This window comes from Cupressus sempervirens, chromosome 6, assembly GCF_028749045.1.
Source record: "Cupressus sempervirens isolate cs-2001-9-10 chromosome 6, ASM2874904v1, whole genome shotgun sequence".
Lineage (NCBI taxonomy): Eukaryota > Viridiplantae > Streptophyta > Pinopsida > Cupressales > Cupressaceae > Cupressus > Cupressus sempervirens.
This window is the reverse complement of record NC_143123.1, coordinates 617523009-617595097: the sequence shown is the minus strand read 5'-3', so window position 1 is coordinate 617595097 and position 72089 is coordinate 617523009. Positions and strand designations below refer to the sequence as shown.

General features: G+C 34.5%; 1 protein-coding gene and 2 pseudogenes across 1 annotated transcript; all 3 read left to right on the top strand.

Annotated features, from left to right (window-relative positions):
- The first annotated feature begins 44323 nt into the window (after positions 1-44323).
- Positions 44324-45155, top strand: LOC149553761 (putative fructokinase-5 pseudogene; annotated as a pseudogene).
- A 4096-nt stretch (positions 45156-49251) lies between these two features.
- LOC149553760 (uncharacterized) lies at positions 49252-50387 on the top strand (annotated as a pseudogene).
- Positions 50388-50485: 98 nt separating this feature from the next.
- On the top strand, positions 50486-51643 carry LOC149553759 (E3 ubiquitin-protein ligase RGLG1-like). Its single transcript, XM_089790374.1, has 5 exons — positions 50486-50513; positions 50658-50741; positions 50904-51043; positions 51166-51283; positions 51489-51643. Exons 1-5 carry the CDS (start codon positions 50486-50488, stop codon positions 51641-51643), a joined length of 525 nt encoding a protein of 174 aa, XP_089646500.1.
- The last annotated feature ends 20446 nt before the right edge of the window (positions 51644-72089 follow it).

The following is a 72089-nucleotide window of genomic DNA, read 5'->3' as shown; positions in this document are numbered from 1 at the left end:
ATGCTACATGATCAGTCTTCAAGTGAGAGATTGTTTTCTAGTCTGGAGCTTGATCAGTCCTCAAGTGGGAGATTGTTAGTTTATGGTGACTGGTCAAGGAAGTATCATACATACTTCATAATTCCTTGGAAGGGTTCAAGGCTATTTTATCGATATTTCTGGGCTAACATGTTGTAACTAATTTTAACCCTAAAGCGGTAAAAATACTTGTATAAAATGGCTTAGGGTTAGGGATTTCATAAGGTGTGATGTGATAATAGCTTCTCCCAATGGTATTGATCTATAAGGGATTATGGATTGTAATCAGGTTGTAATCACTAGATAAAAAAATATTAGACTCATTGTAGATGGATGCAGCCCAGGGATTGGGTAAACCACATTAAATTTGTATGTCTTGTGTTCTCTTGTGTGTGCATTATTATTTTTTGACATTGGTTATATTTTCATGTAATTTTTATTTTTGTCTCTTTAAATCCTAACACAAGTGCAAGCCAAAAGAAAGATGTAAGAGAACTTAGGAGCACTGTGCTAAAAAATCTTAGGTTTCATCAATGAATATCATGATATTTTTAATCTTGTTATCCACGGAGATATGGGAATAATGGGAATTAGACAATCATTGTTTAATAAGTGGAAAGTTCCACATAAGGGGAGCAAATATTTTAAATTTAATAAAAGTATTGGTACACATACAAATAAACTAACTATTTTGGTTAATGGATTAGCAAACCTAATGGAGGTGCAAGAGCATGTCTACACCATGAAGTCTAGTGGTGACAAGAAGATAACATGCAGTATTTTTAATGTGGAATTGTATTGTGATAGGAAGTCTAGTTGAAATAGGAAGAAAACATGTAATATGACTAAAATGTAAGGGCACAAGTGAATATCAGACTAATTTGAGTTTAAAATCTGAAATTTGAAATGTGTGTGTGTGTGTGTGTGTGTGTGTGTGTGTGTGTGTGTGTGTGTGTGTGTGTGTGTGTGTGTCTGTGTTTAGAGTTTTATATTTTAAAATAAAAGTCCTTTTTCATGTGGTGGAAATGTTTAGGTGGTATTCTTATATGCCTACCAACATTATCCACTTAGGACATTAGTTTAGTTTATTTAAATATCTTTTGGGTGTGTTAAAAGTCTTTAGTTTTGAAAGTGTTTTATGGGGAAAATTCAAGATGTAGAAAATGATGAATATTCTTAAAGAATCACGTGTTGGCATTCAAAATATAACTACCACAAGAAAGCTATGATAGTTTCTTGGGAGTTACATTAGAAGGCTTTTCAAAAAGAGAAAGGGTGCATATTGTAAGAGAGATTTTTAGAGAGAGATATTTGGAGAGAGGTTTTTCAGAGAGATTTTTGGGAAAAAGTGAATAGTATGAATTCCTTAAGTTTTCCTATAATTTTCTTGGGTTTCTAGTGTTGTATGGATGTGATTGTGTAGTATTTTACATATATTTTTTTGTTTGTTTTTAGATCTTCATTTTGTAAGAAATCTAAAAATCAGATCTTAATTGTTTAGTATTTTGTTACTTTTCATTTCCTATTAGCTGGATCTCTCTATTGTTTTGAGAGTGGCCTTTGCATGGAGTTTTTCTAAAGATCCTTCAATGGCCTTTGTCGGCCATTAAGGATCCTCTTTATTTTCATGAATTTATTTGTTGTTGTACTGTTATCTCATATCATGCTACAAGAAAACCTAGTTGTAATGCAGATTTGAATGAGCAACACCTTCATGTGTTGACCCTCATTTCATTAAATTTCTATGCATTTGTTGAAATCTACATTCATGCATGTGAAGCCTGAAGTTATGTATTTGATTTCTAAAATTTTTGAAATCCCTCTACATCAAATGGTACTTGAAGTATTCACTTACCCAAAAATTGTAATGCTATGCACTCAAAATTATGATGAAAATAGAAAGGCAGTTGTAAACCAAAACACTTAGGAGGAAAATTTATCTATAAATGAGAGTGAATTTGCACTTTTTTAGACCTAGGGCTAGGGTTTCAAAAATATAGCTTTAAAGAGCACATTGAGTTGGATAAACTAGCACATGCTTATGATAAAATGGAAAGAGTTTTTCAAGATTCCTATATTAAGGGTTTAATAAGATCAAATTCATCTATTGATAATATTAGTGTTACTATTAGACTAGAAAAAGATCATAAGCCCCCTTATAAATATGATATTTATGTGTCACTCGATCATAATACTATTTCATTTTTAACATTTTGTCTAAGATTGGATAGTAACAAGGAAATGGGGGACAATGTTCTTGAAATTATTTATAATATCCTTTGTCAAGGTGACTTAGTTGACAAGGTAGAAGTAAGATATACTTATGTTCAACACATTATTGAATCGATGTAAAGATAATTACTATTGATTAAATAAGGTACAAACAATTCATTTAGGTTCACAAGTTACTTGTGCTACCTTCTTTTAGAAAAGAGTCACCCAATATTTGAGACTGAGAATAACAAGCTTGATATTGAGGTCTATAAGTTTCATGAGAAAACCCAGAAGATATTAGATACTCTAAATCCAATACATGAGGGGAGACATGAGATTGGGATGAGTGGTAGCAATAATAACTACAACCATTTTGTAGACTTATTTTTGGAACCTATTTACCATTAAATTATGGGCACTTTGATGCCTATATTTCCTATGTATTGTAAAAATTACATTCAACCTGGAAGTCAAATTCAATTAGCTGACTAGTTCTTCATGGAAGACTATATTGTGTTAAGGTTTTAGGGTTGGGTGGTTGAGCCATGCAAACTTCCAATGAATGTGATAGAGAGGGTTTTTGCATTGGAACATGTACACCAGTTGGAGAGTGCAAATGAATTATTCAATGGATAGAAAAAGAAAATGACATTTCATTCCTTGCCTTTCATAATTGGAGGGCTCACATTTGAGAGAAAGACCTTCAATGTGGAAAATGAATTGGTGAATTTTTTAAGCTTTGATCTTGTCAGTCACTGGAATTATGATCCACTCAATAGAATAAAAGAAAGACTTATTGCCAATGGGAACTCTACAAGAAAATATCAGCATTAGGAGATGTCATTAGTAGAAAAGTTTAAAAACATGGATTCGTGGGATGAGGTTAAGAAAGAGATGGAAAAACATGAAATAAAGAATAAAATTTCAATACAAGAATTTTCATCCCAAATTACAACATTGCACATATAAGAGTCACACAAATCAAAGCTTGTGACATACTTCAGTTTCTACAAGAAAGTCATTGAACCTTCTATGAAATGTATGCCAAAAGCAATTAAAGAGGCATGCAAATCTGAATATTGGTGTCAAACCAAAATGATTTATTTTTGAGAAAGGAGGAAAAAATTGGACAAGCCAAAGATCAACACCTTTTGGGGAAATTGAGGAGGGTGAATGTTTTAGTGATTATTGGAATAAAAAGTATCCATCTGTAGTATATCAATTAGGCAGTGCCAGTGCCAGTGATAGTCAAAGACATAATGACTCTAACTCTAACGAAGACATTCAAGGTACTCAAGATCCTGGGTCAATCAAGAGTGGAAGAAATATTGTTAAACTTCAAGTGAGTGATCCTATTAAACAAACGTATACTAAAGGGGAAACTATGATGCAAAACATGGGTTATGCAAGTATAGGTCCCCTTGGTCCAAGTGGTGAAGGAATTTGGAATCCAATTGCAATACCAAATCCACCGCAAAGTGGAAGTAAACCAGTCATTGGGCTCTCTAATGAGATTGAAGATGATTCATCTATAAAGGGCAAAAAATGTTATAATATTGAAGGTCATCCCAATATAATATCTGTTAAATCTTTAAATCTAGTTGAATTTGATCCCATTAGCATTGGAACTAACACAAGTGAACCAAGTACAAAAAAATAAGAAGTTATGACAATTACAAGGACAATAATGTTTACAAAAATGCATGCACCAATAGCTTCTAGATACAACCCTAAAAATAGTCCTAAAACACTAGGATTTGGAATGGGTCATCTTCAGGTTGTTGACAATCCTCAAAATACAATTATAGGTGGAGTAATTGGAGTTGGATGATCATATACCAATACAAGTGATAATTCACCTTTAAAATACTCATTTGTGTCAACAAAACCATATTTTTGTTTAAATGACTTTGTAAGAAAAATTGATTAGACAAACAAAAGAAATAGACAAATTATGAAGACATTGAAAAGTGATGTAGTTTTTGAACATCAGGCATCTAATACTAACAATATATTTCCAACATATGACCCAAACATGGAAATGATGAACTTTATGGTTGTTACGCCCCTAGATAGAGATAATAATCCACCAAAAAGTTCAATAAATCCTAATGATGTACAAGTTAGCAGTCTCCAAATGGATTTCTCAAAAGTGAAAAATACTGGTAAAATCAATATATCAAAAGAGACCAACATAATTATCTACTCTACACTTCTAGAAGCGGATAGAGACAATAGAAGGCTTGTGAAGAAAATAGAAAGGTTATAGAAAGACCTAGAAAAGGTGAAGGCAAAGGATAAAGTAGCAGACAATAAGTTCAAAGAATTGAAAAATATGATAAATAATTCTTCTTCTACATAGGCAATTATGTAGGAAGAAAAGATGGATGAACAACTAAAAAATTGACTAAAGAATTGGATGATAGCAAAAAAAGATTTGAGGATGAAAAAGCCTCTACTGCACAGTTGTTCAAGTCTCTAGAGAACAATGTACAAGTAAACAATAAATTAAAAAATGACTTGGACTCTGCGATCAAGGAAAATAATAATTTGAGGATTGAATTAGAGAATAAAAGGAAAAAGTACTCCTCTACTGCAAATACAATCATTAATTTGAAGAAGTAATTGGAGATTGAAAAGAAAAAAGAGGAGTCTATAGCAAGGATAATCCATAATTTGAAGAAGGAATTGGAGAATGAGAAGAAAAAAGAGGAGTCTAATGCAAAGACAATCCATAATTTGAAGAAGGAATTGGAGAATAAGAAGAAAAAAGAGGTCACTACTTCAAAGAAAATCCTTGATTTGAAGAAGGAATTAGAGAATGCAAAGAAATAGGAGTCTAGTGCAAACACAATCCATGATTTGAAGAAGGAAATGGAGAATGTGAAGAGAAAAGAGGAGTCTACAACAAAAACAATCCTTAATTTGAAGAAGGAATTGGAGAATGCAAAAAAAGAGAACTCTACTACAAACACAATCCATGATTTGAAGAAGGAATTGGAGAATGAGAAGAAAAAAGAGGTGACTGCTACAAAGACAATCAAAGATTTGAAGAAGGAATTGGAGTATGATAGGAAAAGAACAACTAATTGGCAAGGGAAACAAAAGGAAATAAGAAAAAAGAGTGAAATAGAGTGTCTAAAATGAAACAAAAAAGGAGAATGCAATTCCACAAATTATAATTAATCTTCTGAAGACCATCATGTCAAGGATAGATTAAGAAACATGGTCAATCATATCAAACAAGAAAATTGAGAGCAATTAATGTAGAAGACTAATAGCTTGTTTGAATGGCTTGAATTAAATAACAATATGAAAGATGTCTTTGAATATGTAAAAAAAATTGTTGAGGATAAAGAAAGGATCTTCCCCAATTCTATAAAAAAATATTATGAAACAAATTTTGCATAAAGTGCAAAGATTCAATGTCAGGGAATTGGCAAGCCAGGGAATAAATAACCACTGTGATGCCTCTGTAATGGCCTTAGCTGTCATGCAAAATTATGAGAAATTAATGGAAGTAGATGAAGCCATGAAATTTTCTTCTAGAGACTTGATGAAGATGAATCATAATACTCCATGTGCTAAATGTTGGATTACCAAATCCAACTAACGCAAAAAAAAATTATGTGGAAGAGGAGATAACATGCAAGAGTTGTAGAACATCATGATCTCTGATTTAGGCAACTTTCCTGAGGAAACGACTCCAGAAAGAATCACAAGTTGCATCAAACCATTGTCACTATTGAACACAACATAGATAAATTGCTTGATTCATATAAATATATCTCTTCAAAGTATGAATTGTTGATGAGGTTATAGCTATTAGAGTAATAAAGTATTTAATATTAATTAAAGCATATTGATTTAATTTTTAAGTCACTTATTGTCTCTTGTTTACTTAAGTTAAACTTTGGGCATATAATAATTAACTCTTTTATTAATTATTACCATGCAACATAGGTTAGTTACCTGCTAGGGTTTTGATCTCCTTTTATAGGGATTCATCTCTTTGTAATTGGTTCACTTTTTGATAATAACAATCTCACATTTTTTTCATCAAGAATATTTAATCTATGGATATAGGAATTCCAGCCTCCATAAATTTTTCTTTTCCCTTTTTGTGACAGGTGTTTGCATGTACATGATTCTTGGGAGATGTGGGATTGACATTTCATCAACTTCAACATGGTATGAGAGCTCCAGATTTTCATGCCCCTTTCTATTTATGAGAAGTTTGGCTTGGCTTCCATATCTATGTTTTTTCCCAGGAGTTTTGGTTCTTTAGAACAATTTTTGGATATGAAGGGTCATTGATTTTTACATAACTTTGAGCCCAAATGGACATCATCAAGCTCAGAGCACCCAAAAACCCCTATTATCATATAAAATTTGTCTAGTTTAGACACAATTGGAATCTGAGGGGAAAAAATATTGCTCCCAGATTGGATGTGCTTCCCAAGGTGGCAATTTCGTGATTTTCCACATAGAAATCAAGATTTTTTCTCAAATATGAGATTTTGAGCATGAAATTTGAGAATTTTTGGCACAAAATTTGAGATTTTTTGCCATAAAAAAACAATAATTTTTACACAAAAATCAAGATTTTTTGGCACGTAAATTGAGATTTTTTGGCACACAAATCAAGATTTTTGGTATGTGAATCAAGCTTTTTGCATGCAAATCAAGACATGGGATGTGTCATAATCTAACATGGTATTTGATTATAGTAAATCAAGATTTTTTAGCATGCAATTTGAGATATGGGATGTACAAAACTAATACCAACTACAATATGTGTAGTAACACTCTGAGCAAGTGAGGTAACCAAATTAGGTGAGTGTGTCATATGGTGTGAAGCCCTTGAATCAAGAATCCAAGTAGCTATAGAAGATAATGCTCATGTAGAAAGAACATGTCCTCTCCCTAAAGGAGGAGGTGGTGGCTTTAGAGAAGCAATATTGTTTTATTGCATGGCCTCCTCTAAAGCCTCAAGACATTTCTAACACCTGGAAACTAGATGTCCTTCCTTGCCACAAAAACTACAGGGATCACTTGTGTACTTCTTAGTCTTGGAGGAAGACTCATCAAACTTAAAAGTTTTGTAATACTTTAGAATAACTAAGGGGGGTGAATCAGTTATAGAAGGTCCAAATGTATAAATAAAACTTTTCACAGCTTAATGAACCCATAAAACATTATTCATCATGCATGCATCCATAAGATTATGCAATCACTTAAGACTTGTAGGTTACTATCAAATAAACTTGCAAAAATGTAAACATGAAACATAACAGATTCATCAACACACTTGACACAATGATTTATGTGGAAACCCAATTTGGAAAAAATCACCAGTAACATGCTACTCTTTTCACTCTTCTGAAGTGATGCCCTATGAAAAGCCAACCCTGTTAAAGGTTACAATACACACTATTAAATGTGACCTTGTTAAAGGATTTCAATCACCCTATTAGGAGTGAGCCTTGTTAGAAGACTTTAGACCATTCACTTAGAATGTCACTAAGTTAAAGGATTTACAAATGATTGTTAGGTCAATCTTAATCCAAAGGATTTACCCTTAGACTAATACAATTGTTAGAGAGTAACAATAAGGCTTTGATCTGATAACAACTTATAACTTCACTTGCAGATTACAGATCACTATTCAGTCCTCAATTATGCTTGGCCTTCATACTTTATAGCTCTAATAGCTTGTTCACCCTTCAAGCATTCATAACCATAAGCCTTCTTGCTTAATATGTCATTGTAGACTCTTCTCTTAGTGTTGACATTATGATTATTTTGTCATTAGTGACAACACTTACTCAATTTTGTACACTTACTGAGCATCAAGTGGTTACCTTATAAACTTAGTAGTTCTATAGTTTACACCGAGCAGACAGTGACTACCCAGCAAATACAGATAATGTAAAGTCCAGCAATGTTTACTGAGCTTCTTAGTATCTATCGTGCTTCACAGTATCTACTGAGCAGATAGTTTGTGTCATAAAAGATTCAGTGTCTACCAAGCAATGAAAGATTCAGTATTTATCGAGTGAAGCAAGGTAAACTCAGTGAATAGTATCTACTGAGTGACACTTCATCTACCGAGTCACCAGTGGTTACCAAGTTCAGAACTACATCGAGTGATTAGTATGGACCAAGCCTTCACTTCTACCAAGTGCATGATGATGCCAACTAATGCAATGGATACCAAGTATGAAAAGGTCACCGAGTCAGTTCAGTGAACCCGAGTTATTTACTATTGGGCCGACTCTGTAATGTATGTGTTTACTTGTATTTTGGCTGACCTTGTAATTTTGTAAGTTTGAAAGGTATATATGTAAGATGTATTGTAAGACATCAGATATAATGAATGAGAATATGTATGATGCATGGAATGAAAAATAATTGCGAACTAATGTGAAGTATATTCAAAAGATCATCAGCAGTAGTTCAAGGTACACAGCAAGGTCAATATAGAGGCTAAAAAGTAATATCCATCACATGAGGTGATCAGTGCATAAGGGATCTTATCAGCAATCAGTTGCAAGAAAATCCACTGTTTCATCCTAACAGGTGAATCAAATTTTTAAATCCTCTAACAAGGTAGACTTAACAGTCTTTGTACAAATCTCCTAACAGAGTGCATACTTCATTATATGTTTGCAAATCCTCTAACAAGGTGGACCTAGCAATCCTTTGTGCTCCTAACATGGAAGATCACCAAAAATGGTCAATGTAAGCCTTAACAGGCCAACTTTATATTGTAGTATTGAAGTTTTGTGAGTATCATCCCCACCCTAGTTTTACTTTCTATGTGGAAGGTTTCTAGGTCACCAAATTATCGTGTTCACTTTTGTAATGATTGTTTTATGTTTCAGAACTAATGCATGCAGTAGCATAGATGGATGTATAGTAAATTAATAAAAGTTTTAAGGTTACTGATTCACCCCTCCCCTCTTAGTAACCTATCATATCTTGAATATTTCCAAAAATTGGTATTAGAGCTTTTGTGGTTCTCAGGATAAAGTTTGACAGCTTGAGCAAAAATCTAAAGGACAAATGGAGATATTTAGACTTGACAAGGCAATTGAAAATGAAAAACTAGATCTAGAAATGGCCATTGCTCAACTCAAAGAAGCAAAAGAGCATCTTTCCCAATCCTTGAAAAGAAGGAAGGAACTTGCAAGACAAATGAATGACCATCAGTATGTTGAAGAAATGATTGAAGACCTTTTACCATCAAGTAGTTCAGATGAAGCTAATGAGGCAATCAAGGAACTCCTAGCAAAGAATGGTTCTCTGCAGAAAGAAGTAAGAAAGCTTAAAAGAGAACAAGAAATCCAATCAATCAAGCTATGTGAAGTTTTGGAATAGAGAAACAAGGAAAATGAAGACTTGGAGGCAAGAAATAATCAATCCAATCAACATGAAGACCTCATGGATCAAATCTCTAGAGCAAATGAAGAAATCAGGATTCTCATAGCATAGAATGAAAGAATAAGAAGTGATCTAAATAGTCAAAGGGAAATTAATGAAAGAATACTGAGAGAACTAAGATGTGAAAAGAAAATTGTTGAAAAATTAAAAGGTGACCTAAATACTGAAAAGTAAATCAATGAAAGAATGATGAAGTCACAAGAAGACATGAATCAACTGATTCAGCAAAATGAGTAGAATCTTCATAAGCAAAAGGATAAAGCAAGACTTGGATAAAATGAAGAACAAGGTGAATCTTCCAAGAAAGGTGCAAAAAAGAATTCAAAACCCTCATGCAATCATTATGGAAAAACTGGTCACACATCAAACAAATGCTGGAGTAATGGAAAAGGAAAATTCAATAGAAAATGCTACAACTGCAATCAACATGGTCACAAAGCCAATGAATGCAAGGATAAACCAAAATTTGAAGGTAATTGTCACAAATGCAAGAAGCATGGTCACAAGGCATTCCAATGTAGATCCAAATCACTCAATCCAGCTAAACAACTTGTTAAAGCAATATTTGGATGGGACTACAATACTTGGTGCAGATGTCATTATTGTGGAGAATATGGACACATTGGTATAAACTATGCAAGACATCACCTAAGGAAGGACACTACTGTAAGGTGCTATACATGCATAGAACTCGGCCATATAGCTAAAAATTGCATGAATATAGGAAGAATTAAAGATGAAAAGAAAGCTAACCTAAATCTACCGAGCATAATAGTTCAAATGATGGCCACGTTACTCAAGAAGTGGGTGACTCCACCATTTCCAATTAGATTAATAAAGGAAGATCTATAACTATATCATCAAGCTATATCTAGAGCAATTCCAAATGAAAGAGAGCAAATGATCCAATCACTATTGTAGATACGTCGAGATCACAGAAAAGTTATCTTTCACCAAGTGCATCAAACTCTACCGAGCAAAATGGTTAAAGACTTTATCGAGCAAGGAAGAGAGTAAAAGGAATTTTGTTCATCTACCGAGTTGATACTTATGCTGAGTTAGGTTGGTGGATGACAATCTATCATGCATTATGACAGCATGGTACCTAGCATTAATGGTGAACTCTTTATCAAAATGGGCAGAATTCAACCTCATTTTCATCATATTCTTAGAGCTAAAAGATTTCCAAGTGCATTAAAGCAATTTCAAAGTGATTTTGAGCAAATTTGCAGATAAAGAAGTTTGTTCGAAGATTTTCATCACCTACCGAGCAACAATGGCTTCCGCAAGCACAAGCACCAGCAAGGCAAAATGTGGATTAGAAATGTTGGTCAAGGGTGTAGAATGGAAAGCACCGAACTTCAAGTTGGTTCCCGCAGTTGCAGAGGCACTAGGCCCTAATGGCCCACAATCATGAATTCCACCAAAGGTACTTTTAATCAATGATATTCAAACTCATTTCAAATGTTCAATTCAAGAAATAGGAACTCTAGAAATGGATAACGTATTAGAAGAAATGTGTGTTAGTGGCTCTTTGAAACCCGAGCACAAACATCTAGAGATAGAAGGGTTGACCCACATCTCCCATATGCCAAGAAGCTTTCAAATAAAATGGATTAGTTATATTCTTAGTCATGTTCACAATGGTTAGTTATGGTTGGAGCAACCCATATTGATCACTAAGAAAATGATTCACAAGATTGTTGGCCTTCCCATACTCAGCAAAGCCAAAACTACCAAAACCCTAGGTCGGTATGAACTTCAGAAGAAAACCCTAGCCGAGTGGGATGGCAGAGGCTTAAAGATTAGCACTATTACTGATGTTGAACTTAGATATGGAATTCATGTGATAGCTCACAAGATCTACAGTTCAAGCCAATTGAATAGTGTGTTGTGTGAGGCCGTAGACCTGACATTTAAGGTTGTGAAGAAGAATTTGGAGTATGACTTGTCTGAGCTATTGCTAAGGGAGCTTAAAAAAAACATCGATAGTATCAGATAGTCCAAGAATAACCCCTATAAATTCGGATCATTGTTGACATGTTTATTATTCTATGTACAAAAATTCTTTCCCTCTAAAGGTTCTGTTGTATGGAGAAAGGATGTCCTTATTCTATATTAGATTAATGAATTTATAGCATAAATGGGTGTCAATTTTGACAGTATAATGGACAACTATTTTGAAGACTTCAAGGAGAAAATGAACAAAAGGTTCAAAATCCCTCCTAAACTTGTTGAAGATTACAAAGATGATGTTTGTTTTATGGTTGACTGTGACAAAGTATATATTCAGGCAGTTAGGCCCTGAGTTGCATGGGTAAAACCTCTACCTTATGAGGTAAACATTGATAAAACTAGGGATATTATTGAAGCACTGGTAAATGAACCAGTAGATCCCAAGCAACCAAATTTTGGAACCTATGATGAGGCCAAAACCAAAATAGAATTGAAAATCAAACTTCCCCAAGCAATCAGTAAAGGTAAGAGAAAGGTTGCTAAGTTGAAGACTGTCACCAAGCCTTTAATGATTACTGAGGGAAAAGGTGAGGACAAAGAAGAGGAGTAGGAACCAAAAAATGAAGAGGAAGAATCAAAGAAAGAGAAAGAACCAATCAAGAAGAAGGGCAAGGTAATCACTACCAAGCCACCCAAGGCCTTTATAGTTGTTTTAACAAGAAGAGGTAAAGGTAAGAATAAAGGTGAAGTAGTATTCAGCAAGCCCCAACTAACCTTCCAAGAAAAATTGAAATAGATGGAAGAGGAAGCTAGCATTGCAAATTTCAAAGCTTTAAAGTTTGAAACAAGGACAGATGCAGAGAAGATGCATATTCAGGAACTGGTACTTACTAAGATGGGAAAATGGAAGTATTCCATAGACCAAATTGCCCCTCAAATCTCCAAAGAGTTGTTGGTAAGATTGCAACCAAGGTGGGAGTCAGCCACCCAAATAGCCAAGGACATATATGAGCAATCCTTGAAGAATCTTCTACTGAGTCTCACTAAGGTAAAAATAAAGGTAGCAATGAAGAAAAATGAAGGAAGAATGATGATTAGATTCCACACTTGTTTGATTTTAATTAAGGACATTGAGCATGTTGTAAGAGATACATCTATCATCTGCAAAATCCCGGTGATGATCCTGTAGAAATCAAGGATGATGATAGTGACCAAGAGGATGAGGAAGATAATAATACTCCCTCGGTCATAGTGACTGATGAAGACATGCAAGAATTGATGAAGGAGAAAGAAGAAGAGGAGAAGAAGGAAGAAGCTGAAGAAGAAGACAAGGAGGAAGAGGATGAAGAAGATGATCCAATGAAGATTGCAGCACAAGTCACTGCTTCCCTTCCTCGCTCTCCACCTAAGACTGCAACATCATCATGGTTGGAGACAGCTTCAGTAGGATTGACCACATCAAAAACATCATCTACTCCTGCTTCCCCACAGCTCTGAGCATCATCTATGGAGGTAACCATTACTTCATCTACCAATTTGTAGCCTTCTTCATTAGCACCCAAGCAATCAATCATTGGAGCATCAACTGTGTCAACCTCCTCTAATCAATGTATAGTAAGTTCTACAATTTTGTCTACTCCAATAGTAAATATTCTAATCTATACACTACCTATTTGTACATCATTCTTAGGAAGCACACCAATTTTGGAATCAGCTGGTACTTCTCTCAGCTCTCCTCCAGTTGCACCTATTCAAGTATCTTCTACTAGTCCATCCATGTCAACTATTGTTTCTATTTCAAAATCCAAGGAAGTAAGCACAGAAGTGAAGTTTAAGACTCCTCTAAAACTTCTGCTTACTGGAAAACAAATTGATGAAGACATAGACTTGGATACAAAAATTGTTATTCCTAAGATAGACTTGGACAATGCCTCAGCCAGAGAAATGAGAATGGTTAGTTAGCTTCTAGAGAAAAAGGCAAGGCAGAAGCAACTCATAGAAGAGAGAGACAAAGAATATACTATAATAGAAAATGCTAAAAATATAATTACTGAAGCTATTGGTGTTGATGTTGATTCATCTCAACACATTTTGTTGCAATTAGAAGAGGCTATAAATAAGTTCAATGAGGACACCTCTGGGCAAGAGAAACTCATTGAAAAGGTAGAAAAGAAATTTGATAATAAAGTGCTTGAGCACATTGCAATAAAACATGTTGAATTAACCTCAATTTTGAGCAATCTTGAGCAAGCTTTCAGAAATGTATCACTTTTTGGCAAGCTCTGTAATGTTACTGAGTTCACAAAGGAAGTCAAAGAAAAATTGAATAAATTAGATGTGGAAATGAAAGATAGCACTCAAAGGTTGCAGCTTGACCATTTTTCAAGATCATCTCATCACACAAAGGTGAAATTTTTGTTCGAAATGCAAGCAGAGTTACTCAGAGAAGAAGCCAAAATCTAGTCTGCACTGATTGACATCCAAATATGATTCTTCCAGTCATGGATCAAATGCAGAAACATCTTGCGTACTCAAAAACATTGATTCATGATAGCAATTTTTCAATAGCAGATCATATGATTAAACTTTCTGTAGAAGTTCAAGTGGCTCTCTCCACCTGCAAGATTTTGCAAGACAATTGGGATAAGACATTGTCTCTTATTCTCAAGGTACAATCAAATTTTCTCTCACATTCTAGTATCTCAATTTAAATTTATCATATATACATTCTTTGGCATTATTGTCAAAAAAGGGAAGATGAGATTATTGGCAGGGGGAGATAAGATTATTGTCATTAGGAATATGAGATGAATAAGGAATAAGAAAGACATTGTACAGATAAATGCTATGCATACCATATGTATGGAGAGATATGTAAGATATGTAAACAACAGAGTAAATTAGAATGTAAGGTTTGATTCATAAGTTTTTTTGTCACTAATGCCAAAGGGGGAGATTGTTGACATTATGATTATTTTGTCATTAGTGACAAGACTTACTCAATTTTGTATACTTATCGAGCATCAAGTGGTTACCTTGTAAACTTAGCAGTTCTGTAGTTTACACCGAGCAGATAGTGGCTACCGAGCAAATACAGACAATGTGAAGTCCAACAGTGTTTATTAAGCTTCTTAGTATCTACCATGCTTCATAGTATCTACCAAGTAGATAGTTTGTGTCATGAAAGATTCAGTGTCTATTGAGCAATGAAAGATTTAGTGTTTGTCGAGTGAAGCAAGGTAAACTCAGTGGACAGTATCTACCGAGTGACACTTCATCTACCGAGTCACCAATGGTTACCGAGTTTAGAACTACATCGAGTGATTAGTATGGACCGAGCCTTCAATTCTACCAAGTGCATAATGATGCTAACTAATGCAGTGGACATCGAGTATCAAAAGGTCACCGAGTTAGTTCAGTGAACCCAAGTTATTTACTATTGGGCTGACTTTGTAATGTATTTGTTTACTTGTATTTTGGTTGACCTTGTAATTTTGTAAGTTTGAAAGGTATATATGTAAGATGTATTGTAAGACATCAGATATAATGAATGAGAATATGTATGATGTATGGAATGAAAAAGAATTGTGAAGTAATGTGAAGTATATGCGAAAGATCATCAGCAGTAGTTCAAGGTACACAACAAGGTCAATTCAGAGATTGAAAAGTAATATCCATCACATGAGGTGATCAATGCATAAGGGATCTTATCAACAATCAGTTGCAAGAAGATCCATTATTTCATCCTAAGAGGTGAATCAAATTTTTAAATCCTCTAACAAGGTAGACTTAACAGTCTTTGTACAAATCTCCTAACAGAGTGCATACTTCATTGTATGTTTGCAAATCCTCTAACAAGGTGGACCTAGCAGTCCTTTGTGTCCTAATAGGGTAGATCACCAGAAGTGGTCAATGTAAGCCTTAATAGGCCAACTTTATACTACAGTATTGAAGTTTTGTGGGTATCATCCCCACCCCAGTTTTACTTTCTATTTGGAAGGTTTTTGGGTCACCAAATTATCGTGTTCACTTGTGTAATGATTGTTTTATGTTTCAGAACTAATGTATACAGTAACATAGATGGATGTATGGTAAATTAATAAAAGTTTTAAGGTTACTGATTCACCCCTCCCCTCCTAGTAACCTGTCATATCTTGAATATTTCCAACACTTAGGTCACTTGATGAAGCAAAACCCTTGATTCCTTCTCTTCCTCGGCTTCTTGCACATGACAACCTTGCTTCATGAGCAACCATTCCTATTAATAAGAAATTAAGATCTTTTTCTTCTTATTCTTCATCGTCCAATTTAGAGTTTGGATGGATTAGGTAGGATACAATGAATCTATCCCACATTCCATAGCTTTTCTAGAAACTTCTTCTAGAATCCTCTTTGAATACACCTCAAAATGGTTTACTTTGAATTATGTGACTCCAGCCCATCAATTTTATCTTCAACTTGGTTCACATAATCTAAGAAAATAAACTTTTCAACTCAGATCCATCGAATTCATGATCTTAAATAATATAGTAGCTCGGCATTATCTTGCTTCTGATGCTTGGCACATACTATGTTGCTCAACATCCTCTATGAAATTACTTGGCATGAACTAAAGTTTACTATTGCTCAACATCAACTAAACTTTACTTAGCATCCACTATTATGCTCAGCATGCACTAGAATGAACTTTTACTTGGCTCCAACTAATTTTCTACTTAGCTTGCACTGATTTTTCTTGGCACCTACTATCCACTCGATCAAGGTTGGCAAACATACTTTGTGTATTTTGTTCTTCTAAAATTTCTTAGTGTAACCTTAAGTAGATTATCAATACATCATGTTATCACTGTCTTAACTGATTCTTGTACTACTTTTCATAATCATAACTCAACCTTTCCTCTAGGTGCTATTGTTACATCTATTGATCAAATCCTCTTCATTAATCAACTTAAGTGATAGCACTTAAGTCTTATAAGTAGTTGTCTTACGAGAAAATAGCAAGTTTGACATCAGTGAAAAAACAATGATTGAAGCATATTAGTCATACTTGTATGTTCTCAACAATCTCCCTCTTTTATTAACTTCTTTAATATATTCATAGCAAGTTTTACCCTTCAGAGAGGGTTTCTGAGCATCTAATTTAGGAGTAGACTTGGAGGAACTCTCAATGCTTTCTAAATCTGTCTTGTGCTTCAATTTTTGCTTTGGCTTCCCTATAGTTGTCTAAGTAACCAATAAATGTATCTTTGAGTTGGTGATAGTATCCAACTACTTAAGCTTGGCCTGCTCTCTAGTCAAACAATTACAAAAGACCTCAAAAGTGGGCATGACAAATCTAGGACCCAAGGCATCCATAGTGGAATGGAAGATAGAAGAGAAAATCTGAAAGTTTCCTCAAAGCTTTGATAGAATTAGATAGATGCACTCCTTATCTATTTGGCCTCAAAGTGCTCTAAAAATTAGTGACTCGCCCTATTATCATAGACAAAGCCCAAAAAATGTCAAATTTATTATGTCAAACCCTCGATCTTCTCTTTCTCCAAATATTGAACAAGCTATAGTAGATTCGACTCTAATACCATGAAAAAATGGAGAAATACAAATCCATAAAGAATGAAGAATACCTCCATGCAAGAACCTATCATAGAGAAGAAAAAATAAAGAAGAGGCACAAATTTTCCTCTAAGAATATGAAAATTATATTATTAGATTGAAAGAATGAGAGATATTTACAAAAGATCAAAAACCTAAAAGGAAAACCCTAAAAGGTAAATGACATTTAATAATTACTAATTAATTATTAAATGGAAATACAAAGTGCATAAAGTGAAATCTTAAGAAGGAGGTAAAGGTAATTTAGTAAATTAAATTAAATTAATGCTCTACTCTAGCAATCCTTCATGGCATCAGAGTCAGATCTCTTGTAGCTTGTTCAGTATTTTGAGAGAAAGAAGATTGAGGGTTTAACAGAATAGATCGCAGATGGTCATCCTAACCGCTATAGCCCTTTGACCACCAACTGCTCCAGCTCTACCATAGTTTCGTTGATCGAGCCACCACCACTCAGCTACCAGGTCACTGTCACCTCTCCTCCACCTAAGCATCACTGCTGGGCCACCTCCACTCCTCCCAACCTAGCCCATGGTCATGTGGAGGTCGGGGGTGCTTTGTTTAAGCCCCCTTCATTACAATTTTTTTTTGCCATATGGGGGCTCTATCAGTTTTTTTGCTATAACTTGAGCATACAGGGGTGTTTTTTTTATCCAAAAGAAATGTCAAAAAATTGATTCAAAGATAGAGACAATGGTATAGGTACTTTTTGGAATTTTTTCAATTTTTCTATATGTTTTTGCACTTGAAGGCCGATGATACCTTCTATCTTCTAGGGGGCATAACATGTTTGTTATAGCTCCATTTTTTTATCTAGAAAAAGTGTTGAAAAGATCTTCTTGAGAACTTTCCAGATCCTCTATCATTTCAATAGTATTTAACACCACGTATTTGTGATACACATTTGAAGCCTTTTTTCTCTTTTCTTATATATGATTTCCTTCTACAAGTTGGGGTTCATTTTTTTGCATTGTGGGGGATGTTTTTTTATTGTTTTTTGCTATAATATCAGTATATTAGAAAACTTCAAAGCCCCTTCTTAAAACAATTGGTAAGACCTCTTCTTGTCTAGTAATTCTAAACCCACACAACTATCATACATGGAAATCATATATGCAATATCTTCTTCATTCAAAAGGTTTATGGTCTTGTCTAGATATAGTGCAGCCAGTATTTTAGAGTCAATACTAGACTTTATAGCATAGGAATAAGTTGGATGAAGCCATGGGTTTAATTTTTTTGAGTGATTTATACAACTTATAGTTTCATCTTGATGGTTGTTCCACTCCTTAAGAAATGTGAGCCAATTTTAATGACTTGTTTGGCACCATCAACGAGTTCAAAGCACTTTAGATTGAGGCAAAGCTTACTTCTCTTGTACTTGATGCTTTACCCTCTATTGAGGACTTTCTTATGAGGTTCAAATAGTAGAGAAATTTGTTACATGGATACAAAAAAGAGAAGATAGATAAGGAGTACATCTATTTGACTCTATCAAAGCTTCAAGGAAACTTTCAGATTTTCTCTTCTACCTTCCATTCCACTGTGGATGGCTTGGGTCTTAGATTTGTCATGCCCACTTTTGAGTTCTTTTGTGATTGCTTGAACAAAGAGCAGACCAATCTTAAGCAATTGGATACTAATGTATACGTGAAAATGTGACCTTAGATCTTTCACCTACACTTCAACATGGTCAATAGATGTGGATTCATCCTGGAATAAACATAGAATCATTTATCCAAGAAGCTCGACAATGCAACTTGTTGCCTTCTAACCAGAAGGATTTTGCCTATTGTGCTCTCAAATCAAGATGCAGGCAACCAAACCTTTCTAGAATGAAGGATTTTTATGCAGAGTATGATTATACAATTAATCTATATGAAATGTAAAAATTAATCTAGAAAAAAAAAGATATTAAGCTAAATATATGTATTCTTTAATCTAAATGAGAGTTAGAAAATGATAGCAATGTGAAAGCTAGAAAGCAAATGAGTACTTAATTCAATAGCAATTCAATACCATTCAAAATCTAACCTTTGTAATGAGGGATTGGGGGTCCATTAAATAGAATCTAGGAATTGATCAATGGTCAAGATCAATTTAAATGGATGGTTAAGATCAAAGAGAAGATTCAGTGGAAATGGAAACTTCCTTATGCTGGTGAAGTTAACTATTTAAAATTTGAGTGTGATGAGTAGTTAATTGAGCTTTTCATGAGTGTGAGAACAAGTTAACTAAGTTAATTCCAATTTGAAGGATAGTTCACTCAGAGTTTCTATTTTGGAAATGAATAGGAGATTTTGAAGATTTTATTTAATTTAATAAAGTGAGATATGACCTCATAAATGCCTTTTTCATTTAATTGAATAATCTCATTCAACTAATTAAAGTGAGCATAGTTATTAAATTAAATATTTTAATTCCTTAGTACATAGCCTTAGGATATAATTTAATTAAATTAAAGTATAAACACTTGAAATTAAATTAAATCTTAATCAATAGGTTTAATGTGACTAATTCGAGTCAATATTTTAGGAATTAAATAAGTAGTCTGATTAATGCAGATTAGGGTTTTCTGCATTTGACAATTAGGTCAAGTAGTAAAAATCAGAATAAGAATTGCCTAGTAAAATAGGACTTAGGAGTTGCTCGAAATAGACCAGAATTTGTTAACATGGCAATGAGCCAATTTTGAGGTATTACATTTTGCCCCTCTTTGAATAAATGTGCGAACAACATGTTCAATTCAAATAAAATCAAAAAGCATGATGTAGAGGTCAAGAAAGAAGATTGATTTTGCAATTTGATGATGCAAAAACCAACTAATAAGCTTTTAAAGATTATCTCCAAAATGGAGCTTAACCTTAGGGAATCTAGATGGAACACCTAGATATCTAGAATTGATAAGATTGGTTTTGAAATTAATGACACAGAGACCAATTGATAAGCTTTTACAGGTTATCTCCAGAATGGAGCTTAATCTTAGATAAGCTTTTAAAGATTATATCCAAAATGGAGTTTAATCTAAAGGGATCTAGATAGAACACCTAGATACCTAAGTTGAATAAGCTTTTAAAGATTATCTCTAGAATGGAGCTTAATCTTAAGGGATCCAGATAGAACACCTAGATACCTAAGTTGAATAAGCTTTTAAAGATTATCCCCAAAATAGAGCTCAATCTTAAGGGATCCAAATAGAACACCTAGATACCTAAACATAATAGATAGTAGGATCCAACCATGGTTCATAGAATCATCCCCAGAATGAGGCTTGATCCGTAGGAGTAGAGGTTTAGCCTATCCTAATACCTATCCATTGAACTCTGATAAAGACTACAATAAGATGTGATCAACTAATGACAAGATGAGATAGATGAAAAATGATGCCAGAAAAAGGGGAACAAAATGCCCCTAGTGATGAGTTGCCCCAAGTGATAAGGACATAGGATTCAGATTGAGTTGAAATTCAGATAAAATGATGTAATCATCCTGCCCCCTCGAGAATGAAATCGAAGGATGACACACTAGAAATATGATATAGAGCATTATAGAGTAAGATACAGAAGAAATTGAAGAGTCGGCAGAATATAGAAGAGATTACAATGATCAAAAGAAAATTTAGAGTGAATTTAGCATGATTTCGGAGTCCAAAAGATCAAGTTTGACAAAAGCTGACTAGATTTGACCATAGTTGATTTTTTTTGTCAGAATTTTGAAAAATTTGAAGGAAATGGAATTTGAAAAGATTCCAAGATTCACAAAGTGTCAAGAAAATTTTGACTTCACAAGCATTAGATCGCATCGGTCCCAAAATTTTAGAATGCATTTTTGAGTCACTTAAGTGTGTCAAATTTTGAATTTGATCCCAAAAATGGATTCAAAATAGTCAAATTAGCTAGGTGGTTATTTTTGTGCAAATTGGAGCACCTTGAAAAATTAGGTCGAAACATATATAAGGGCCCAAAGGGTCATTTTCAAATCATTTGTGCATTTTTTCTTTAGTGAAGAAGAGAGCTTTGAGAGGAAGATGGTAGTTCCAATGCGTACACACCATCTTGAGCGCTCCCAACGACACAGTTGGCCGACAGACTACAGACTTCCAATGAGTAATCAACAAACTTTCTTCACATTTAATTTTTGCATGTATTTCAATGTGTTTTAAGCATATTTTTAGCATGTTTTCAAGGTAGGTCTATCAGTTCTCGCATGGGGATTTCTTTCCTTACACAAACTCAGTATTTCTTCGCGTGCATGATGAGGAATCTCGCCCGACAGATACCCACCTCTCGCACAAGATGCATAGGATTTTGGGTGCACCTCATCCATATTCTTGTCGCTCCTTGCGCAAGGACTTGCTTTCTCACTCGAAGATGCAAGATCTCACGCAAGAAAGTGTACTTCCATACAAAATTCTGTCATGTAGAAGAAAATTGAAAATTGCATTTTGTGATGTTTCATCTTAAATTTGCTTTTATTTTGTCATCATTTTGAGTTTTCAAGTGGGTATTGACTATTTGCATGTTATTTTTGTTTGTGTGTACAAGTTGTCTTCAATGACATCATGTTCAGGTCCCATTATTTGCCCTACGAAGCTCTGTTGCGAAGCTTGGATGATGTCGACATGGCACATATTGACATATTGGGTTTAGCATATCTATGCCAGATCCTAGCACTGTTGGTGAATGATGGCCTTTTGACAGCATTGGTGGAGCATTTCCATTCAGAAATGAACACCTTTCATCTTCCACAGGGAGAGATGACTATTACACTAGAGGACATCTATCGGATACTGCGGATACCCTTCTGTGGGCTGAGGGTAGTTTATGACAGTGCCCTGAGTAGGCACAAAGTCATTGAGGGCCATCTTTTAGTGGGAGTTAGCGATAGGGCGATCCATTGCATGGGATGAGCTCGTTCACACATATGGCACTATTCACAAGTTGGCCTCTGTTTTGGCCATTTTCATTAGTTGCTTCTTGGTACCTGATAGAGGGTAGCACAAATTAGAGTGTGGGTGGGGTGTGATGTTACAGAGGATGCTTGATGCCCCAAAGAGATTCGGGTGGGGACAATGCATGCTCGCACATATGTATCATGAGATGCACAATATAGTTTATCATGAGCAGAGGAGCATGGTTATCTGTGTCTATGTTCTATAGATTTGGGCATGGGAGCATCTGCTAGTTACCAAACCCATTTTTGAGGATGCCTGAGAGCCTATGGAGCCATTCATATGTAGATATAGTGGGTAGCTTACCTAGGCAGGGCTAGGTAAGATGGAGCACTGCAGGACCCATCTTGATGATCTAGTCTCTATCGTATGGTGGCCCTAGAAAGAGACTGAGGACTAGGATAACACTCCTCAGGAGCTTAGCTAGATGTTATCCTCACGGTCACTATTAGGCTGAACCACCCACATCATAGAGAGATTCCCCATTACATGGGTATGCTAACAGTACGAGCAGCCCCAAGATATTTCACAGGAGTATTGCTCATATGCCCAAGTAGCAAGAGATCTGGATTAGGGGTGGTCAGCGAGGTTAGACCCTGGGAGGTCACTGATAGATGTGCGCAACCTAGTTGAGTCATAGTGGGACTATCTCCTATAGATATTAGATGCTAAGATGACACCTGCCTACCAGGCATATTTTATTAGCCAACCCTTCCCATAGTTCATAGATCCATTGGGAATGGCAGCACAATGACCTCAACAAGCTCCTGTACAGGGTCCAGTCTAGTAGCCAGTAAAGCAACTAGCACAGCAACCACCATAGGGACCAGCCAAGTAGGTCAGACACTAGGTCTGGCAAGTATAGATCCCCCCTGATAGATGGGGTTAGATCCAAGCATTGGTGGCAGTGGGGCAGAGCAAGGTTGGCGACAGAGGCCGCGTATAGAGGAGCAAGCACCGGTAGAGTAGCAAGCAAAGATGTTGGATGAGGAGATGCAGGATCAGCCTATTGGTAGAGCTAAGGATTCTCTAAGGAGAGCGAGAGAGAGGATACGTCAAGCCTTTTGACAATTAGAAGAGCTCCAAATATAGGTGGTCATGTTAGATACACGGATAGCGAAGCGAGATCATGAGATCTAGTGACTACAAGAGTAAGTGCAGGCGGCTAAGTGGAGAACTGAGATGCTACAGGATGAGGGCCAACTATAGGTAGCCCAAGCAGCCTAGTATTTTGCAGCATACTCCATAGTAGTGCCTGATGAGGCTCAGCAGGTGCCACAATTTTCTCATTATGCTCAAGAGTTCAAGGGTGCACATCCACCAACTAGGCCAAATATGTGGTCACCTCCTCCTCCTCCTCCTCTAGGAGGTGAGGATGCTAGACAGAGTTAGTTAGGATATACATATTGCCTCTGAGTTTTGATTTTGGCTATGTATCAATTGGTGTGCCAGCACCATTTTGTATCATTTTTTATCAACAATGCTCGAGTAGCACCCATTTCTTGTACTAACAAATTTCTTGATATTGATATATATATACATATATATATATATATATATATATATATATATATATATATATATATATATATATCAGATTTTGAGTTGAGTATCATGTGTGCATGTCATTATCATTGTCTGCCTTTTAATTTGATGTACATGAGATGTTTGATGCTATGATTACGAGATCCAAAACATGACGTGGTGTATGGATGCATTTTTTAGTTGATTTGTACATGTAGATGAGATGAATTTATGGATTTATGGATGAAATGCACAGGTAAATAGATTGACATCTCATTTAGTGTTTCATGTTTTTTCTTGACAATGACAGGTATTCCATCAAGGAGTGCAAGAGGACGAACCAAAGAACCAAATGCTTGTGCAGCCATGAAGAATCATGATACTTTGAAGAGACCAGCAATCCCCCATCACAAAAGAAAAAAGTAGAGTTGCAATCCAATTATATGCTGAACCAAGTAATGTATGCAATGCAACCCTATGTTTGATGCAACCTAAAACTAGATGCAACCCTAGGTCTAGTTACCAAGCTTTGACAATTTATCATCACTAAGCATATAGAAAAACCCTAAATGTCATGCAATTCTCACTGACATTTCCATCATGAGAATATGAATAGGATATTTGTTCTAGTTTTGTTGGGATGAAATGTAAGCATTCAAGGCATAAGAAGCCAGAATGACAAGAACATTTGTCCCTTTTAATGTAGCAAGTTAACATAAGCATCAAAGGATGAACGATAGGATGACTAGAATGTTGCTTGCATGTAGACACACTAGACACACAAGAGATCCATCTTATGCTAACTATTTCATAAGTATTATGTCCACAACAACCCTTGCGTTCATAACCTAAAATAGAAGTGTGCTAGATATACTCGTAGTGACCCATTTGTTCACTTAGCAGGACGAGTATCAATATTTACTATAGCATGAAAAGTTCACTCCAACAAGCAAGGAGAAGAACCAATGTGATTTAATGTATCCATATAAAAGGATTTAAGGTACACTCGGCCATCAAATACAAGATGGAGACTCTTATAGTGCACACCCCTCTGATATGAGTATTTCAAATTATTGGAACTAAACCACAAATAGAAAGCAAAGAAAAGATCATGCCCCTAGTCATTACTACTCTAGTCAGAATGACATCATCAAATTGCTCGAGGAGACATGATGAAAGCAAAAGCAAAACAAGCAAAGAAAATGCTCAGCATATCCAAAACAAGTGTATCATTTTGAGTTTTTGTGTTATAGGATTGATGTCAAGTGTCAATGTCTAGAACATGGATGAAAGAAATCTCTTAAGTAGGGTGACAACAGTAGACAGATGCAGCCAGATTGACTAGTAATTGAGGTCAAAGAGGAATCCTCAAGGTAAAGAACCTAAAGAGGAACTAAGCGACAGTAGACAGACACAGCCAAAACAACTGGTGACTGATGCAAGAGAGATCTTCCATAAAGGAATCTCAAAAGGTGACATAAGCAATAGTAGACAAATGCAGCCAGAATGACTGGTGACTGACGCAAGAAAGACCTCAATGAGAGTACTCTCAAAAAGTGACATGAGTGACAATAGGCAGACATAGTTGAAACAACTAGTGATAGTAATGAAAGAGATTCTATGAAGAGAATCTCAAAAAGAGTGACAGTAGGTAGATGTAGTTGAAACAACTACTGACTGTTGTGAAAGAGATTCTATGAGGAGAATCTTAACAAAGAGTGACACTAGCGATAATAGGTAGATGCAATTGAAACAACTAGTGACTATCATGAAAGAGATTCTATGACACTGAAAGGCAATGTCCTCGAGTTGTGACAAGACTCAGTCCATGGATACATGAGTGAAAAAAGCATGAAACTAAAGTAGGAAAGCAACTATACAGGAAGCTAGAGATGTGTTGCAAGATGAAGCATTGGGAACAAGAGGTGCCTGTTTGCCAGGTTTTCACCTTCTTGGTAGAGCTTTTTATTTGTGCTACCATGATGCCTGTTTCCAGGTTTTCATCAATGGCACTTTTCTTGTTTTTCAATTTTTTTGTATTTTGTATTTTTTTTTTTTTTTTTTTTTTGCCTATTGCTAGGTTTTCACTAGGGTAATGATTTTTTTTAGGACTTTTTGCAATTTTTTTTAGATCTTTTTTTTCAAGACTTTTAGATATGTACAAAAAGCTTCTAAAATCATATTAGTTGTAGAACCACTTTAGGTGGAGAGTGTTGACAGGTTCCTTGAGCAGCTCTCCCTTGGTTGTAGAAAGCTGGTAAGCACCAGATCCATACACTATAGTGATTATGTAAGGACCAAGCCAGTTTGGTTCAAGCTTCCCTTTTTGGACCCATTTTTGTTGATTCTTAGATTCTCTCTCAAGACGAAATCACCCAGTTGGAAATCATGTGGCTTAACTTTCTTATTGTACCTTCTGTACATTCGCTATTGATAAGCCTACAACTGATCGCACACCACTTGTCGACATTCATCTAATAATACTAGCTCTTGAAGTTGAGCTATTCTATAATCTTCATCAATAATCGGGCCTTTCATAGAGATTCTCAAAGTAGGAATCTCAACCTCTATTGGAAGCACAACAGCCAATCCATAAACCAAAGCAAAGGGTGTTGTACCCATTGGAGTCTTGATGCTTGTCCTATATGCCCACAAAGCTAGATTAATCTGGAGGTACTAGTCCCTCCCAGATTTGCTAACTGTGTGATGGAGGATCTTGAGGATTGCCTTATTGGATGCCTCTACCTGGCCATTACCCTGGAGGTAATAGATAGAAGACCAATGTTGTGTGATTTTGAATTTCTTGCATAGCTCCTTGAGGTCTTTATTTTTAAACTATCCTCCATTGTCAGTAATGATGGAGGATGGTACACCATACCCGTAGATGATGTAGTTTTTGATAAAAAAGAGCTACAATTTTGCCATTTTCTATAATGAGAGGTACTGCCTCTACCTATTTTGTGAAGTAGTTTGTAGCTGTAATAATGAACTTATGTCCATTAGAAGAAGATGGGTGAATCTAACCCACAAGATTGAAGGCCCATTGTTGAAATGGCCATAGTATGGTAGATGGAATTAGCTCCCTAGCTAGAGCATGAATTAGATTCCCATGGAGCTAGCACTATTTGTAGGACTTGGCATACTTGATTGCCTCTTGCTCCATTTTTGGCCAATAGTAACTAGCTCTAATGAGTTTGTGAGCCAGCGTTAAGCCATTTGAGTGGGATCCACAAATGCCCTCGTGGACATCAATTAATGTGTGTTTAGACTCTTCGGGTTCTAAACACCTAAGGAGTGTTTTGTTGAGACCTCTCCTAAATAAGTCATCAACAATAATGACATATCGTGAAACATTGTAGATAAGATAACATTTTTCATTCCCGATTAGACCATCCAAAATAGTTTGGTTATGGAGATAGGAGTAGATGTGATGGAAGTGAGATGAGTCTTGTCCTACAATAGAACAAATCATCCTAGAATTAGGAGTATCATAGGTAGGGTAGAGTAACATTTCCACCAAGAACTCATGTTGGAGATCATGTTTAGGCATCCATAGCAAGGAGGCCAAAGTAACCATAGCATTAGCCGCTTTGTTATTTTCTTGAGGAATTTGTTGGAAGGTAATGTGAGCAAAATATTTCTTCATGTCATCAACCATGTGTTTGTAAGGGATTAATTTTTCATCCTTTGTCTGATACACATTATTAACCTGGTTGATTATGAGCTGAGAATCCCCAAAGATATCTAATTGATCCACTCTCCATTCAATTGCAATCTTCATGTCATTAATCAAAGCCTTGTATTCAGCAATGTTGTTTGTACAAGGAAACACAATCTTATATGCTTTGGGCAATAAATATCTTTGTGGCATTATGAATAGTAACCTAGCACCGGATCCCTATTGTGTGAAGGACCCATTGAAGAACATCACCCACATTTGATTTGTGAGTGTTAGAATTGACTCATCAGGGAAATCAATGTTCATGAGGAGAAGACTCTACATAGGTGCATCTGCAACCTAATCTGCAATCGCTTGCCCCTTGATAGTTTTTTGTTTAACATATTGAATGTCAAACTCACTAAGTATCATGACCCACTTAGCCAATCTTCTATTAGAGCTACTTTGTTGAACAAGTACTTTAGTGGATCAATTTTAGCTACTAGTCGTGTAGTGTGAGAAAGCATGTAATGTCTCAACTTTTGGGAAGCAAAGACAACTGCTAAGCAAGCTTTCTCAATGATGTTGTAATTCATCTCATAAGAGATCAGTGTGTGGCTCAAATAGTAAATAGCTCTTTCCTTGTTGTTGTTGTCCTCTTGAGGTAATAGGATTCTTAGAGATGTTTTAGTTGCTGAGATGAACAAAATCAAAGGCTTCCTATAGATAGGAGGCATCAAGATTGGCAGATTAGCAAGATATTGTTTTATCTATGTCAAGCTTTGCTCATAATCTTGATTCTAGTTGAATTTCACACCCTTATGTAGAGTCTTTGTAAAAGGTTGTGATCTATCCACCAGTTATGAGATGAACCTATGAATAGATTGGAGTCTTCCTTGTAAACCTCTCATCTGGCTAATGTAACGAGGTGGAGGCATATCCATAATTGCTTGAACTTTCTTTGAGTCCACCTCAATTCCATTTGCAAACACAATGTATCCCAATAGCTTCCCTGATGTGACGCCAAATGCACATTTCTTAGGATTGAGCCTGAGACTGAACTTTTCCATGTGATCTAGGATAGGTCCCAAATCTTGTAGATGAGTATGGCATTTCAGACTTTTCACCAAGGTATCATCCACATAGTCCTCCATGGTCTTATGCATCATGTCATGGAAAATTGTAGTGAATGCTCTCTAATAGGTAGCACCAGCATTTTTCAAGCCGAATGGCATTACATTCCAATAGAAGGTTCACCATGCACATGTAAAAGCAATCTTTTCCTAATCTTCTGGTGCAATTTTGATTTGATTATAACCAGAAAACCCATCCATGAGTGAGTACATCTCATATCCTACTATAATGTCCACTATCTTATCAATGTTGGTAAGTGGAAAATCATCCTTAGGACATGCTAAGTTGAGATCGTGGAAGTCAATACAAACTTTGATAGATTTATCATGCTTAGAGGCTAGAAAAATGTTGGATATCCATTCAGCACAATCAATGACATGAATGAAACCAGCTTTTAGAAGTTTCTCTAGTTCAACTTTGATGAGCAATGCAACATGAGGGTGCATTTTCTCAAGTTTTTGTTTAACTAGTTTAATGCCTAGTGTGATGGACAAATGATGCATGATGAGATCAGGATCTAGTCTTGGCATGTCAGAATATGTCCAAGAAAATTTTATCTTCTTCTCTCAAAAGAAGGCAATGAATTCCTCCTTTTCTTTAGGAGACAGTGACTATGCCAAATGTATCATATGAGGATGTTCTTCTATGCCAAGGTTGATTGGCTATGTCAGCTCTATCAAAACTGATGATCTCTCTTGAAAGTAACTTGGAAGTGCATCAAACATCTCATCTACAGGCACCTTAGAGAGGTTTTCACCCTTGGATGCATCTTTTGTTTTTACTTTTATAGGTTTTGACACTGCCACAATGTCGTTTTCACCATTAGACCTTCTATGTTTTTTCTTTTTAGTTGTATGACTGAGATATTTGATGTTAGCTTCAGTCATGTTGACACTTTTTTCACTAGTGGAAGACATTATTGGTTTGACAACATTCAAGTAGTAGGCAAGAGAATAGTCATTTTAGAATGTGGGGACTTCACTAGATGTATTAGGATTCCAGTCTATAAGCTCGAGATATGTAAGTGAAAGAATAGTGGCATGTTCAATTGCATTCACGATATAGTCATTAAATGCTTGGACCAGCAATTTGAGACCTAGAGTGGCTTCGTCCACAATTCATGTGTTCAAATGCCTTTGAGTACTAGTGTTAGCAACTGAAGACTCGAGGACACTAGTTGGATCAAACCAGTCTGACCTAACCCTAGATGTTTTACCCACTTCAAGTTGGTTTTCATAGACATGAACTTGGTCAATGTCTTTACCTGTAGTTGCTTCTGAAAGGGAGTCAAATTCATATTCCTTAGAATTAGTGTTGCATGGTGACAAGCTGTAGAATTCCCCAACAGTGATAGGAATGTACTCTCCTTCATCATTTGGATTTTTGCACAGATACTCAACACGTAACACCTAACTAGACTCCTTTGTTCTAAATGAGCACGGTGTGGATCAACATTAGCCTCAAAAGAATCACTAGTACCATCCATAGTACTGACATGTGGCACAAAGACATCTAGCTTAGCAAAGAATTTAGCAAGATCGTGAGGAATAGGATATGGATAAGAATACTCATTGTTAGAATTATCTTCCTGACTATCTGACTTAGCATGTGACTCATTTTCGAATGAACTCTCAGGTTCTGGTATGAATTTTTTAGCCCCTAAATGGAAGGGAACCTTCTTAAAGCCTAGACTAGATGTTTCTATGTTTCTTCAAGCTATTGCTTTGATAGGATCAACTAAACCGTTGTTATTGTGTTCAATAGGACCAATTCCCTTATAGCTAAAGTGCTTCATGAGTCTAAGACTAGGGCCATATTTCTTAGGAGTGATCTCATGAGCTTGTTCTATTAGGTCAACTAGAGTCTCCTCTCTACAAAGCCGTGCATTAATGGCTCTATTTTTGCTTTCATCCTCTAAGGGGACTATGGCCTTGACAAAAGTGTCATTATACTTGGTTTGAGGTGTCAACACAAGTGGTTTCTTTGCCTTAGATGGTCTCCCATAATGTTGAGGAGACTCAGGAAGAGATGTTAATGACACCACTAGTTCAATATGGTATTCACCCATGCTAGTTTCTTTTAGCTTGAAAGATTGCTCAATTTGTTTTAGCTTGTTATCATGATAATCAATAGATCCCCTGTTAGTAGGGACAAAGTTCTCAGCAGCTTTGATCATATTGCAGGTGTAGCTAGTACTGGCAGGAATAGTGACTTCAGAGCCACAAAATAGGAATTTGACACATTGATGGTATGTGGATGGCACAACATGCATCTCATGTATCCATAGCCTTCCTACTAGAATGTTATAAGCCAAGTGAATTTCAAGGACCTGACAAGTGACATCCCTTTCGATAGGACTATTGTGGAGGGGCAATACCACAAGACCTAGAGACCTTTGCTCGACTTCATCATACACTTTGATAGTGATCTTGTGGCAAGGATCAATAGAGTCCTTAGAATAGTTTAATTGTCTAAGTAGAGCAGCAAAGACAATGTTAAGCCCAATGCCATTATCAATGAGTACCTAATGAACACATGTCTGATGTATCATGAGCTCAATGTGTAGAGGTTGATTGTGTGGGTGACTCAACGAATTATCATCCTCCTCAAAGGACATAAAGTAAGGCGAGGTCAAGTGACCTACCATAGATTGAAATTACTCAAGATCAAGATCTCTAGGAATTTTTTCCTCAGTGAGGGCTTTGTCCAAAATCTGCCTATGAGCAGGTGAGATTTTAAGCAGCTTAAAGATTGTGATTTAAGCATTACCTCATTTTAATTGATCGAGAACACTATAGCTAGTTGCTACTAAATTTGTTGCAAGTTTTGCACCTCTGCCAGGTGGACCAGCAAGGGTTTTATCTTTATGTTGTTCAAGATTAGGAGTAGAAGGTGCAAGGCCTTTGAGCACCAACTTGGCGCGAGAGTGTGTAATAGCATTGGCACAATATTGCAAAGATGTGTTGTCTATTGCATTGGAAGTAGGGCCCCTCAAGAAAAATAGCGTCTTGTGTTTATTATTATCTTGTTTGCCCTTGATGGTAATAATGTCACAGTACTCAAAATCTATAGGTTCAACCATGTTGATCACATTGTTATCATTAGAGTATGCATAGTTGACTTTTTTGTTAGGTTTTGGTTTTGAGCTCTCTCCTTTTTCATAATCCAGGAAGGGCTCTTTAAAGGCCTTGTGATCTGAGTTCTTGTTGTGTCTGTCTACCACAATGTCACCATCATCGATCATGTCCTAAACCTTGTGACACAAGTTTATGCAGTTGCTAGTTTTGTGCCCTTTATTTTGGCAGTAATCGCAGAATGTTGTTTCATTCCACCATGGTGGGTGTGGTTGTGGATCATAAGGGCGAGAATTGTCTAATGGTGAAATAAGCTTGTTTTGTAACAAGGTTTTGTAAACCACATCCAAAGATTCGCCCAGAGGCATATACTCTCATTTAGGGCATGTAGCCCATGAGTTTCTCAATCTATTCCCAGATGTCTTGTTGTCAGGAAGAGGTTTCTTAACATTCTTGGCCATGTTGAGATCATTTGTGAGATTAAAGGCTACCTTAGCAAGTTTAGAAGTGACATTGTCAACAACCCCATCATGTACAATTTCTTGGTTCTTGTTGACATACTTTGGTTTGTCCTTGTTAGAGGTGGATCCTTGTTTTGTGTCCTTTTGAAGGGTAAGTTTGCCCTTCTTGACCATGAATTTCTCTATGCAAATAGCTTGTGTGACCATGTCTTCGAAGGTGTGTGGACCTTGAAGCTGGACTCTATACCCAAAATTAGGCAGATGATATTAGTAAAGATGTCAAGCTTTTCCATTTCGAGAATCTTGCACAAATATCTGGTGTAAAGTTTTCTCCACCTCTAAAGGAATGTGAGAAAAGGTTCCCCGTTCTTCTGCTTAAGGTTACATAAATCTCAAATATTAATAGGGTGTTGAATGTTATGAGAATATTGTTGAAAAAACAAGTTGGCAATTTCATCAAACGTCTTGATACCAGGAGGCAAGTGTGAAACTCCATATCTTAACCACCTAGACTTCTTGGGAATAAATGCATGAGATATGTTTGATTAGGCATAAATTCCATAGACAAGGCACCAAATTCCCGCAAGTGATCTTAGGGATTAGTGGTTCCAAAGTATTTATCATACTTAGGTAGCTCTACTTCTCTTGGAAATGGAGGCATGTCTATGCTCTTGTCAAATGGAAATGGACAAAGAGCATCTAAGGTGTATGTCTTCGTGGGTTTGTCTTTATCACGTATCATCTGAGCTAGTTGGCCTTGCATGATTTTTAGTTGATTTTGGAGTTTGGAAGTCTCAGTTTCCTCTTTCGGTGTGATGATGGTTTCCACATTGAAATGATGGGGTAACTTAGCTCCCTCTTGGGTGAGTTTGAGAAAGTATTTTTCTTTCTCTTTGTTGAGTAGGATTTCCATGACCTTTTGAAACTTTTTGTCTTTACAACACTTTGCTATGTGTTTGGGAAGTATTTCCACCTCTTCCTATTCGTCATCAGTGTCATGGTCTTTTTCTTTGTCATTCCTAGGTTGTTCTTGGTGTCTGATGTGACTACCATGTTCAGGTTCATAATTACCCATTGTAGGAACATGTTCAGTTTTAGTATGTTGTGATTGGAAAGGTCCTTTGAAAAGGAATTCATAAGTTTTGTTTGAAGATGGGGGACCTTTGCTAATCTTAGGATTCTCTTCATATAAGGGATTCCTAGTTTGTTGTAAGTTTATGGAGAATGTTCACTGGACTCGAGGTGATATGACGGGTGAGTGAAATCGTGAAGATTCCTCACTAGACAAACTGGACATAGGCCATGTATAAAATCAAAGACAACCTCTACCACAATTATGACCCCTAGCACGACCTTGCTTAAGTCGAAGGGGATAAAACACATTTCCACTTCTTGTTGCGACAGTCATAGATAAGGACAAGAAGCAAAAACTAAGACAGGAATTACACTAAAATGTAGTCTCAAAAAAGCAATGGAAGAGTGTTGTATACTCGGGTACAAGTAGTCTGAGTAGAGGCTAGAACAGCCAAAGATTATGACTATCGTGACATGGAGTATAATGAACACTAGGGGATGAGAATAAGACAATTAAGAGATGAGACTAGTTAAAGTATAGACCACGAGTCATCAGACAAGCAAAATGCCATTGTTTGGTGCTATTCACAGACAAAGAAGAGGTAACCCGATGCAAGAAACAAACCAGGCATAGAGCACAGATAGCTTGAACAGATTGATCGAATAGTTTTGACACAAGATTACACGTGAAGATCCTCTAGGAGGTGTGTGATAAAGTACACAGACATAGGCAAAAATTTAGAACATCAATTAAAACTCACACGAGGATGTGTTGGAGGCTGCGCAAAGAAGTGATGGGATTTGGCAGATAAAATAGAGTATTGTCAGCAAGATCTTGTACGAGGATGTGCAAGTACTCGCGCAAAGACCTGGACCGAACCACATGAAGAAGTGATAGGACAAATAGTACTTGCACAAAATGTTGCAAACTGTGCATGAAAATTAAGGCCAGACTGACAACTAAATTGAATTTTGAAGAGATTTTGAAAACTTCAGATGGTTTCGGACAAATTGTTGGTGAATTTGATAGATAACAGATGGATTATCGGCACTAGTACATTTGGGCAAATATGTGACTATGTGACTAAAAGTTTTAGTCACAACACTAAAAAATTTAGTCACATGCCTAAAATTGATCATATTCCACTATTTCTTTACAATTTACAACTATAGGTGACTAAATAAGTGACTAATTTGGTCACCAGGTAAAAATCACAAGATTGGCTAAATAGAAATTACTAAATAAACTACCAAATACATGACTAAATAAGTGACTACATAATTAGTCACCTAAACACAAACAACTACCAAATAAATGACTTGATAATTAGTCATTAATAATTAGGCATTTGTACTTCTCCTTTTCACTTTCTCTAATGTTTATTTATTAATGGATTAGGTTAATTTTTACTTTTCATAACTCATTCATGGCCCTTGGACCTTCTCTTTCTCAACCTAATCATGGTTTCACTTTGCATATTTCAGGATGCAAGATACTTTGTTAAATGACTTGGGATATTTTATTCACCATTTTGGGCTCTTCGATCAATATTACAAGCACTTTCAATTTTCCTCTAAGAGGCATATCAATAAATGGGTGGATTAAATATTTTTTTGCTTAATTTAGTTCTTTTCTATTATATTAGTCATTTGGATTCTCAATTGCTTATTCTAATATTCATAATTAAAAGAATTAATAATTTATAACTAGTAGTTAAAAACATAGAGAAACCGATTAACAATTTATTGCCAATTAAAAACATACGTAACATGTAAATGTTATTTTTCATAAAGTCCCTTTGGTTAAGTGGATATGCATATTATATAGGTTTTCTCCGTAAAAGGCCTATTATGAAGTCTTTATGACAACTCTTTTTGTAAACATTCATCCTTCCTAGAGCTAACTGCAGGTGTCAACAACTAATCTCCACGACTACGTTGATCAAGTCCCTTTCTATTACTCTTTGTTTATAATCTTTTAAACCTAACCATTTACAATAAGTATTAAATTGTGGATGTACATTTTAATAAGTACGAAGACAATATATCCATATATGGAAAAATATCACATAATACTATTCCATCCTAATTGACTCTATTCCCTAAAGGGAAAAAAATAGATTATTTTGGTCATAGAATAGGAGTGTAGGTGGTAGGTGGTACATGTACCTAGGATTAGACACACTTGCATACACAAGGAATTTTTTTCTTAAAATTGAAAAGGTTAAGTCCTTGTCCTTGATTTATAGTAGAAATGGTTTGACTAAGTAAGAATCCATTATGGTTCCCTTTTTATCAACAACAAATTCAAATTATAATTTAAATATTTAATTTGACCAAATTTTATAAATTAATAATAGATTGAATGTAAATTGATCAAATTTTATAAATTCATAATGGATTGAATTTTTAAATTGACCAAATTTTATAAATTAATAATTGATTGAATATTAAAAAATTTAAGATTTAGTTTATCAAACATTAATATTTGTTTTTAAAAATGAAATAATAATTTTTTATTTTTTTTTTTGATAGGTAAACGACCAAAGCCTAGGTTATTTATTCTTATTAACATTAATTATTATTATGTGTTAATTGCGAGTAGATTCGAACCCAAGACCTCCCGGATGAGAGGCTTGCAATTTATCAATGCGTTGTAGGCTCTTGCCTAAAATAACACTTATATTATATTTTACTATTGCAATTAAAGTTTTACTCTTAAATCAAATTAGCTTAGAAAGTTAAAGATCCATTTGAAGGGGTCACACTAAGTTTGAGTAAAATTTGGATCTCTCAAGTTGTGTAGTTGCAAGGTTTTAAGCCTTGCATTATAACACTCTGCATTATAACTATTTTTTCATAACTTCTTATTCACAAAAAAACATACAAAATTACCTAAATTGGTTGAACTCTTTCAAAGTGAATTTTTCATAATTATATTTTCCATAGCATGTAAAATTATGATATTGCATAGAAATTGAGTCAAACCTATTGAGTTAGAAAAATTCAAAAACCTTTTACTTTGTGTATTGATTTATATTGTAAATAATATTTAAAGAAGTAAAAGAATTTATTTATATTTATAAATAAAACTCCAATTAATTGGAAGAGTTTTTTAATTTATTAATTTAATTTTTGAAGGAAATCCTTCTCATTCACTTTTAATAAAAATCCAAATGAGACTCCACGTTTCAATTCTCCGTTGTTGGAGGGAAAGCTTTAACTCAAGACCTTGCATGACGCTAACTGCGCTTAAAGATGAGTTGAAGTGAAATAAGCCCCGTGAGAAGAAATAAAACATTGGATTCAATGGCAAATGGTTTCCAAAAGGTTAAAAATTGAGTCTTAACAGTGTTTGTTACCTTTGACAGACAAAAACTTGCTTTTAAAGAAGATCCACAAAGAGTGGTTTGAGAGAAGTCATCCCTGAATGCAAGATGTAGATAACAAGTTTCAGCGCAAATATGAAAAAGGAAGCTCCATATTTCTCAGTAAAGCAACCATAAGAGTAGAGGAAAGGGCACTAAATGAGAAAAAAATCAGCATATTAAGGTAGGGCATCATACATTTTGCATTTTCCATTTCCCTCTTTCAAGACTTGCAAGGAAAAGTCATCAAAACATGATATGCTTACTTTATCTTGATGGATTCAATCGTTGTTTTTTTCATTAGTTTCTTAATTACTTATTCTTAGTATATATCACCGTTCATATTCTATTGCTTCTGTGTGTTTCCTAATTAATTCATTATGATAAGTTACTCTTTTTTTTGTATGAATCTTGATCTTTGTAACTGCTGGTTTTATACTTTAATAAACAATTTATTGCTTATATTTCCCTCTAGATTTGTATGGAGTCAACACTTACCTTTTGGGCTATGGTAACCGTTCAACATTAAGGTCAATACATATTACAAACCATTACAAAAACTTGCTTCTATGTTTGATCAGTTGGAGTGGCACTACAATTGACAAGACATGATCAAATAATTCTTTCCAATCTTCACAACTCAATATTTCATTATGGATATCAAACCTACTCAAATAAACTTCCACTTCAAATTTATGTCTGGTTTTCTAAAATTTAATGCTGAGAACACAAATCTCTTTAAGACATCTTAGCTCATCCAAATTGATATACAATAATTACGGATGAAAAGTTTTATCTTGGTACTACAAACAAATGATTAAATTTATGTGGGCAAACACCCAAAAAAATATGTCTAAAGAATACAAAATTAAACATACTTTGAAGAAACATTTGATTTCACCATCCACAACAACACACTTTCCAGACTATACCAATTTCAAGGGATTTTTGTTTTAAAATATCAAGTTCAAATTTGCAAATCCATTTTGAGTACTAATCTACTACCCGTATCTTTAGGGAATCCTATCGGCTGGCAGATCATATAGTCTTCACTTGGATCACCTTATAAAAATTTACACGGGATATACTTAAAAATTGCATAAAGATCCTTCCCATTGGTAATATTTAAAATAAACAATGCCTGCTCATCAAAACACTCTACCTCTTCACCAATTTCAAAACATTTACTACTTATGTCTTGTATGCATTTGCATCTGCATCTGTATCTCACTACACATTTTATACTCTTTGCTAATCCTTCGAAAAAAATCAAACCTCAACTCCTTCCACATAACATTTTCAAGCATCCTTTTGCATTTTAATATGTTCTTGAACTACTCAAAGGACTTCTCCATATACCAAACAAACAACATTCAACTTGCAAATATGGATTGTACTTTCTACAATCCATGGGTTTTAAATGCTGACTATTCTACACGTAGAGGCATTATTGATATGATAAACTCTTACCAAATTTGTGCTAAGCTCATATAGTTGAGGTTGATGTAAAAACACTATGAAGTGAGTATAAGCTTGATTTTTGGTATATTTTGCATCAAGCTAGACATTTTTTTGTATCCGGAGTAACATCAATTTCATTACATAAATAGAAAGGTGGATAAAAAATTGTTTTCAAACTAGAGGAAGAGGCTAAAGATGCTAGGAATTGAAACCACTATGTAGTTTAGCATAATTTTGATTTATGATATATTTTTCAACAAGCAAGACATTTTTTATATTCAGAGTAACATCAATCTCATCATTACCCATTTGTATGCCTGTGCAATTTGACATTGAAGGAAAAATGAGTACTAAACTATTAGACACACTTACAATTAATCAGTAAACCATCTGAAATCTCCACTATATCATCATCTTTCCCCATCCAAATTGTCCTCAATTAATGATGCAGAGGTAAGAGAGGAGATGACAATTTGCTAAGGATGCTTAGTAACAAGGTTTCATGAACAAGGCTTCACTAGTCAACTTTAAACACATCCAACTTGTCAAACTTTAGTTATAAACCCCCAAGAGGTAATCAAAGAATAAAATTGGTTATAAGACTATCAATGACAAACTCAAAGACTCCTATATTTAAGGTTTAGAGTTACAAGACCAAACTACCTACTTTTACAACTTCTTTTCCATGCACCTCAACACCCATTAAGGCTCCGATGTACCAAAACATGATTGTTTCTTTCTTAACCCAAACCAATTGGATATTCCTTCTATTTGGGCCCCAACATAACCATGGACACCACTGCCCCAGTCCCAAGTGATCCCCTTAGGATACTTGCTTTACAAACTCACTTAGTTTATCAGCCCTTCTTAAAGGGTACTTTGGACTTTACTTTCAACGTACTGAGACCAAACCAACCACAATTTTAGATGCCCTTTATTTGGTTATTTACATACCCCATGGTGAGGGTTGTACTAATCATCTGCTGAGGGAAATTGAATTGTTTCTTTTAGGCCAACTAGGTGATTGGGCATAATTTGAAAAGCAACCACTACCAAATTTGACTCTCCAACCCAGCCAACAGATGTATTATGACTCCAGTCCACCAATTTAAAAGGAATTTCACACCAAACCCCACTAACCTTGCTGCTCCACACTAAAATCACTTCTTCCACTTCATACCCGGACTGAACTGTCACATACAAAATGCTAGAAATTTTTATTGAGTTTTTCTTCCTCCAATCACTTGACCATGATCTACTATCATGAAAAACATAAAATACACTCCTAACCCCTTCATGCCACTGAGGATGGGAATTTTTCAATAGTGGAATAATGAGGAAAAGAGCATTTTGTCTGAAAACCCTAGGTACTTAATGTTAGAAACCTAGTTTCAATAAAATGCTTGGTTCTCTCAATGTACTTGATGAAAAATCTTCAAACCACCACAAAATTAAAGCTAAGATAGGGAAATTTCACAATGTGACCTTTAGCCCCATAACCATCTATATAGAGCTATATAATGTGAGAGTTATCAGAAATTTTGTCAAAAAATAGTGAAATCAAAGGCAAAATTATTCTATTACTTCACCAAATTGTCAACCAACTATATAGATGAGTTGAAGTGGCTTATATAATCCTTTTATAACATTCCCCAACTAATCTCAACTAAGATTTGAATTAGTTGGTTGTTTGGAGGACAAAATGACTAAGTCAATGTTAAAATATTATAAAGTTGCTTTAGCAACAATGTGAAAATTTTACAATTTATACAACTATACCTCAGAAACCTATTCATATGTCTTTTGTTTGATACAAATGAACCTTAAGTGGTCATCAAAGTCACAAATTGAACCTCCTAAAAATGAAATACTACTAGCTAAACTTGGTAATAGACCAATATCTTACTAACTCCATTCATTCTGAATTCACAATTAGCTGATAAAAGATTAATCTCTGCTCACAAGTTGAATCGAGACATGTCAAGCATAAGCACTTCATAAAAAGGTTTTAAACATTGATTTTTGCATGCAGGAAAATGAGGGTTTTCACAACTTAAACTTGCTAAAGTTACTCTAACATAGACTATGACCTGCACTAAAAATGTTCATCTCGCACCATTAAAGTTTGAGTAAGATGTTGTCAGGAGGTTTTGATTACAAAAAACACAAAACATAACATTATATTCATTCAAGGGAGTAGATAAGAAAGATTAATAAGGAACAACTCCTACACTTTATCAAGCTAAAAGGAACTTGCTGCTACAATACTCAAAAAAATGAGTTACAATGCATTTCTCTTCTACATGCAAAAGAGAGAAGAAAAAACTAAAAAAGAAAGAGACCCCTGCTGCCCTTTTTATGGTGAAAATGCTTACAATTAGGCCCCTGATTTGTGTTTGTAGGTGCAACCGGAAAAGGGAAACTTGTCTTTAGAAAATCTGACTAAATTAGAAAAATCTAAGTCTATCCCTACAAAGAAGGAGCTAACTCTGCCACACCCATAACCTGTTATTGAAATTTCAAATTATAACTGTGACCCACCTTTGAAAATGGCAAAAGTCCCTAGCACTGATCTACACAGGCACAAATTCAGGCTCCATCCATGATGATCTAAAATTTGAAATTCAAAAGATCGTTAAGTTTGATGCCAACCTGTTCACTACTGTTGAAACAATAAAAGATTGAATTCAACTCATGGAAATGCTCCATAGAAAAAGGATTTTGCAATCCCCTCATTTGAAGAAACTCCACCATAGTAGAACTCTCTTTTTGATGTTTTCCCAAGAATGTAGTAAGAACATACTTACCTACAATTATCTCTGTTTCAAATGCTTATGAATATATGCCTGCCACAAGCAAGAGGATTTTACCATCTTTCACGATCTTTTCATGACAGTGCCTTCCATATATTTCTTAATCACCTGTTTTCAACTTTGACATATATCACTCTCTCTCAATGGCACATATCACTGTCATGATACATATTACTATCATTAGCATTTCTAAAGTTGTGCCCTCATCCTCTTTTTTACTTCTATACGTGATTTTTCCATAAATTTGATCATATTGTCACATTAGATCAAAGTAACGAGAATCGAAATCGGATTGGAATCGGCAAAGACCAAATAGAATCGTGAATCGTCCATGAATCGGCCACTAATCAATGAATTTAGAAAACCTTTAAAATTTAGAGATTTTAATAATTCAAAACTTATTTCTTACACCCTTTATTGAATATAACTTAAACACACTATAACATCTTCAAATAGAAGTTAACATACATAAACATGGAACATAAATGATAATTCCATCACATACGTAACTATGTTACACGTAAAATGTAAATTGTTGGCTGTAGCTGAAGTAAATAGAAATCATAGGATCATAAAGATTCAAATCATAGAATGTATGTGAGATGAAGATCCATAAGAAATCAAATCATAAATGTATGTAAGAATCTAAGATGAAGATCCATGAAACATATGTATGTGAGATGGAGATCCATGACGCTAACAATTAGAAGACCCTTTAGGGTTAAAACAAAGAGGGAAAGCAAAAAAAAATTAAAAATGTGTTTTTATTAAAAAATGTCTTCACTTTTGGCTACCTATGTTGATTCATTAGGCCAATTCATGCGATTTTTTGGATGAATAGGTGATTCATGTGATTCATGACAAAAAATCAGTGATTTGATTCATCGGCTCCAAAAAAATCACTAGGCATGAATCAAATTGCCAAACCGGCGATTCTGGCGATTTTAGGGTAATTCTCAAAACTATGAGATGTACACACATAAACTGACTGGACCAGAGTATTTCATTCAAATAACTCATTTAATGATTACAAAGATTGCTTCTTTAGATAATTGATGAGAACAAAGATACAGTGATCATAAATATATTCAAAATGAAAAAATATTTAAAAGGCTGAAATGGCTAATTGCTGAAATTTTTGAACAATCTTAAACTGTTCAACTTGAAGTGCATATGTAACCTCTGTGTGAATCTGCCTTTAAGAGTCTTCTTTTAGTTCCATTTATGTCCCATAGGCAAGAGCAAGATAAATCTTTATTTTTCTGAAGAATTCACTTGATCTTCCTTAAGACTTTCTTATGGGTTCCTCCAATATAACTTGTATACAAGCCCTGCCTAGCCAAGCGCATCAGGAGTCAAGTCACCAATAGAATTAACAACCTCATCACCACAAGAAAGCACTAGTTTCTTCATTAAAATAAACAAAATTCCTGTTAGAGTCATCTCTTCAACTTTCCTCGATTTCACATAAGCATCCTTGTAATTAGTGATTTCATAAGTTTGGTGTACCCACAAAAATATTCTTGTTCTTCACTAAGCTTGGACATCATGGCCACTTTCTTGTAGTACTTTGGCCATTTGTACTATATCAACTTATAGACAATATTAGCTTTTGTTACAAGATAGAGTTGTCGTTGCACCAAAAGATTGACCTATTAATGCCCGATACAACCACTAGACTTATAGAAGACAAGAGGCAGTTAAGCCATGTCATGAATCTCGAAGGGGAACATTGGCAGTTAGTCCAACAATCCCCCCCTCAGCATTACCCAAGGAGATTCAAACCTTTGACCAAGCTCTAATACCACTTGCTACAAGATAGAGTTGTCGTTGCACCAAAAGATCAACCTATTAATGCCCGATACAACCACTAGACTTATAGAACATAGGAGGTAGTTAAGCCATGTCACAAATCTCGAAGGTGAACATTGGCAATTAGTCCAACAACTTTAGAACCTCCATTTCTATCATTACACATGCAAACAATTTTGTTGCCTGGTTGAAAACCTTGCACTCATGGTCCCACTTTGGCAACCTCCCTAGTAACGTCGAATGTGTTCATAGTCCCATATTGAGCCTCTACCTTTGATGGTGGTTGACCATATAGATTAAGCAGTTACCATTTGTTTTGATGTCCAGATGCTTCAGTGCATCATAGTCAGTTGATCTTTTGATATTTGTAGCACTAAGTTTACCATTTGAGCTTTGAGCGGTGTCAACTATTGCTAGAAAAATTGGTATAAACTATTCACATTTTTTATATGCTTCATTGTATTGATCTGATTTTCCAAAGAGAGTAGGCAAAAAAACACTTCTTGGTTTCTTCAACCATTTTGTATTTTGGAAATTATGTAGTGATCTATTTTCTTAGGGTGTCCTTTTGTTATAGAGTATCTTTTATCAGTTCATTCATCAAACTCCTAGATTGATTCGACAATGGTTTTTGTAAGAATTTGCCTAAGGGAAAAATTCACCCAGGAACTAAGAACTCAAACACAAGCACACAACAGACCAAAGAGAGAGAGAGTATGATCAAAATGACAATGTATTCAATATGCCATCATTCAAATTACACTAGGAGTGCCTGTATATAAAGGCCTCTGAGATACATCTAGAATGCCTCGTAATCAGCATCATGATAAGTCATACAACTAGGCACATGTCCACCAAATATGGGTTATCCTCCATTAAGCACGAAAGTATGTGTGATGATGTGAGGATAATCCTATAAGGGTGTGACACGCAAAACAATGTTGTAGACACCATGTGCTAAAATAGAGTTGCGTACTCGTGTGTTGTCTACATGACAACTCAAAAAGGTGTGCAAACTCCTAAGTGTCTCACAAATAAAATAATGCAAAATAATAAACTAATGCATTAACCTAAGTAAACTTAAGTAAGTGTAATAAGTGAATACTTATTTACACCAACAACCCCCCTTAAGTGCAACTTAGGGGAATGCCTTTAAGCTTACGAACTAGGATGAAGATGCATAATGGGTCCTGGCTACTAGGCCATATTAGGTACCCATGTACATAATGAAAATGCAAATCTCTCGTAAAGCAGGGAAAGAGGGAAAACCTCATGGGAAAAATCCTCCCCCAAAAAGAGAGATAAATAAGGATGCATCGATGGATGGAGTAATCAAGACCCCCCCATTACGACATACATCCAATATATACATAAGAGAATAAGAGAAGGAAGAGAGACAAAATAGGCTTCCCCCCCAAAAGAAGAATGCCAACAAGTGAAAGCCGCTCCGATGAAGAAGCTAGTCCATGAATGCATAATGGTGTTCCTCCCCTTAGGAAGAAACAATGCCAAAAGTACACTCCTGAAGATGTATGTTGGCCCTGAAACCTACTCAAGTATCCCTATACTTATGCTGAAGTTCACCCCTTCCAACTATGCTGAAAAGAATGAATGCAGATCTGGCAAGGATGTTTATTGAACTTGTTCCACTAAACCATTTATCTCCTCAACTGACAAAGAGACCTCCACTAATTGTTGTTCATAAGGATCCACAATCACGCCAACCTGTGAAGATTGATCATGTAGAGAATGGACATGAGGGTCAAAGTGAGCCCTCGTAAGGTTGGTGATGATGAATTTGGGCATATGTTGGCAGTCATTTTAAAGAGAAATGGTGTAAATGACAAGGGTTTTTTGTTTGATAGCCATGCTAGAACAACACTTGCATTTGTAACATTGCGAAATGATGGGGAATGAGAGTCCATGTTCTAGCATAATCAAGTGCTGATATGCTCTTGACTAAGGCCGAGCTTGATAAAGATCTGATCCAACAGGCCAAGATTTTTCATTATGGATCCATAAGTTTGATAACAGAGCCATGTAGAACAACTCATTTTGCAGCCATGAAATTGGCAAAAGAGGCAGTTGCTCTCTTATCATATGATCCTAATGTGAGAATACATTATGGTCATCTCCTTCAGAAGCTCAAGAAGCCATTTTCAGTATCTGGGATGAGGCTGATATGATTAAGGTCAGCAAGGATGAAGAAGTAGCATTCCTTATAGATGGAGGAAACTATCAAAAAGATGCAGTAATTGATACCCTATTACGACTTGGACTTAAGTTACTACTTGTGACTGAGGGAGAAAAAGGTTGTAGATATTACACCAAGGACTTTCGGGGGAAAATAAATGGATTTGCAGTAGAGATAGTTGATATAACTTGTGCTGGTGATGTATATGTTGGAGCATTTCTTACACAGTTGGTCAAATATTTTTCATTGCTTAAGGATGAGAAGAGATTGAGGGATGTATTGCTACTTGCAAATGGTGCCGGTGTTGTAGCCACAACACAAAAGGGTGCAATTCCTACATTGCCAGATAAAGTTGTTGTTCTAAACTTGCTAAATAATCATGCTTAATAGTTTCCATTTGAAGATATTTATATTTCTTCTATTTATCTTCATTAAAATAGACAAACTATGAGTTAAACTATATTGATTCTTATAAATAAATATGGATTTTTGTCCTCTTGCAGCAATGTATGTTTAAGATTTTTAATTTTAAACTAATAATACTGTCTTGTTTCTTGTATGTTTAATCATTTGCAGGCCTATTGTAATAAAATAAAAAAGAAATAGTAGCTTATTGCATAGTTGGAAAACCCACATTCAACAAATACTCATCAAGACTATAAAATGCATCTCTACAAAAAATCTAGCTAAAAACTTGCCAACGTAAAAATTTGCTTAAGTTTCATGAGAAGTGTATTGTTTTTGAAAAAATAAATGAGGAGATGCATCCATTGAGTCAATAAATTAGCACATTAAAGAAACAAATTTAGTATAGTTATATTAGTGCATTTTAAATGCAAACCAGGTACAAAATTGCATACTTGTATGGAATATTGATGTCTGATAATCTGAAGAAAAAAAAGTCAAATTGTTTTTGTAAACTAAATTTAAATACATCAAATCACTTTACATCTTTCTCTTCCCATCTATTAAAAAATAGGGGACATGGATAACTTAAAGGTCTAGTCCTAGGAGTCCACTAAGACTGCACCTGCTCGCTTGGCATGACAGGTTGTGGCTTGACCTCCATATTCAATGTAGATACTACTAGATTATGGTTGACATTACAGTTTTAAGGGTTTATTTATATGGTTTACTGCTGTCTCAGAAAGAAAAAGAGGATTGAGATGTTGCTGAGAAGGAGAAACAGGCTTTCAAAGCTGTAGTAACTCTCTATGAGATGCATGTAGCTTATGAAGAATTATTATCACAGGCAGAGGAGCGGCTTGTGAATATATGCAGATTGGCTAAAAGTGGATTAGAAACATCACAGCCTATTGAAAAGATGGGTGGTATTTGTTACTAATAATGATGATGAGGTTGTGAAAGTATTGCATGAAGCAGTGGAGAAACACGTTGAAGAAATTGACTTGTGTGGTCATGCACTGAAGCTTTTTCCTGAGGCTTTCTGCAAGATCACCACACTTATTTCATTAAAACTCACCAACAATAAACTTGAGGTAAGATGCCATTTTCTATTAAAAACTCGCAATATGTTTGCTCAACTTTTCAGCAAGGAAAATGCTTTAATTTGTTTTTGTGGGATACCAGTTATGTTGAATGTTCAATCTAAAGCAACAACATTTTGAGTCTAGTGAGACATCTCAACAATTCTGCAATAGCCACATCTGCATGAGAGTGTTATAAGCCCTTAATTGTATCTTACTGCTTGCTGTTATCATTATTCCATGATCTCACATGTGAAACTGAAGATACCATCATTATCATCCTTCCATGTTTCATGAGACATGATGACAATATAAAGTGGATGTTGAATAACTATATTTTTAAAATATATATAATGGATTTTTCAACTTCGGGTCTGAAGCATACAGAAAAATCAAAATCATATGAAATGTAAATGTTAGGTTCACATGAGACTTGATCTGGATCGAATGTAGCCTTCCAGCATAAAAAAATAGATTAATTACAAGTTCTCTCAGCATTCTGTTAATGAGGTTGGAGCTATCTTTAATATATTTAAAGTAAGTGAGCTGTGTTACCCAATTTGGATTTTGCACTTTGCACATTCTCTATAATCAGCATAGTCATGCTGCAATGTTCTTAGCATTTCATTCATTTTTGGTTTCTTTGAAATTACTTGCCTGCAGTGTCTGCAAGTTATCTGGCTTTATCATGTTATAGCACTCTTGAATTATCCATAAACAATCTTTAAAAGATTGGGTAGTGTTTCATTTTATAGATTATAAATACATTTTCATTTAAAAAATTGATGTGCAAGCTTGGTGGATGGAGTGCATGCACAGTCGCTTGTTTCATTGCAATTGTTAAATCTTTTTTCACAAACTAATTGCCCAAGTTGCCATCATTTATCAACTTTTGCATCAATGTGTTATGATGGGTACCCCTTTGGAAGCAGGGATAGTGAAGGGGTTTATCATTTTTTTGAGTTGTAGACTAGTTGGACTCATATTTAATTAATATTTTTGAAGAAGTTGTATATTTATGTTTATATAAGATTAAATGCATGCATAGTACTTCAATGATTTAGTTGTGGCTCTAATTCATTTGTCAATGAAAAATATAGGCTTTTCTGATTCAATTGCAGGTCTTGAAAACCTAGAGTCTTTGGATTTGAGTGGTGATATGTTTCTCTCATTGCCAAACTCCATAGGACTTCTGAAAAGGCCCAAATATTTGAATATTTCAGGAAACAAATTAAAACAATTGCCAGACAACATCTCAATGTGAAAGTAATATGTGGCCTCTGGCTTTAGTTGCTGGAGTTTTATTTTGATTAGTTAATTGGTATTTTTACGACTTGTGTATTCTCAATGTATTTTTGGTATTGGTTTTGTATTTACTTGTTTTTGGTTTATATTTTAACTGGTTTGATTGAGGGGTTCTCACCTTTTGGCAGTTTGACTACAATTCCTCTTTAACTACAACCTTCTACAAGGATGTCCCTCTTCTAAATTCATTGTGGTGTATTAGTAAGGGTCACATCTTAGCTGAGTTATTGGAGATCCCCACATCTGGTATAATTGCACCTGGATCATGAATGGTCGTATGCTTTAATTTTACAGTTACAAGTTAGTACAGAAATCCCTTGCTTGAATAAGTTGTAGAACGGATTTGCCTGGGTCAGTTTCTACTTATATGTTAAGAGATGAGGAACAATGAAAAGTAAATTGCAAGAAATGACATCATTGTGGTTTTATTACTGTCGTCTTAGTGGAACAACTATTGGATCTAAGGCATGGACCCAAGACTGGAATATTGGCTATCCCCTAAAAGTAAAGCAAGTGGTTTTCTTATTTGTAGGGTATCAGATTTCCCTCTTGTAGGGTATCTTTTTTTTTATAGAAAAAATTCCCTCTTTTAAAAGTAAATCAATGGTTTTCTTATTTGTAGGGTATCATATTTCTAGCATATTTTGCCAGCAGTGTAGAGAATTATGGAAAATTCAAGAATATGAAACTTGATTGCTAGTAAATAATGTAGTGTCTTGCTAAGTGGCTTGTTTGGAAATTGAAACCTTTTATAGAAAAATAATACTATCATGTTAGGTGAAGATCCCATCATGCAGCTTTTGAAACAGGGAGATGGACAAATATAGTTTGAGAAGAACATCTGTGTTTGCTTCTAAGCAAGGAGAAACTCAAGGGGAAAGGCCATACGATGTTGCACCACTTGAGAGTAAATAAGGCTTTACAAACATATCAGGGTGTTAAGATTTGATAGCTTATGGAGTTTCTTAATTTTACGGAGTAAACAACCAGGTGGATATTTATATTAGTTAAGAACATCAAAACATGAGCACCTATATCCTTGAGGCTAAAGGCAGCTAAGATGGAGAAAAATCAAAATCTAGAGGGTCTCTTACTGATGTAAATATAACTTCATTTGTATTTTCACAATTTTTTTTGGAATAGAGAAGTTGAATTCATTTATACCTTTCTCTGTAATCAAGAGAGTTATCTTGCAATACTCTTTCAAATTCCAAGGAATATTCATAATAGAAGTGATTGTTGTAAAATGACACAAATAACTTAGGAATTTTTGGCTAAATGGTACTCAAAACATGCTTTAGTTTAAGAAATTAATTGTTATTCTAAGAAATTATTCATTATCCAATATGAATTAAATGATTGTATATTTGGTCTAATATAAATCTACACTTTTCATTTATGCATGTTGATCCAACCATCAAGTTAGATCCTGATGTGATAGACATCCTTTTAGAGTTAGTAGAGGAGTATTATCAATCGGTAAGGTATTTTATTACTATTAGCCATCATTTAATACTTTTTATATCACAGTATTATCATGAAGAAAATTTGCTAATTCTATTTACAACTTTGTTTTTCTAATGGCTAGACATCTTATCTAATAATGGACAAAGAAGGCTTTCTAAAAATAGACTAAAATCAATGTTCCATGGGGACGGGGGTACTTGGGTACTTAGGGTACGGGGGTCGGTATGGGTGTGGCTATTTCCAAGGAAAACTTTGCAATCACAAAAGAAGGGTACACATTTGCAAAGAAAACTTTACAAAACATGCACGAGACTCATGGAAAGCCTTCTTCTTTAGGGTTGCTTGATTTACTGGGGAAAATTTTCAAGCTTTAGTTCTCCCAACACATGTCATACTGGTGTGGGGTAGAATAAAAACTTGGGGTTGTATGGAAACATTCTTATAAACAGTGTTCTCTTTCAATGCTTCTAATTGCTTCCAGACTCAAAGTAGGTTTTTATGGGGCATAGACTTCGAAAGGGTTTTTTATATTAGCCCAAAATACTGGCACAACTTGTCAAGCTCAATCTGCATGGACAAGATTTTCATTGACATATGGCATTAGTTGTCCTATGCTTGTTCCGTGAGCTTTACATGTTGTAGATCAAATCACTTCTCGAGTTTTAGCTATTATTATTGGATAGGCCTCCTTTGCACAAAGTGTGTTCGTTGAATCAAACATGATGCAAACATTTAGTTCTTGTTGCAACCTTGCAAATAACAACTATAACATTTTGATCTCATTTGTCTAGGCCATCATGGAAAAATTAATGTTACTTCTACAAATACTTGCTCCAGCTATTGTAATGGCTCCCTTTGTAGATGCTTTTGGAGAAAATCATAGGAAATTATGGATACATTTTACATTGCTCATTGTAAAGAGCAGGTCCAACTTTCATTAAGTGGGGTCAATGGGCGGTTACACACCCAAACTTGTTTCCAAAAGATATTTGTGATCAGATGGGAAAACTACATTCAAAGGCTCTAGCACATGGATTTTCCCATACAAAAATGTTTGTTAAAAGTGCCTTTGGTCACAGGCTTCAAGATATATTTGAGGATTTTCAATTTTGAAATTGAGCCTGTGACTTCTGGTAATATTGCTCATGTACATAGGGTTGTGCTAAGATTTCAGAGTCTGGGTCATGAAGTAAAGCCTATGATAGCGGCTGTGAAAGTAAGACATCCAGGAGTAAGGGAAGCAATTAGTAGAGATTTTATGATAATAAATTGGGTTGCAAAGGTTTCCACTTTTCTACCTACATTACAATGTTTAAGACTTGATGAAAGTGTTCAACAATTTTCTATCACTTTACCTTAGCAATGAATAACCAAATTTCTAATGTAGAAATCATTTAAATCTCACATTTTTGGAATGAAATTGTCATATGTAAAGTATTTTATTTTTCATTTTACTTTATGATACTTGCATCTATATCTGTAGCAAGTTGGTGTTTTATTTGCAACGTTGCAACATATTGCAATTTAGAAGTTTGCTATACGCTGAAAATTTTACTATCTTTAAAAATGATTATGTAAAACCTTGTTGCATAAAAATATAACTCTGGAATGCTTCTATATTTATTGTAAGTGACTAAGGCTCTTGCACAAGTTAGCCTTGAATCATCCAACTTGATTGTGGGTATCAATTTGACAAAAAACAATGAGTGGACAGGTTTTCCTCTACCTTGTCAATGATTTAATTTTTCTATTGGTTTTAGAAATGTTTCATGTGAAGTCATATATCTTTTATGCTTTTCCTTGGTTTTAGTTGGTAGCTTTGCAAGATTTCTTCTTATTGTTTTAGTAGACACAAAACCATTGTTGTGGATGCTAGGTGCGAAGTCTTTTAATCGAGGAAGTTTACACCATCTTGGAGATAATCCAAATCCTTATGAACAAGCAATTTCAATTATTGGACGAACCTTATCTACGTTTGACGAGGACAACTTTTTCTTGTATTTTGGTTTTGGGGATGGTAAGTTTTAAACTTTTTTCATATTATCTTGCCAATTCATTTTCATATGACACTTTATAGAGTTCACATGAGACAAAGTGAACTGCCTTTCATTAACAATACATCCTTGTTGCATTGTACAACTTTGACTTATGACCAACAGGTGTTCAATTTTTATCCAGATGGTAATTTATGCAACGGATTTGAAGAAGCACTAAGACGATATAGGGAAATAGTCTCCAACTACAACTTGCTGGTTAGTAAGGATTTGTATTTGATTAAGCTTTGATTTCGGTGATAAAATCTAAATGTAGAATGGCTTGTGTATTTAAGTCTTGGGCTCAATAAGTATGTCTTTCTGGAATGATTGATTGGGTTCATATTTATATTCTTCATATATGCAATAGGTATTGAATATATTTATGTCATTTATTAATGTATTTCATGTTTTGCCTTTTCTATTAGGGCCAACATCTTTTGCACCAATCATCGAAGCAACGATCCGTATTATGGAGCAAAGTTGGGGGCAATACCATGCTCTTTTGATAACTGTAGATGGACAGGTTGTATATCATTTATTTATGCTTCTTTTCAAATGTATTGTTAATTTAACAAATTGAAATTTCTTTCATCTTGTTGGATAAACAACAATTACTTACTAGAATTATTGAATTATATGTAACATACACTTACACTACACACATTGTCCTTATTGTTTATGCTTGTACCCATCCTCAAACTCTCTTTATATTGATCATTGATTTCCAAAATTCTTATCTTTCTATAAGTCTTCGTTGTTGTGTGGGTATATTGATGATGTTTTCCTCATCTTTTGCTTGTATGTATTTTGCCTATCAACTGATCTAATGCAAGTTAAATATTTATAGGTAACAAGAAGTGTTGACACTCAATTAGTAACTTGAGCCCATAATAACATAATACAGTAAATTCAATAGTGCAAGGAAGGTAATCCCATGTAAATGATTTTGTTGTATTTTCAATGCTAATAAGTATTCTATAAACTTGTAGCTGTAATGCAAGAATTGTTACAACTTGTGTAGTTAATATATGTAATTCTATCCTGATTTATACCATACCATTTTATTTCGAATAAAGTTGAAGTTAAAGCCCTTCCTGCCAGCACCCATAAACATCCTTTTCGTCATTTATATCCATATTGTCACCTCAAATACCATTTTCTTAATGTTTATCCATGCATGCACACAAAATTGTAGCCCAGTACAGTGCAAATACTAATGCTCTCCCAACTTCACAACATCTATCATTGTCTTCCATGTAGAAAACAATCTAATATTTATATTTATACATCATTTATGTAGTTTGTATATGCAAAGTTCTCATGTTATCTATGTGCTTTCCATTACATCTATGGGTGTTAAGCCTATCTTTTGGCCCCCAATCATAGCAACATGATGTTGAGCAATATATTTTTGTGCAACTCCTTCCATTTCTGGTAGTGGAGGCTCTTTAAAAAATGCCCAACTATTTCTTTTCCACCTAAATAGAAAAGCTTAGTTATAAGTAAATAGATGATATGTTAAATAACAAGAACTCAAAAGATAAGAACCAAGACAATGTAGAAAATTACACATTGTATAAGCATTTTTTAAAGGGTGTTAGCTCAATGGAAGAGCAACTACTTTACAAGTAGATAGATGGTGGTTCGATTCCATCACGCCCTATTATGACCAAATAGACTATTAAATATGCTACTAAATATTTGATCAAATATACTACTAGATATGCTACTAAATATACCACTAAACATGTGATTAAATATGTGACTAAATCAACTATCAAATATACAACTAAATATGTGATTAAATATACTACTAAGTATGTGACTAGCCACATGATTAAATATACTACTAAATCAACTACTCATCAATTACTAAATATACCACTATATATACTACTAAATGTACCACTAAATCAATGATCAAAATCAATGATTAAATACATGACTAAAATTGCTTAGTAGTAAATTTAGTAGTGTTATAAATGATTGGATATTAACTACTATTAGTCACGTGACTAAGTTTAGTCACATATATACAAATTCTAGTGGTTTTTTTAATCACATATTGTTGTTTTTGTACTAGTGAGGGTTGATTTTTTAGATTGTGAAATAGTGTTGGGTTTCAAATAAGACAAAGTGTTTTCAACAAGACACAGGAAGCAAGCAGTAGTCGAAGACAATCCAATTAAGGACAAAGCAACTCAAAGGGATGGGGGAGTCTTGACCTTTAGTTTGTTTAAATAGGTTTTGACATGTTTAAGACTCGATAACAAACACCCTTTATCCCTAGAAACCAAAAATGGTAGAGAAGGCAAAACCTTTGTCCCACAACTTATGTGCATGCATGCACCTCACATAGTCGTGTCACCCCCTAGAGGGTGCCTATTTTTTTGGTGTATTTAAAGGGCTCAATAACATATATGCTGAATGAACACCCTTGTGGCAGGGGTCAAGTGTGTATAGCACCTTCCAACACCTAGTAGCATGCCTATGGTGAGTTCTACAAGAGAGATTCTTCCCCCTCCTTGCACAAAGATTATGCCTCCTTTTGGAGGTGAACTGGGTAGCCTCTAACTAAAGGTTTTTACTTGGCTTCCATTTGTATTAATCCACGATGGCTCCACAAGTAGAGTTGAGACCAACAACCCACACTAGCATCTGAAAGTGCACACACTTACTTAGCAAGACTAGGGCTAGCACCGGCCAGTGCAACAGATAGAGCCTCCACTTGATATGCGATATCAAGAATCAAGAGGAAGAAATTAATACGGCTTTGGAGTCTTTTTCTCTACAAAGCTTCTTTATTATAGTGAGTTGGAATCTTTGGCAAAAGGAGTGTGCTCACTTGGGTCATTCCTAGAGGTTGGATAACTTTGACAAGCCCTCTAAAGGATTGACTTAGACTAGTGATTCGAACATAAGGGTCAAAGTTTTTGATTTCCCTAAAGGGGAATGAGCATATTCCTCTACCTTATTTCCTCACCCAAACATGCAAAACACGTTAATCACTGACTTAGCTTAATCAATCTAGACTTATCCTTTCTAAAGATTTTGATCCCCTAAAAGGAAATCATCATCTCATCATAGAAGATAATTTGCACTAGAGAACCACTAAGTTGCTTGCCTCCCTTGGATGTTGTCTTTTAGAGGCTTCTAGGTTTCTGATTCACCCTTGGTCATGACCTCCAAGTGGTGAATAGCATAGTCCCTTATTCCTCTGTCTTGCACCCTACGAAGTTCACAAGCCCTAATTAGACAATGTTTGGAAAGCAAGAAAAAGACACATTGTTTTAGAGGGTTTTAAGATTAGTCTTCGACAATTGTATCTTTGACAATGTCCTGCAAACACACAGTCAGTTCATGTTTGGAAAAATTTGTTTAAAGGACTCTTCATCAAACACCCTGTAGACAACTATTAGGCTATAGAAAACCAAAAAAACCAAAATAAAGATGCTTTAGAGAAAATATGTAAGTGAAAAACGATAAACAACATATTAAAAAATTGTATCTTAACTGTGTTTGTTTCAAGATTTTGCACGAAATCTTGTGCAGGTCCATGCGAGCTCTTGCACTTAGGCACGCGAGAAAATGAGGTGTCATACGAGAATTTATGCAATAGGGCACTTTTTTGCATGAGGAAGTAGACAAAAATAGGCAAAACCCTCAAATATTTGTGCAAAAATTTGGACAACTGTACGGACAAGTATGACAGAACGATGAAAATATCAAAAAGCCAGATAGATGAGGCCAGAAAAAATATTTTTCTCTGCCCCATAGTGGGCGCTAGAAATGTATACATGAAAATGTGACCTCGAATCTTTCACCTACACTTCAACATGGTCATTAGATGTGGATTCATCCTAGAATAAACATGGAATCATTTATCCAAGAAGCCCAACAATGTGACCTGTTGCCTTCTAACCAGAAGGATTTTTCCTATTGTGCTCTCAGATCAAGATGCAGGCAACCAGACCTTTCTAGAATGAAGGATTTTATGCAGAGTATGATTATTCAATGAATCTATATGAGATGTAAGCATTAATCTAGAAAACAAAAGATATTAAGCTAAATGTATGCATTCTTTAATCTAAATGAGAGTTTAAAAATGATGGCAATGTGAAAGCTAGAAAGAAAATGAGTACTTAATTCAAAAGAAATTCAATACCATTCAAAATCTAACCTTTGTAATGAGGGATTGGGAGTCCCTTAAATAGAATCTAGGAATTGCTCAATGGTCAAGATCAACTTAGATGGAGGGTTAAGATCAAAGAGAAGATTTAGTTGAAATGGAAACTTCCTTGTGCGGGTGAAGTTAATTGTTTCAAATCTGAGTGTGATGAGTAGTTAATTGAGCTTTTCATGCGTGTGAGAACAAGTTAACTAATTTAATTCCAATTTGAAGGATAGTTCACTCAGAGTTTCCATTTTGGAATTGAAGAGGAGATTTTGAAGATTTTATTTAATTTAATAAAGTGAGATATGACCTCATAAATGCCTTTTTCATTTAATTGAATAATCCCATTCAAGTAATTAAAGTGAGCATAGTTATTAAATTAAATATTTTAATTCATTAGTACATTAGCCTTAGGATATAATTTAATTTAATTAAAGTAGAAACACTTCAAATTAAATTAAATCTTAATCAATAGGTTTAATGTGACTAATTCAAGTCAATATTTTAGGAATTAAATAAATAGCCTGATTAATGCAAATTAGGGTTTTCTGCATTTGACAATTAAGTCAAGCAGTGAAAATCAAAATAAGAATTGCCTAGTAAAATAGAACTTAGGAGTTGCTTGAAATAGACCAGAATTGGTTAACATGGCAATGAGCCAATTTTGGGGCATTACAACTATCACCAGCTCAAAGACACATGCATTGGTTACATAGACATCGACAGGGAGGTTGAAGCATAAACCAAAGCACAACATAGATTTAGTGGGTAGTGAGAGTTCCTCCAAGTCTACCCCTAAATCAGATGCTCAAAAACCCTCTCCAAAGGGTAAATCTTCTATGTCTGGTGAGTCTTCCTCCAAGACTAAGAAGTACATAGGTGATCCTTCTAGTTTTTGTGGCAAGGAAGGACATCCACTTTATAGGTGTTGGAAACATCTTGAGGCTTTAAAGGAGGTCATGCAGCAACACAGTATTGCTTCTTTGAAGCCACCACCTCCTCCTTTAGGGAAAGGACATGGTCTTTTTACATGAGCATTGTCTTCTGTAGCTACTTGAATTCTTGATTTAAGGGCTTCACACTCCCCTAGTTTGGTTACCTCACTTTCTCAAAGTGTCACTACACAGATTGCAGTTGGTGATTCTATAAAGCTTTTAGTCATAGGTTCAGGAACTATCTCTTGAGAAGGTGGTTCATTAGAGGATGTGTTCTCAGTTTTGTCCATTTCTACGAACCTCTTGTCTATCTTTCAAATTTATCATTTTGGCTTTAAAAAGATAATTGAGTTTTCCCCATATGATGTGGTTATTTGAGACCTCCATGATCCTAACTTGGTTGTTTCTATTGGGAGTTTTGATCTTTAGTCTCACTTATATCAGTTTGATGGCTTTGAGAGCTCTGATTCTATAGTTGTTTCTCTTATTTCTCACACAAACATAGTGAGAAAACTTTGGCATGAGTGTTTTGGCCATGTCAACTACAGATATCTATAGCAAATGATACACAGGAGCTAATGATTGGGCTACCTTAGATCTCTTGTACTGACAACGTATGTCGAGGTTGTGCACTTGGAAAACATCATAGAGATCCATTTCTATCATATAGATCACACATACTAAGGCACCATTGGAGTTGATACATAGTAATCTTATGTCATTCCTCACTGCATCCTTTTCAAGTGCTTTATATGTGGTTACCTTCATAAATGATTTCTCTGGATGCACATAGGTGTACTTTTTGAAGTATAAGTATGATGTCTTTGATTCATTTCAAATATTTAAGACATTTGTGGAGAAGCAGTCTAGTGTTTCTGTCAAGCATATACACACTAACAATGGGGGGATATGTGAATCAAACTTTTAGAGATTTTTGCACTAAGCATGGTTTATAGCATCAGTTCATAGTTCCTCATTCCCCTCAGCAGAATGGGGTTGCGGAGAGAAAGAACAAGACATTATAGGAGATGGCCAATTATATGATATAGCCTCGAGCTATGAGTTCTTCATTTTGGGTAGTTGTGCTAATTATATTCAAAATCATATGCCTCATAAGGCATTGCATTTATTACAGATGCTCAACTAAAAGCCATGAAGAAGAATAGTCAACCACTCATTTTTGTTGGCTACTGTGAAGATGTGAAGGTGTACAAGTTATTTGATATTGATTCCAGAGATGTCTTATTTTGGCGAGATGTTCAATTTTATGGGCATTATCCTCATATGGAGCCACCATCACCAGCTTCTCCCTCACTACCAAATACTTCATCTACTCTTGCATAGGATTATGCATCCTCTTAGGAAGATCTTGATATTGGCCCCCCTTCACCACCTCCACCAATTATTTTGTGAGTGCCCACGTGGGCTTGTGATACTATTGATACAACAAGACCTATGGCAGGTGATCCTATAGATTCTTGTTGTACTCGTGCTTAGACTTCTGGTACTAGCCTCCCAAGTCATGCTATTTAAGATGATCCACAAAATTTTTCATAGGCAACAAGACACTTAGAGTGGGAAAGGGCTATGGATGAGGAGTACTCTCTCTTACAACTTCACAGGGATGGACAGTTTTTTAGATCAATGTGAAGAGTGCCTTTTTGCATGGAGACCTTCATGAGGAGATCTATATGGAGCAACCACATGGTTTTGTGCAAGACTCTTCATTAGTATGCAGGCTTCAAAGGTCTTTATATGGTCTCAAATAGGCCCCTCGAGCTTGGTATGAGAAGATGGATCCCTTCTTGTTTGCTTCACGGTTCACTTAGTGTCATTCTGATCCTACAATTCACATTCAGCATCATGGGGCTAACTTATTGATACTTGTACTTTAAGTAGATGGTCTCATCATTATAGGTAGCTCACCCTCCATGACTATAGTTAAATGAGATTTTGGAGCCAAATTCGTACAAAAAATGTTTCAATTTGTGTGCAAAAAGGTTTGATTCGTGTACCAAAAATCTCAATTTTTGTGCCAAAAAGCTCAATTTTCATGTCAAAAAATCTCAATTTCGATGCCAAAAAAATCAATTTGTGAGTAAAAGATCTCAATTTTCAATAAAAAAATCTTGATTTTCATGCCAAAAATCACAAAATTGTTGCCTCGAGAAACATGCCCAATACAAGAGCAATATCTTTTTGCCTCATATTTCAACTATGTCCAAATTAGACAAATTTTATATGAAAATAAGAGTTTTAGGTGCTCTGAGCTCAATGATGATGTCCGTTTGGGCTCAAAGTGACCCAAAAATTAGTGACCCTCCATATCCAAAAAAACATTGTTTTGAAAACTGAAACACTCTGAAAAAAAATATAGTTTTGAAAGCCAAGCCAAGCTTATCATAAACATAGTAGGGGCATGAAGATCTGGAGCTCTAGTACCATGTTTAATTTGATGAAATATCAACCCCACAACTCCAATGAATCACTTGCATGCAAACACCTATCATAGAAGTAGAGAAGAAAAAACTATGGAGGCTGGAATTCCCAGATCCATAGATGAGACATTTTTTATCAACAAAAAAAGAGATTGTTATTATCAAAAGTGATGTTCTTCATGATCATCTTTTGTTCCTATCTTTTGGGACATTCTCTAGTTTAGAGGCTTCTTAAGTCCTTTACTAGTACTTTCAACATTATTTCCATCTCTTTTTGGAGTAGGGTTTTTCCATGTGTTCTTCCCCATTTCTCCTCTTTTTAGAGATTTAGTTGTACTTGGTACCTCATCAGGCCTTGTTGTCAGGACCCAAATTTACTTTCAATAGTAGTTTCTAGATTTTTAGCTACTCCCTAAGTTTATCTTAAGAGGGGGTGTTAGAGTAATAAAGTATTTTCTTATTAATTAAATTGTATTGATTTAATTATTAAGTCACTTATTATCTCTAGTTTACTTAAGCCAAACTTTGGGCATATAATAATTAATTATTATCATGCAACCTAGGTTAGTTACCTGTTAGGGTTTTAATCTCCTTTTATAAGGATTGATCTCTTTCTAATTAATTCACTTTTTGATAATAGCAATCTCTCTTTTTGCTCATCAAGAATGTTTCATCTATGGATCTGGGAATTCGAACCTCCATAGCTTTTGCTTCTCTCTTTCTATGACAGTTGTTTGCATGCAGGTGATTCTTGGGAGATGTGGGGTTGATCTTTCATCAACTTCAACAATAGATATTTATGTACAACCTACATAAAATAGAGCTTCCAAATGATGCAGAATGGAGTGCTCATCTACTCAATCATAGTACTAACTACTTAGTAAGTACTTAGTTACATGGTGATCTTTATAATTTTTTAATTTTTAATTTAATTTTAATTTTGTTAATCATTGCAGGAATCAAGAATCAATAATCGGGATAGCTAGACAACCTACTACCTAGAGTAGTTAGAATTTTTTTCCCTAGTCCTAATTGAAAAAATTTGTACAATTGGAAATTTGGCAATGTACACTATACACACATAATGTAGTACTAATTATATACAATTACAAACTAATCTGTAGCTATTGTTTCTCCCTTGTATCTATAATAGGGAATTCAGAGTCATTTGCAAAGGGTTTTATATTCTACTTCTCTAGGCTCTAAATTTGTATAATTTTATTGTCTAAGATTTCTACATAGAGACACTAATGTTAAATGTATTATGTATTATGTTACACATTGATTTTTTATACAATTTTTTGAAAGAAAGTTTATTATGTTACAAATTTTTTTAAGAAACTAGAATCGATGAAAATCTCAACATGTCTAAAAACTAAGAATCAATGAAAATCTCAACATGTTTAAAATAATTTTAAACATCTACAACAGAATAGATAAGGGTATAAAATGAGTTTAAAATAGAATTAATTAGTGGATAGAGTCTTAGTCTATAGAGATGTATAACTTAGACATTGGTAAGACTAGAGCACATAAATTAATTTGAATTGAAATTGGTAAGACTAGAGCTACTAGTCTACTACTTGACTCACAAAGAAGCTTCTATAGCTACCACACCAACTCATCATCACTATCATTCAAAATCCTCGCCATTTACTTCATATTACATTTGATTGTTTGCCATGTTTTCTTTAGATTCACTATCAGTATGCATGCCAAAGTAAAATTCATCATCATTGCTTCCAATATCAGAACAAGAACCACTGTCAGTGTCATTATTTGTGATATTGCCACTACCATTTGGGTTTGAAATGTTGGCCAACTCTCTTCTTTGACATTAGGAAGCACAAAGTACTAAAAACTCTCCAAACTCCACTAAACCTAATATCATTGTCAAACATAAATTGACAAGATTGAAATATTCTAGTATTGACTAGGGTTTTTCCAAACCTTTGTTATTGCTCCCTCTTCATTTGGGTTCTCTATAAGATCATATTGTTCCATCTTTATATTTCCAAAATAAAATGATTGATTTCTCAATCCAGTTTCATCTAAAATTATATTTATAGTTACTCCATTGATTACTGTAATTTTGCAAAAATGCTTAATAAAAGTCATCATCCTTCTTCAAAATCATTCAGATTGCTTGAACTTCAATATTGAGGAAAAACAATAGACATTTCCTCAAGTAGATCCTTTAGAGGGAATCTGATTCTAATTTGTGAGGAAAGACTGTAGCAAACTCACTTGACAAACTCAATGATAGAGTTGACAATCTTCTTGAGATCTTTAGTTTTAACATGTGAAAGTACCTTCTCTAATTTGCTTAATCAATCCTCGTCATTAAACTCAAGGTCAACACATGCATAGTACTACATTGGTATTTCAACTCCACATACCCTATCACATACCTCATCATTTGCACCAATATATAAAAAGTTCTTAAGATTGTTCAAATTTGTGATTCCTATCCACTTTGCAAACTTTGATTCATCTAATGGTTGTATTTGATACAGAGTATGTGAATTTATGTAGCTTAGTATATTTTTCAATTGCATAGCTCTTTGTTGAACCTTTCCATAATATTTCTCATTTCCTCTAGCATGGGGAGAATAGATATTAAAGTTGAGAGTATCTTAACATTAGTTAAAGTCAAATAGAGTCAAGGAAGTTTGTCTTGCATAGAGTGGAATATTCCAAGAAATGATTGATATTTAGAAAAGACTTGATGCATTGGTCCATCCAAAGAGATCCATCTGGTATCATAACCTTTAAGAAGCTTCCTCCTATTAGTAAGTCCTTCACCAAAGTGTTGAAATTCTCTGACTCATTTTGAACTTTGACATAAGTACTAGTAAATTTATTTGATTAAAGATTCTACTTTAAGAACACAACCAAAATTGCTAACAATTACAAAAGCTAAATTCATCTAGTGGGCCATGCAGTTAATGGGAATAATGTAGAGTGCCAAATGATTCTAGATCTTTGTGCAATGACTTCCTTTATGAGCTTGCATAATCAAAGCTCCATCTACTCCAAGACAAACCAATATTTTAGCAATCCCCATGTTATCCATACATCTATAGTCAATCAGAGTACTCTTAAACAAATCATATAAATTTTTTGTTGTTGCACTATACTTCATTTCAACAATAGATACTAGAAAATGTTGACAAAGAAGATCGTTCACAGTATAAACATGCATGCACACCCAAGAAGTATTATCAATTTATTTAACTTCATCTAAAGACAATGCAATGAAATGTGACTATTTTATTTTTGCCTTCATGTCTTCTTTTTCAACCTATGCAAGACAACTAGCCCATTCTCATCTGTTGTTTACTGACTAGTGACTGTTCATATAGTCTCAAACTTTAAAAAAGTAGAATAAACCACTCATTGAAGGGTAGTGTGCCATAGGATGCCCTCTACTCAAAATATAAAATATGACACTTAATTAAATAACTTTTCCCATTTTTCCACTTTGATTACTTTCCCAAGGAAAGATTCAATATATACTTTTACTCTAGAATGCTTCTCCCATAATTACTCTTGTAACTTGTATAATTCAACATTCATGATATGCAAACAATTTTTCTTTATTTTTCAAGTTAGCACAAATTTTTCAACTTCATATATAGTTTCCTTTTTATAAGCGTTATCAAGATACTTTTCTATGGTATCAAGTTTAAGCTACAACCTCTTTTCCTTCTTTGATGTCTTTGTGCAAAGCTTACATCTGCATTCCACATGAGGCTCACCGTCAATTGGAGTGGGCACTGGTCCAATGAACTCAAACTTTTCCATCTATTCTAATTGAAAATTCATTTTCAATAGATCCCAACGAGATCGATCTTTTTTTATTCCAATTTTCTTTTCCCCTTCTATGACTCCCTACTCTTGGGAACTACCTCAATATCATCTTCAAGTTCATAATTGACTGAGATATTAGGTTTTCCAACTTGGACTTCTTCAAAATGGTCTCCAACTTGTGATGAATCCCCTTCTTCAATATGCACTAGAGATGTAGGTTGTAAATCTTGTTGGTTTCTACTATTTCCACCACCGAAGTATGTTGATAAGGTTTTTGCATTTTGGTGGCCTCTCTTGGCTTTCCTTACATTCAGGGATCCTACGTGAACCCTTCTTGTTTGACATTAGAAATTAATAAAGGCTACAAAAAATATATCAACTTGTTGAACAAAAGACTATGAAAAGTAGACTAATTAAACCACATATAATACTGATAATATATTTCATTTGCATAAAAAGGGTACTTATTACAATACTACCTAATAAAATTCATAATCCTAATGAGCAGACACAATGAGTAGTGAGGTGGTCAAAGGGTATCTACTACCTAGGCCAATAAAAAAACCACATAAAAATTAAAATATAAATCACTTACCTTGAAGTTTAAGGAAAATTGCAAGTGACAACTAGTCAATGTACTCAACACTCTAAAACTTTAACTGCAATAAGAAATGCAAGATTAGATAAAAGAAAGTTGTGTAAAATGAAAGTATCATATGAATGTATATATATCAAACTAGGATGGTGAATTGGACAGGATAGATAAAACTAGGTGGGTGAATTGGGTGGGATTTCCAAGTGGTAATGTAAAAAGTAGGGAAAATGATGCTTCCTATGAAAGCCTAAATTATATAATAGTAGGCTAAACGGGGCTAGTTAGAGACATGTATCGGTAAATATTTTTGGCAATGCTCGACCACAGGAAAAATATTTTGTTATGCTAAGAGTGAAATAACAGTGTCCAATAAGAAAACATTAGGTATAAGCTAGCAAAAAATTGTAAAATAACTATATTCTAAATGTATATTACATTGGCGATGGGACCAGGAATTTGGATAAATTACATGTAAACTAATGGGCAAGTGTCTAGACTTTGGACCCAAATTATGTAATATTTCTATGAGATGGTTGACCAACTATATCTATTGTATTCACCAAACGACAATTTCCCAAAGAGACAAAATCACCAATTGGTGAAGATTTGCCACTAAAAAGGACTTAGTAATAGACTATATCAAGTGCCACCCAGTCAAGGGATTTTGTATAGACCTATGAGAGTATTTTCCTTGTTAAGAGCATCCTAGTTAAAGGACTTAGAAAAAAATATAATGTGTCACCCTACTAGGGGATTTAATACAAAGAACTTGTTAGAGTTCACCCTTGATGTGATTTGTTTTTGTAATGCTAAGAGAACAATAATGAGATTTTGACCTATACATAATAACTACTTTACTTAGCTTGATGTAAATCAATTTTATTCTCTTAGACTAGTCTACAACTTTCTATTCCCTTCCTTAGTTCTACAACTCAAATACAATATCTTTTGTGCTCAACTTTGCTAGCTTCCATACCCTTCTTACAAGAGAAGTATAAGCATGTCCTAGATGCTTATAATAGGGAAGTCTAGAAGAGGATTGAACTTGAGAATAAAATGGCAAGATATAGAAGATAGATAAGTAAACCCAAAATTATTTATCCTTGTCCCCTAGGGCCACCTTTCAACACAACACGAATTGTAGAAATGTCAGCTACTCCACAAGGACCCCAATTCTATACACTTGAAGAGTTTGAAGAAGCAAAGAAAAAATTATGGGCCATGTGTATGAAATTGGATGTGCAGTATGAAAATAAGATAAGATAAGAAATACAATTATATATTTGGTAGACAGGATAGGCTAGCTTGCATTTTATGCACAATTGTCAAAATTAATGGATATATGGAATGAGTTGAAAATTAATGAGGCCAATTTGAAGCCAATTGTTAAATAATGGAATAATAGGGATAATGATATCACTATTTTATGTTGCTTAGTCATTGGTCTCTCTTGTGAGCAAGTAGATAAAACTTTTGATATGACTAATGACCTCTCAGATTTTGATAATAAGAGAATTGTGGTCTAGAGGAGGGTTATAAATAATTTTTCAAAATATCTTGGTGAAAATTTTGGGCTTTTCCCTTGTGCATTAAAGAATATGGATAAATTGAAAGACAAAGTAGAATGGGCCAAGGAATTGGATGATTTAATATGCCTTAGACTCAATAAGGTCATAAATGAAGAGAATCACATATGGTTTACTAAAACAACTGAGGAAATTGTGAGGGTGCAAATATTTTTTGATTCTTTTAAAAAAGATTTTGCTGAAATTGAGGAATTAGGAGAAGAAATCCTAAAGAAACAACAAGAAATCTTGAATTTTAATTGGCCAGATGATTCACTTTTTAACAAGCAGATGACAAATCTTGCTCAAGACAATCAATTAATATCTTAAGAAACTAATGAAGATGGTGCTAATCCAAATGAATTACAAATAATTGATGAACTAACTAAAACAGAAGAAAGGAAAGAAGAGCAACCAACTGCAGTAACAGATATGGAAGTTCAAATTGGCAACTTAACAAGAGAGAAACCATTTGTAACTGTTGATTTGGTAGTTTAATTTGATGATCTAGAGGGAGAGGCATGAGTCACAATCAATTTTTAGATGTTAGAACATGACTCACCATAGGAAAATCAAATGGTCCCACAGTTAGAGGAATAAAAATTGCATCTGGACCAATCATCAAAAGAAATGCCCCCACAACAAGAAGTTGCAACAGAAATGCCCCCACAACAAGAATATTCATGATAGAGACATTTTATCGCAAAAAACCAAGGGAGCACCAATTTTTGTCATATTATGACAATGACCTTTTTGTTTGTAAAATATTTTTGTCTTAAGGACAACTATCATTCTTCTCTAAGCCTAATGCTTGTTGCATCTCATGCTATATAAATGAGATCCCAAGGCTAGAGAAAGTGGTCTGAATTCTATATAATTTGAGTCTTAGGATATTTTTGTAGTCAGTCTAGTAGTCTTTGGGTGAATTTTATGATGTATTCATCTTTGCATATCTGAGAGTAATTAGAGCATGGAAGAACTAGGTGTTTAATCTTGAGTTGTTTTGAACTTGATGCCAGTAATGTATTATTTTCAAGGAAGATAAATACAAAGGAAGGTTCTACAAATATCTATGTCTTTGAATTTTTTCTCCTTTTCATATATCTAAAGATTTGAGAATGAATGAATAATGTTCTTTCATTTTAATACAACTTGGATGGGTTGTATGTTTGTTCATTGATTGCTCTTAATTCAAAGAATTAAATAAATGCTTTCATTGAATTGATAGGTTTTCTAGGTGTGTGGGAGGATGTTCATAAGAAGAGAATTTAGAGTTAGCTATTGATAGTTTCAATTGTAAGGCAATTGACCAGATCAAGTTTTATTGGTTTGATTTTCTCTGTACCAATGGATAAGGCACTAATCACTACTTAGAATGTAAACTGTTGAGTTCATGGAGTTGCATAAGCATAAATATAAATCAAATCAATCTTTACTTTATTGTATGAAGAGTTAAATAGTAGGTCAACACTTATCTACAAAAATCTCTTGTATGTCATTGTTAGTTGTTGTTGTCAAGGATTATTTGTAAAATATAGAAGAATTGTGACCATTTTTGCTATAAGGGATAGAAGTGAAGTAGAAAGATGATGTTAATAAACATATGTTAAAGCCAAGAACCATAAATCAGTTATATATCTATATATCCCTCAAGTGCACCTACCTTGGTTTTGCAGAACCTAAAGAGTAGAGAATCCCTATGATTCTGTTGAAGTTGGATCCATATTTGAAGTATTCTTAGTTGAATATAGGAGGTTGCTATGCCTAAGAACAAGTTTTATTTTCAGAACCCTAGTATCAAGTATTTTGTTGCTTGGTAGTTTTGAAACACCAACAAGGATGATACCCACAAGCTTTATTATTACAATATAAAGTTGGCCTGTTAAAGCTTACAATTGATTCCTTTTGGTGATCTACCCTATTAGGAGCAATAAGGACTATTAGGTCCACCTTGTGAAAGGATTTACAACATACAATGAAGTATGCACTTTGTTAGGAGATTTGGAAAAGACTATTAAGTCCACCTTGTTAGAGGATTTGACTAATGCACTTGTTGGGATGAATCAGTGGCTGATCTCTAATCTGCAACTCGATTTCCTAAGTGAGATTCCTTTGAAATACAATGATCACCTGGCTATGATAGATAAGACTTTGCTTTACCTTATGCTTCTTTGTGGCCTTCTTAATTCACACTCATACTGCTTCTTGCTTAATGTTCTTCTATTTTTTTTTGGATATGACAAGATGTAATACAAATATACCAATCCAATTAATTACCTTATGGAGTCGACTAAAATACCAAATTCAAACAATCTTAACAAAGTTGACTCGTTGTTGTAACTTAGGTTCTGAAGACCACTTAGGTGATGTTCTGGCACTTGGCAACACTGTTAACTCAACAAACTTTGGCATTCATTTGACACTGGTGCATGGTCCACATTGATCACTCGAAGGAGTAGGAACTTGATTAGCACTTGGTGACTTGGTGAACGCTGAAGAACTAGTAGAAACTAAAATACTCAGTTGACACTGCATGACTCAGTAAACACTACTTCGTTAACATTGTTAGCTTGATAGGTACTGATAAGCTTGGGTAGCACTATACTTTGTATCATATGCTCAATAGACATTGTAAACCTCAACAAACACTATATTCTGTCTCAGATGCTCAGTAGACATTATGAAGCTCAACATGAATTGCAATCAGACCGATTGCTAGCAGTATGATAAGATCGGTAGCAATTGTAGAGCTTGGTAGAAATGTAACAAACTAACTAAGTGTTAAGTCACTAATATACAAATTATTTGACCTTAATGTCAACACTTGCCTCATCTTTATGGACTCATTCCTGAGCAAAAGTCATAAGGGAAGCAATATGTTTGGGGAGAAAATAATGCTCATATTTCAATTTTGATTAGCAACAAAATTAGTTGGTATCTCTTCAATGACATCTACTCTGAATTGAGAGTTATTAATGCCCATGCATATTTTGGTCAATTATTTTGGAGATATTTAGAGATCCATGTATTCCTTTTCCAGATGATCCTACTTTAGATTGCCTCATTCTGTTTGATGATACAGATAATATTCGCTATGATGATTATACATTGGAGGAGATTGAATGTTTTTCATGTATTGAGAAAAAGGAAGATCTAACAAATCCTCATTCAACTCTTACTTATCCATTTGAGACCACAGATTCATCTCTTGTTGGTGATTCCAAAGAGTTATCACAAGAGATATCTTTTTGTCTTCCTGATTGGGATTCCTACTTGCTAGATATTGTTTCATTACTTGTGAAGTCTAATATTTTAGATTTGGTAGACATATTAGAGGGGATTTCTCTTCTCTTTGATGATAGCATAATGGTTACAAATACTTTTTCACCTTGTTTGGAGATTAGCTCTCTTTATTCTTCTTCTTCACTTATTTTTCCACATTTCATGGTTCAATTTGATGATTTGATGTAATCTTTGTTCTTGGAGAGACCTATTCAATCTTCAAATATGCATATTTGGAGACCTTCCTCATTTCATTTGGATATGGATTAATCTATGGCATCATCATCATACTTCGTCTAGATTCCACTTCCTAGTTCCTATTCAAAATGGGAAGCTTTCCTACATTTGTACTTGGTTTATCTTCTTCTCGTGGGGAGAAATGTTATTTGTAGACATTGGAATAAATTTTTTCTTGAAACACTCACCATTCTTGTAGGGAGCTTCTTCACTATTGGGAGGGGGGTAAGATATCATGTCTCTTATCATCCTTCCTATGTGGGATTATTCTTTGTATATACATGATGTGTGTAGTTCTTGGGGGTCTTGAGCACTTCATCCATCCATACATTATGTATTTTCATCTCTCTTTTTAGGGGAGGGTTTTTCCCATGACTCTCTCTCTCCCCCCCCAACTCTCCCTCTCCCCTTTATGAGAGATCTCGTTTCATGTATTACATTGCATATTGTACATGGGTACCTAAAATGGTCTAGAAGCTGGGACCCATCTTGCATTGTGAGTTTTAGTGCATTCCTCTAAACTGCACTTGGTATAATTAACTATTCTCTAATTATAATTACTTATGCTTACTTAGGATAATACATTGCATAGTAATTTTTCACTGAGACACCTAGTAGTTTGCACATCAATTAAGCACATAATGTAGGAGAATTCTATTCTAGGTGGTCATAGTTGTTATCTCAATCCACCTTTAGTGGAGATATCACATCATCATTATCATCATCATTGTAAATACTTCATTGCATAATGGAGGATGATCCACCTTTGGTGGAAATGTGATTATGCCTATGTAGGTGATAGGTTATGATTATGCCTGCGTAGGTGATAGGTTATCTTCTCCTTATCATTGTCTCTTATTGTTAATCTTGTTTAAGGAGGCCTATCGTGTACATTTTAGTGATGTCCATGAATGCCCATGTAATCTATTGATGTTCATTATCAATAATATCATTCATGTATATTAATGCAATTGTCTTGTCAATCTCTTGTGGAAGTCATCTTGGTCTTTCATTTGATCTTGGGGGTGTTGTAGAGTCACCTAAAACTCTAACTAAGAGAATACCCCTATTGTTCACAAATAGAATTAACATTGTTAGTCCTCGAGATTTTTTTAACCAAGGGGACTGGAGCATATTTGGCTTTTTGATTCACCAAAAGGTGAAGAGCATATACTTAATACTTTTTGTCCACAAACATGAAGGATTATTTAATGTGTTTGGTTAATTCTCAAGTCCCTCTTCATCTATTTAATATGCCTAGGGGTTTGATTAACCTAAAAGGTAAAGATCATATTCCAAATACCTCGCTTGAAATTCCAATTTGCTTTGCTATGTTAAGCTAGATTTTGAAAATATTTGCCACAATTTAAGTAAATGCATAAGGACTAGGTATATCTCATTTGAAGCTAGAAAAGGCTAGGAACATTTTTGGTTATTTACATTTTCAAATTTCACTTACCAAAGCAATAGCTCCAACTCCAAAGCATCTCGTTCCACAAATGTTAGTCCAATACAATCAAGGAAACATGAAGAAATACAAATCCAAATAAAATTGAAACAAAACGTGAGCTTAAAATTTAAGGAGAAATGATCTAATTTGATGAAACATATTTGGATTTATAGGCATTTGAGACTTTGATATAATGTTCACAGGCCTTTGTTTCTCATTTAAATCTTCATTTATACCTGTACTTTGCAGCTTTTTCTCATACTTTGCAATCCTTTTCTCCTCCTTCTCCTTGTAGTGACCTAACAATTTTAGAGTCAGTTTCTAGACCTTCTAATGCTTGACCATCTGCAAAACTGAGACTTATTTTCATCAGACTTACATAAATTTTAAATTTTAAATCTAATTGTAATAGGCACTATAAGATTTTTCATAAGTGTTATAAGAACGTGTCTAAGCGCTAAAAGAAATTGTGCAGACACTACAATTTTATCATTAAACATCAAAAGATACATTAAATTCTCTAAAAGAAAAGTTAAATGCTAAATGAAGTATCATGATAGGCATTGAATAAAAGTAGACAAAACCAAAAGGAATATTTGCAAGTGTCATAAGCACTAGTATAGGTGTCAAACTTAAGCTCATATACGCTAAAAGAATGTTCATATGCGTCATAAGATTACTTATAGGTGTTGTAAGACTTGGTAAATGTGTCTTGCACTTACAAATGTTAAACATGCAGCAAAAACACTCCAAATTTAGCAAATAAACATCAAATTCCATTCTATTGAGGCCTTGGCCCCAATGTGGTTTTCATTTTGTGTATGTAAAATATTTTCATAGGATTAGTTTAATCAATTCAACTCAACATAATGAAAGATGTAAGCTAATAAGAGCTTGGAATTGAACAAATTGATAAGCATCTATGATTCTTTGATTAGAAGGACAATAGGAATGCTCTAAGATTTACACCAGCATTTTTAAAGTGATAACCTCTAAATTGAGAGTGAAAATTAAGCCAAAACACAATGAACTACTATGAGATTGATCTAATTATGCAAACACAATGTTAAATGCTCTCTAAATGATGCCAAAACATGAATCCAAATGACTATAATGTGAATGCAATATGAAATTGGATGAAATGCTCTTAGAATGTTTCCTATTTATAGATTTTCCTAGGGGCAAGGGGTAGAGTAAGGATACACATACTTTGATGAGAGTTAGATTAGCTCTTTCAAACTTTGGGACAAGAAGACAAAATGAGTGGTTGGGATTCAAAGCCAAGATGAAGGGTATAAAAAGAATTTTCCTTGATCTATGTGAGGTCATTCCTTTCTTCACATTGGTTGATTTAATTTTGTCCTTTTGTGTTTGGCGAGGAAAAAATAGGAATTATTAGTTCCAATAATTAATAAACTTTCCATTGTTGAATTTAAATGAGTTGAATTTATTTAATTAGATGAACTATATAACTAATTGATTAAATCAATTACATAGTTAATCTTTATAATTTAGTCCAAATAACATAAATTTAATTAATCAAAGGTTTTAATATTGAATTGACAGCTTTCACCATTTTGACTTTGATTGACCAATCTAAGGTGTCTACATTAACTAACAAGAGTCATAGTTCTAATCATATTCTTATTACAACTAAATATATGAAACGTGTAGGACAATTAAATGTCATTATGAACCATGTCTTTAGTATATGCAATCTCTTTTATGTTCTTTAAACACTTTTAATATTTATTGACAACATTAACACAACAAACATCTAACCATTTCCTTCTTTGACATCTATGTTCCAATAGTCACCTCCTCAATTGCTTTTGTCACCTCTTCACCCGCTTCCTCGTGAGTTATAGGGGACACCATCTTGTAAGCAGTTTGCTTTGCCCATGAGTTAAAGGTCACTCAATACTACAAGTCAACATTTACAGAATAAGCATTCATTCACATTATTACTATTTGCAACATCACAAAAATCATATTATTGATTAATATTTACAAAACACATTCATTCATTAAATGCCATATAATATATATTAGACTTAAGAGTAACAAAATCCATGACAAAGTCTCAAAAGCATATAAAGATTAAATATGAAATCAAGTAGGTAAAAGAGTATCAAGTTTAGAGCTCATCATAACTTAACATACAACATACATGCTTTATGCTGATGTACTTTTAAATTAAGGTTTTATATAATTTTAACATCATTTCTCTTGTTTAATTTACTATATGCTTTTACATTATTTCCAACGTGTATCCCAAGTTTAAGGTTTTATGAAATCTTAACATCATCCTTGTTATTTAATTCATGTCTGATCATAGATTAAAAAAAGTAAATACCATTTCAAATATCTATTATTATTTTCTATTTTATATGATTTAATAAATCTCATTTTTCATTAATTCTATTAGACTATAGCAATTTTAGTAGGGTCTAAAATTAATTCTTTTCAACAAAAAATAACAAATGTTTTTAGTTCTCTCCCATACGTGTGTACATACATATACATATACATATAAA

Bases quoted from the DNA above. Each gene is read 5' to 3' on its own strand.
- LOC149553759 (XM_089790374.1), top strand. From the start codon at position 50,486: ATGATACTTGCATCTATATCTGTAGCAA. The intron at 50,742-50,903 runs GTTTTCCTCTAC...TGTGGATGCTAG, and splicing joins AAAAAACAATGAGTGGACAG to GTGCGAAGTCTTTTAATCGA. The intron at 51,284-51,488 runs GTAAGGATTTGT...CTTTTCTATTAG, and splicing joins CAACTACAACTTGCTGGTTA to GGCCAACATCTTTTGCACCA.